Source organism: Microchirus variegatus, assembly GCF_963457635.1.
Source record: "Microchirus variegatus genome assembly, chromosome: 21".
Lineage (NCBI taxonomy): Eukaryota > Metazoa > Chordata > Actinopteri > Pleuronectiformes > Soleidae > Microchirus > Microchirus variegatus.
Genome location: NC_139822.1, coordinates 7277989 through 7350077, shown reverse-complemented (window position 1 = coordinate 7350077; position 72089 = coordinate 7277989). Strand labels below are relative to the sequence as shown.

Genomic DNA, 72089 nt, shown 5'->3' with positions numbered 1-72089 from the left:
AACCACAGACCAGACCACAGAAGAGACCACAGACCAGTCCACAGACCAGACCAGAGAAGAGACCACAGACCAGTCCACAGAAGAAATCACAGACCAGACCAGAGAAGAGACCACAGACCAGTCCACAGACCAGACCAGAGAAGAGACCACAGACCAGTCCACAGAAGAAACCACAGACCAGACCACATAAGTGACCACAGGCCAGACCACAGACCAGACCACAGAAGAGACGGTTATTCATGACAACAACTCTACTGTATTATGTTTATTAACAGCCAGGGCCTGGTTTTTCAAAAGTAATCCGCTTGGATTTTGGATAACGGATTGGATCAAATCTTGAAAATGGGTTTTTCAAAAGAAAAAAACGATTACTCAAAAGGATTAGATCATGTAAGCTAATCTTGGTTTTGATCCGGATCAAACATTTAGTTTTGGTTTTTCAGAAATGTTGTAGGATTGAGATCCCATCAGAAGGGTGGATTCAGCGTGGATTTCAGGCCCAAAATGTAATGAAAGTTTAAAATGGTATCAAATAACACTATATTTGGATCATGCAGTATAGTCTACAAGATATCCTCTTTATTCATAAAGTTTTAATTTGATTTCTTCATCCATCAGGCTACAGTGATTAGAGTTTGGCTTCATAAAATAATCCCCCCAACAGCTGTCAATATTGACCACAATAATATTTAATTATGTCACTAATTCATGTGTATTCATTAATCAACAATAGTTTTGTTTTGTTTTTAGAATGTTTTTAGCCATGCATGCGATGATAAAAAAATAACAAAGCAATGGCAATGACATCACTGTTTTTTGAAATCCAATTCAGAAATAGTGTCTAACTATTGCGTCCCTTGTTGTACGTCCTGTTTGCACTTGGTAGTGATGTTGTTCAGGACAATACAGGCAAGGGTTATGTTGTATGCTTTCTGTGGTTCCGCTCTCAAGTAGTTAAGGCATGCAAAACACCTCTTAAGAACTCCATTTAAACGCTCAATTGCATTGCTATTCTATATTCTACTTCTCTTTACATATCTATAGTCCTACATTCGATAGTCGATTGCCTATCCTATTTGAGATTATCCAGATTCGGTGATTAAAACTGGATTATGACACATTGTGTCTATGAGTGTCCTCAGTAATAATAATTTGAATTGTGTTTGTAAAAATGTGAGGTGAAGTCAACACAAACAGGAATTACTCTGCATAAATACTCATTTGACAAAGGTGGTATTTGGAGGCCTGCAGCCACCAGGGGGTGCGCAAAAGTAAACAACCTCTCTGTGAGCACTTACACACATCTGAAGTCATTTAAGAAGTTTGCTGTACTATTTTTTATTGAGAAACATGGCACAGACAGTTGTGTACAGCCATGTGAGCTACAGTTGTGAGAAAGAAAAGATACTTATGATCAGAAAGAATTCACTGTATGTCACAAAAGAGCAATAGAAGGACCATACTACTTTCTTATTTTCTCTCTTTCAAGGTGAGCAAAATACTAACAAATATTTGCAAAGCTTATACATTTTAAAAAGTAAAAGGGGAAAATAAATAAATAAACTAAAAGAGACAAATAAATAAATAGATAAGGAGGAAAGTTAAGAGAGAGCGTTTAGCAGAATCAGATCTCAGTATTTAAATTTTTTCTAGCTTTAGAAATGACATAACGTCCCAGAGCCATAGGATACTGGAAGGAGCTGTAGTAGATTTCCAGTGGATAGCTGTACTTTGATTCTGTTGAGAGATGAAAAGAAAAGAAGATGAAGCAAGCTGTTCACCTGGAGCTGTCCATGGTGCTGAATGCCAAATCCAATTATCCCCCTTCACTCGCCGTCTCTCTCTCTCTCTCTCTCTCCTATCCCTTCACAGTTCAGCTCAGCGGTCGGTTCACTTGTTTCTCTGGGACACACACACACACAGCCAGTTCACTTCCTCGCTCTCCTTGTAGCTGCTGTGTATGTGTGTGTGTGTGTTTCCACATGGCGCTCAACACTGACTCTCCTCCCAGGACATTTCTTCTCCTGCTCTGATTGATTAGTTTCTTTTGTGGCCAAAAAATGTGGATCTCCAGCAGTGTGGTCGCTGCCCGAGGGGTTTCACGGATCAGCAGCCAGAAATGAGGTGCGGCAGCTGGGTTAGCAGAGTGTGAGCTGTGGTGGGAGCTCCTGGAGGAGCAAGAGTCCGGCTGTTCGCAAACATCAGCACTTTACACTGAGGTTGGTTTGATGTTTAGAAAGAGCAGAACCCCCTTGATCATGGTCTGTGTTGTTTCTGTCAAACCCAATGTGAGCCTGTTAAACTCTCGGTTTAAGCCTGTGTACGTTTAATCTCTTGTAACTTGGTAACTTTCAGTTCAATTTCTGGGCTCACTGTCCAACTTACAATTCATCTCTGCTGTTAGTCTGTAAGTCTTGTGTTTAATGAAAACAACTTGGTTTTATTGTTTTAATGTTAACCTATTCAACTTTTAGAAATTAAAATGAATCTTGGTGTAATAAACCCAGGGTATAAAGTCAGTTTTTTAGTCTAAATAAATCAATGAGTCATAAATAATTATGGAGGAGACTGGATTAAACCTGTGATGTAGCAGCTTGTTTCCTGACGTAACGTATGTCCTAAGAGTGTCCCAGAAGGAGATAGACAGTCTATAATTAACTACAGCAGACTTGAGCCAGGGGAGACAAGGTCTAATGCCACTACTGGGATTGTGTGGAACTCCATTACACAATCAGATAAAGGAGCTGCGGTCAGAGGACCTCAAACAGCAACATGAGCCTTTATAGAGCAACATGAGGGATGGAGAGGTTCCTGGATAGATCTCTGGAAATAGATTGTGAAAAATGAGCTGTTTTACTATTCAGTGGAGGATTATGTGTTTAAAAATAACTGTTGTGTGACATGTTCTGTGTTGATCCTCTCAGGGTTTAATGATCCCTCAGGCTGTTTTTTTTTTTTCTTTTAAGGGCCTGGTGGTGTGATTCTCAGTGTCCTGAAGTGAAACACTGAACCAGAGAATGTCTGTTGTTGTCTTCATAAATGAGTGAGTTGTCTTAATATTGCCATATTTTTTGAAATATTAATATGTGTACCCTGCACCAAGAACCAGTTTGAGACATGGAGAAAAAAACGATTTTAGCCACTTCACAAAAAAATCTATGCTTGTTCATCTCGCTGCTACATATGATCTGTATTAATATTGTGTGTTAGTCTTTTCTCGTCATATGCTGCCATCAGGAGAAATGTGGGGTTAAGTGTCTTGTCCATGGACACATCAATATGTAGACTAGAGGCAGCCAGGAATTGAACCCACACCCTCTCAGTTGAAAAATAACTAATCCAGTTACCCCCTTGTTTTTGTCACTGATCCACTGCTGCCTCCATCACTAAGTTCAAATTCTTATTTTGTGATGCCTGCACAAGGCAGCAGTAGACAGCAGCTCCTGTGTCCCCACGAGCTTATATAACTGATTTTCTCTATGGACTTTGGTGCAGGAGACAATCAAAACAGTCTGAAAAGACCATCTAACAGCAAGATAATGGGGGCATGAGACTTTTGTTGAGTGGCTAAAATCTCTATATTACCTTCTGGCACCCATGTTTTCACTGAGAGTGAGCCTGGTTCTCGGCTCAGCGGGCGCTCACAGGGTAGTCAGCACTCATTATGTATCAGTGCCTCATACAACCACACTATCACTTTTTGTATAAAACTTTGGTCAGACTGGTATCATGAATGCTGTCTTGTTATTTCAGGCATGGGTCTAGCCACACACCTGCTGGTGTGAACACAGCTGGGTCAGCGTTGTGGGCCTGAGCAGTCTCTCTTACAACATTCTAGACCCTCATACCCCCCAACAGTAAGACAGCAGCACACAAACAGAGCAAACATGACAGACAGAGTGAGCTCCACCCCCAAAACAACTCCCCGGCCTGCTGCTGCACCTCCTGTGCTCCCCCCTGAGCCCATCGACATCATCCGTGTCAAGGCCCGTTCTCGGCGAGTCAGGCTCAACGTCGGAGGCCTCACACATGAAGTCCTCTGGAGAACACTAGACCGGCTGCCTAGAACCCGTCTGGGACGTCTGAGAGACTGCAACACCCATGAATCATTGCTGGAGATCTGCGATGACTACAGCCTCACTGATAATGAGTACTTTTTCGACCGGCACCCGATGGCTTTCTCCTCTATCCTCAACTTCTACCGAACAGGGAAGCTGCATATGATGGAGGAGATGTGCGCCCTGTCCTTTGGCCAGGAGCTGGACTACTGGGGTATCGATGAAATCTACCTGGAGTCATGCTGCCAGGCGCGGTACCACCAGAAGAAGGAGCAGATGAACGAGGAGCTGAGGAGGGAGGCGGAGACACTGAAGGATAAGGATGGTGAGGTGGAGGAGCAGGGATGCTGTCCTGAAAATAGACAGAAACTCTGGGATCTGCTGGAGAAGCCCAGCTCATCGGTGGCTGCAAAGGTAACACACGCACGCACACACGCACGCACACACACACACACACACACACATTTCATCCTGAAATTCCACCCAATATCTCTAACTTTTTGTAAGTAGTGTATGTATGCAGCCAGCATGGATTTTACTTTATTTGTCCTAGTGTTCAGCTAATGTGTCTGATATTGATCGATTGATTGATTGATTGATTGTCATTTGATCACAATTACACACAAGCCTGTGTGTGTGAGCTCTTTGCTCAACCACCCCCCCCCCCGCCCACCACCACCACCACCACTACAAATCTCTCCAAAATCCAGACGCAGTTGTTAGATAAGTGAGTGGTTTGGCAAAAGGTCAGCGCTTCATTTGTCTTGTTGACATGAAGATCAATTAGAGAAGAGGAGCAAGAAAAAAAAAAATGCAGATATGTGAGAAAAGGGTAATACACACCAAAACAAGTGATCGAAGGGGACAAGAAAGTGGGTCTGATATTTGTAAGTGACGAGTGACTGGAGAAAGAGCTGACTCAGCTAAGTGCAGTCAGTGTGTTTTATCAGCCACATTCCAACATGATCTGAAGATGTGCACAGCAAGTATTTATGCACTTATTTATGAGTAACATGATATTGTTTAAGTCTGTCTCAGACCTGGTATTAACGTCTCTCCTCAGTGATCTGACTGCATGCAAACATTTTTTCTCAGATCAGATGCGTCTGTATTTAAATACACGCTGACTGTGTGTTCAAGGGAACACAATGAGGTTTTTAACACATTTGACAGTAAACGTGTGTAACGGTGGAGCAGTGGTAGAGTGAGTCATCTTTCAATTGGAAAGTGTGTCCAAACTCTTGACTGGTAGTGCATGTGACCAGTATGCATGTGTGTGAGTGAATGGTTGAATGGCAACATTGTAGTGTACACAGCGGCTTTGAGTGGTTCTCAAGAACGAGGAAAACGACGCTATATCAATATTGTATTTGTGTGTCTGCATGAGTGATAAATAGAAAAGGCAACAAAAAAAAGAGAAGTCAAGCTCTACTCACTCTGCCGGAACATGAAATATTATTTTAAATTGCTTAATGTGATAAGCAGGGGACTTCAGTGGAGGACACAAATGTGGCTATATACATTTTTTTCTCTAGGGGTCGCCACAGTGGATGATCCACATATTTGATTTGGCAAAGATTTTTTTTTTTACACTGGATGCCCTTTCTGACACAACCCTGCCATGGCTGGGTTAAATTAAGAGTGTCCAATTAACCCTGGTCATTAACATTGATAGAATCGGGATTGGGTACCTTGCTCAAGGCCCCAACCATTGACCTGGTGGGGAACTGACAAACCTCCGCTTTCAAACCCAATGCCCTTCATTGGTCATGGGCTGTGCCAGTGTGGCCACATCTTTAGTTTAGCCTCCATTTGATCTCACCAACACAAAATGGCAGCACCTGTATCCAAGACATGTTGGTTCTTATTGTTTGTACAATGACATGAAGGTGTGTGGAGATGTTGAAGGTGTACACCTCACCAGGTAGTGTTCACCATGTTATCATTGCCAATCATGAATTTAACCTTTCATATTTGTCAATTGATATTATTGATATTATAATTGAATTGTAAACTGATCTTACAATTAGATATATTTATAAGATAAAGGAGGTTGCATGTCCCCCCTCCCTTGTGTGTGGGTTTTCTCTGGATTCTCTGGTTTCCTCCCACTGTCCAAGGACATGCAGATTTGGAAATTAGGTAAATTGTTCACTCTAAATTGACCATATTTGTGAATGTGAGAGTGAGTGGTTTTTTGTCTCTATATGTGGCCCTGCGATGGACTGGCAAACTGTCCAGGGTGTACCCCGCCTAAAGCCCTATGTCGACTCTCTAGGGGAGGATAAAGCAGTAGATAACACTGGTCAACACCACATTTATTTAAAGGTCACATAGAGAGGTCCTGTTGCACATATATGTTAGTTATGGAGGTCTACTTACATATATTAACTTGTTTTTATGGTCAAAAACCTCCTAGTTTCTGTAAACGAGCCGATAGAAATCCTCTTTTCTGACAGTATTTTTCTGCTGCGAGATTTCAGAGTGAACTTTCACCCCCAGAAGACAGAGTCTTGTGATTGGCCAGTACTATCCAGCACATCCGTTCTCAGAAGCGCAGCGCCCCCCTCTGGAACGGCGGATGCACTGCTCCTCATTATCAAAACATTGTTTTAACAGTGTTTAAAAATAGCTTCTTCACGACTCCCCGCCGCAGTCCCTTTTATGACTTTAAACCGGAGTCAGACCCAGAGTCAGAAGACACTGTCGCTCGTGAAACACCTCCACAACGGACGTTATTCTTCTTCTGCGGTTCAATGTACGCAACCGGATGTGCCCGGACTACCGCCCGGAGCAGGACGATCGGTTGTTCAGGAGAACCGCTGCTTACGTAACTATTACGGGATTTTCAGTGATCTCGTTGAGCCCCGAGATTACAATAAAACACAACGTTCTCAGCAATGGCTGAACTGTTTGTTTCGAACCGTCAGTGCTTCATAAACAAGGTAATGACGCAGATACACACCAAAAAACCAGCGATAATAGAAACTTCCGGTCTAGTTCTGCTTTAAGTTTCTTTTTTTTTGCTGATTTGGGATAATTTTGATGTGCTGGATCCAAAAATCACATTGGTTTTGCTCAATCAGGTCTACTTTCTGAACAAAGCTACATATTTGTTTGTGTATATGTATGGGTAATTTCACATCATATGATGCAAAATAATTTCATATTTCTTGCAATAAACAAATTCTGAAGATTTTGCATGTCCCAAAAAAGTTATAAATTCAGTCAGAAGATCAGATTTTTCTAAATCAAATTGGCATAAAAACCTGACCTGATTGAGAGAAATCGATGTCATTTTTTAAGTCAGCAGTGCAAAATGGTCCTAATTCAGTTGAAAAGACATACATATTTTTTTTTTGTAGCCCAGTGTAATGGATGGATAGATCTAGATTGACTGTAGGTGTGAGAGTGGATGGTTGTTTGTCTTGATGTGTCCCTGTGATGGACTGGTGACCTGTCCAAGGTGTGATTACTAGTAGAGAGTCAACAAAGGACTATCAAAATAAAGTGATACCAAATGAAATAGTGTAAAACTTAGTACCAAAGTACAAAAAATATCAAGTATACAAGAAGTAAAAACAGGATCACTGTCGAAAAAACAAGTGTATCCTCCACAGGAGAGTCACGGTGTGCGCTGTGCCAATCTTAGATGACATAGGGCGAGAGGCAGGGTCACAGTCCGTGACAGGGACACAGAGACAAACAAACATTCCACCAATTCACTCTCACGCCTACGTTCAATTTACCTAATCCCCCATATTGCATCTTTTTGGACTGTGGGAGGAAACCAGAAAACCCAGAGATATGCGACCTCCTGCAGAAAGATCCTTGTTCTTACTGGGTCTCGAACCTGGATCTTCTTGCTGCAAAGGTGCAAGCACTAACCAATACACTCAAAAAGGTAGTCAATTAAATTAGAAGAAGCGAAGAGTTAATGCACTTGAGAGTTAATCAATTCAACTTTGAGTGTCATCAAGGCTCAAACAGTGCTATATAAATACAAACCATTTACCATTCAAGTAAACGTTTATTGAACAGCAAGTTGTCTGGTAATCAGTAATAATCAGTATACCTCTATTATATTAAAAAAACACCGACTGTGCAGTATCACTTGGAGGACAAATATCTTATTTAAGAAGTTAGAACTGAGTTGAGAAGTCACTCAAACATGAGAAAAATTATTGTATTCCTCTTGTACTGCTGCTCAAGACAAACAAGTAATGAGTTATTCAGTACATCTTATTCAAAAATAGAAAGAAATTAAAACAAAATTCCAAAAGTAACAACCAAAATGAATTAGTCTTACAAACCTCCAGGGTAAATTTTATTCGAAACTGTGCATCTTTTAGATCCTTTCCCGTTTCAAAGAATAATAATAATAATACCAAATTTTGGTCGTTTACATTCAAATCAGGACTTTCCGTCTCTTTTTTCCATGCAAATTTGTTGTGATTGCTGTTTTTGTTTTAGATGCAGAAGAATCACATAATCTCTAAGTGAGAATCACTCTCACCTAATATTCAGCTTTTTTTGTGTGTGTTGTTATCATTAATGTTTACAGCACACACCAGTGACAGTTTCAGCATTCAGTCATTCCACAGTTCGTTGAACCTGAGTTACTTAACCCTTATTTAGACAGAGTGTTGTAGAGTGTTATATTGGGATGTCTCCAAAAGCAGAGTCAGCATTTTTAATCTGTTGACTGATTATTGACGTTGTCTGATGCTCTCAGACATCGTCCTCTTGTCAGGGGACAGAGGATAAACTGCCCCGGCTCTGGGAAATGAATTTTTTAGTATTTTGAAAATATAAAAATGCACTATTCCATTTTGATACATTTATTAGTTAGTTCGGGTTTTGGTATTTTATTTAAAAATACATACAGTTTTGTTAATTTATGGGGTAAGATGTGCATATGGTTGTGACTAATTCAACATGAATACAAATTGACAATCCGGTGATGTACTTTGACAGTTATGTGACAGCTGCAAACTCACATTCACAACTGTGGATTTATATTTTTATTTATAAGTGGTAACTTTTTGAATGGTATTCTCATAGACACTGAATTGTATTCTCACAGTTGTGAAGTAATCGTCATATTTTGGACCCATCTTACCCACGTAGATGCAGCATGTTGCAACTGAAAAGCTTTGGAAAAACAGACCTTCACTGGCTCATGTAACTGTGTTGGAAGTGTAGTGTCAGCAGGAGGATGGAAGCAGCTTAGGCCTCAGCTGTGATGCAGCTCAGCTCTTAACCAATAAGAGGGCTCCTTCATGTACAGCTCAGTGTGCAACTGCTGATTAGAATAGAAGCATTACCTGCTATTTGGATAACACGCAGGTCTGAGCAGCTACTCTTCTTAGGACCGTCATCCATGTGGACAGACTAAACAAAGCAAAGAAAAACAAGCCCCTAACTGTAACCTAACCACCGTTCAAATCTTAAACCATGTAACCCAAGTCTCATTGGGACCAGGTTTTGGTCTCCATGAGGTAACAAACTCAACAAGGTAATAGAGATTATTTGAATTCACTTTACATAACCTGTGAAATCGTATATAGTTTTGGCTGTGATGACATAATATTTTTTGATATGTTGCTTTACACTTAGTATTAATGCCTGTAACCCTAACCTAAACCTATGTTTAATCCTATAACCAACACACACACACACACAAACACACACACACACACACACAGCGTGCGACTTAATCTCTTTTGGGGCTTTCACCAGGACGACTCCTGCTGCTAATATACTAAAATGTAAGTAAGCTGTAGACTGAAGTGCAACGTTTATGCCGTGGCAATATTTTACCAAAGCAAAACCAAACAAACAAACTTCAAGTTGTTCAGTCATATTATTAGCACATCACATTAACAGCAATGCATTATTAGTATAATAGAAGTTAATGATTAGGATGGACTCATACTATTTGTTTGAGGAGTGGTGCTTGTGAGGGGAGGATTGTACTGAATGCTGAGCTGGAGTTGTGATGTCAGTGGTGTCTGAATGAGAGAGTGCTTGATGATGATGATGAGAGTTCACCTCCTCCTCTTCCTCGTCCTCCTCAGTAAAGCAGTGCAGGCAGGGTGGAGTGGAGCATGTAGAGCAGGGGTTCTCAAAGTTTTGATACCTGCGGGCCAATTTAGGAACCCAACATTGGACTGAGGGCCGCCAAAGGAAAAAAAAAGAAAAAACAGAAAGAAATCCCATTTGTAATAATTTTAATGACCATGATGACCAGATTGCAGTTCTACAGTTTAGCGTTAAGTAATATAAGCGTTAATATAATAATGCTTTATAATTTACTGGGTAATTACCCAGTGTTTTGGCCATTGTTCTTACCTTCTAAGTTACCAAGTAACACATTTCTGTTACCATATATTTACTGGGTAAATAGCTAGTAATTGGGGGCTGTAGCTACCTGCTTATTACCAGCTTATAACCCAATAATACACTAAAATTCACCATATAGAAACCAGGTAAATACCCAGTATTTTTGTTTACACTTATTGGTCTGTAACCAGTAATGTCCAATAAACATTTAAGAAGCTTAGTCGCTCCTGGATTAAAACTATCAACTGTAATTCATTGCGGGCCGCCAGAAATGTTTCTGCGGGCTGCCATTGGCCCCCGGGCCACACTTTGAGAACCCCTGATGTAGAGGATGTAGTCATCGAAGTCTGTGAACTTCTTCCATCAGAGGGTTTGTTTACGATTGCAGCACCAATCATAAATCAGACAAACAGAACAGATGTTTCAAAGTAACTGGTGGACCTGATGGGGGCTGCTGCACTACTACTACTACTAGTTCTACTACAATAATGTATACATGAATAGTTGTTCCGGAACCAATCAAAGCCCTCAGGATCTTAAGAAGTCAGCAGGATAGTATGCAGATAATACTGATGAGTCACACAGTCAGTGAAACACAAGTCTGTGTGAGCCAAAATCCATTCAGTGTCCATTCAGTTTTCATCCACCCATCACCATACAATAATGTATATTTAATATATATATACACATATATACCTTTCAAACTAAAATCTAACACAGTGTTTAATAACACTTACTATCATTCAGAGTCTAAAATGTGTTGGTGTATCTACATTTCAAAGGTCAAACATTTGAGTAAAGATTTTCTTCGATTTTGTTTCTGTGTTGTTCTGAAGAGTAAGGAGGCAATCGTGCTGAAATAGTTTTGAAGTCAATCGTTTGTATTTTACAGTGGCATACAAACGTTTTCTGCACATCTGAAAATAGTGGGACATTTCCATGCTAAATATGATACAACAGGGAAATTCAAAGTGTTGGCACACAAACTCATACTTTGAAAACTTGTCATGTAACTTGTCTTGTTTCAAACTTGTAACAGTCTATGCACAGATATAGCTAAAGGGTGTTAAAGGGACACTGTGTAGTATTTATGGGTTTATATGACCCAAAATTGACTTTTTTATACATATTATGTGCTCCTGCATTGTCTAGTCGCTGTATAATAGTTTTTGTTTCATTTTCGTAGTGTTTCAAAAAGTCATGTAAAATAACATGGTCGCGGGCCGCGGTTGCATAGCCACTGTTGGCAGAGAGACGCCATGTTTCTACCGGAGCCTGTAAGGACAAACGCGAGAGAACAAATCAAGCTGCACTGTATACTATACCGTACACTGCACTGTATCAAGCCAGTGTTTTTTGATTAACAGGGTGAGACTTTAATTTTTTGGTTTAGAAGTTTATTTTGAGAAATAGAAAAATGCACTGTTTCACTCTCCACATGAGAAAGCATTCCAACATGGGCTGAGCAGTTACTTACTTATATATCCCTCACTGAAACTCCACCACTGTCAAATTCTCTTATCATTGCTTAATCTTTAACCAAAAAGTGCTTCATTTAAAATGAATACGTCTCACCATCTAGATGTCTTATTTCTGACAGAGACTTGGCAACTACAACGAGTAAATGAATGTCACTTGGTGACCTCTGCCACCCTAACCGAATAATTCTAAATTCTTTCAGATCTATTGTTGTGTTCAGGTTGAGGGAGAACCCGAAAAGGGAAAAAAATCTGTTCCTGTTTTGGATGCTTGGATGATGATGGTGGTACAAAGTGTTAGAGGGCGGGTCAAATGTTTAAAAGTGCACATATGTTCCCTCTGTGGTTGGCTGCTGTTGTCGTGAATCTTGTGACTGTGTGCCTAATAACAGAGCGTTGTTGGCTAATAAAAGCCCAGTATATCACACCGACATGTTGAGGCTTCTTTTGGAGTAATTACTATAATTTGTTCTGTCTTTGTCTGTGTGTGTGTGTGTGTGTGTGTGTGTGTGTGGCATGTAATTTACATCCTGAGTTTGGTGCAGTGCAGCTGCATCACTGAAACAGTGCAAACAGTTCAAATATACAGCAGCAATTGTTTAACCCAAAAGAACTTTAACGTTCAAGACTTCACCATAACCCTTGACCTTTGGTGACCCAAATCTAAGTAGTTCATCTGTAAATCTAAGTGATTGTGACACATTTAAAAAGATTTGTCAAGATCATGCATTTAGAGGGCAAAGGGGTTTATGAGGTCACAGTGACCTTTGGCTTTTGGCCCCCAAAAAGTAATCAGTTCATGTACATATTTATCTCCCATCAGACAGCATTCACCAACTCACTCACACTTTCATACAGTGCATCTATGTGCGGCTTTTTTTCCACACTGATGCAGCAACAGGGTCTTAGGTATGTTGCGCCCAAGGACATGCAGACTAGCAGAGCCAGGAATCAAACCCACAACCTGTAAATTGAAAGATAAATTGCTGTACCACTGAGCTACCAGGTCAGGTCAGGTCAGGTATAACAATTGGAAATCATGACCATAGGATATCGTTGTATGCAGACGATGTGATTCTTTTTTTTTGTCAGACTTCAATCAAACACTGTCCAGACATTATTACATTTTGGTCAGTTTTCTGGATACAGTATTAACAATGAAAAATCTTCTATACTTTTCTTGAATGAAGACGAAAGAAATAATCCGGTTATAAGTACATCTGTTTTTTTTAAAGTGAGGGAAGGCTTTACCTATCTTGGAATTAAGATTACCCCCCAAATTAGTACAGTTATGATGAGAGACGGACAGCAAACGGGTTAGTAAGACTGTATTAGCACTGTCGTACATAATACGCAAGCCTACTGCATTCCTGAACGTACAATAATGGATAATTTGTTTTTCATAAGCAGTGTTACTAGTTTAACTACATTTCTCAGTAGTGTTGTGGTGGCGTCGCTGTTTTCTGAAACAAATACCTTTTCAGTAGTTTAGCTCTGTAATACAAGGACAGTCAGTGATGTCTTCGCCATACACGTCCGTGTATGTGGAGCCGGCACAAGCGCTTCCCTATGACGGTGACATCACAGACCAATCCCTGGGCTTATGCCTACAACATATTAGCTTGAGTTACTTGATGGAAAGATGGTGAGGAGGACAGAGACGAGTTGATCCTGAGGGAGTCGCGGTGGCCGTACCTCGGGAAATATGAGTTTGAATAAGTTAAGTAATTGAGTTTATCACAGATCCTGCCGCTGTAAAGTAAAGTTAGCACTGAACAAATATTTTAATTAACTGATTGAGTTACACTGAAAACAACTGCTTTACAAGTCACTAGTTACTCATTTCTGTGTGTAAAGCAAAATCACCGCAGTTCCTAGCAGCCGTGCAGTGATGACTCCTCCCATGTTGAGTAGGTACTTTTTTCTGCAGTGGAGATGCAACCTAAATAGTGTTGTGTCGTCCGATCAGGGACATAAGTGTTGTTTGTGTCTCGGTCAGGAACTCACTGTGATATGAACTCAAAGTGTTATTGATTAGCTGATTGTTAAATGTGGGCCCTGCAGTCGTCCAGTATAGAGCTGCTAAAGCAGCTTGTGTGTTCCTGGTACTGCTTTCAATCTGCTCTCAGTGACAAGGTCACAGCATTTGGCAGCCATTAAGCCATTAAGACGCTGTAGGCTGGACACACTTTGATACACCTGCCCTCCCTTTGTCCTCTCTCTCTTTCTCTCTCTCTCTGTCTGTTTTCTTTTTCTTGGTTCTCTCAAATGTTTCTGATAGCCCTGAAACTGAGGCAGAGTAAATCAACATACATTCATTGCTAAACATATCTCTTGGAAATTATGATGTGAATGTCAAGATTTTTGAAAGGTGGGTCCTCATATAGAAAGTTTGGAAAGACAAATCATAAAACAAGAGAATACAAAAGAAGTTGAACACAAAATCAAAGCATGTATTTTATTAAAAGCTTTATTGTTTAGAGAAGATATATGGAAGACATGATGCATGTAGCCTGAAACTTATCCAAAGTAATCAGTCATCTGAAAACAGATGAGGAATTGCACCTTAAAACTATATATAGTATATATTTTAATGGAATTACCATGTTTTTTTAGTTTTTTTTTTTACCATGAGTTCATTATTTCTAATAAAATACTAAGTCTTCAGTTAACTGTCGCTCCCTTCAGACTCAGTTGAAGTGGTATACTTTGATCACTTCCATTGTCATGCTTGTCTATGTCTTTGCTTGTATGTCAGTGTTTTCCTGAAAAGTGAATGATGTGTGATAATGTTCATATTTTTAAAAGCAAACTTAGGAGCTACCTTTTTTTTTAATTATTTGAACTCTTATACCTCATTATTTCTATTTAATTATTTATCAAGTTTTAGTTTATATCATCCTTTGTTGCTCATAGAACTTTCTTCACTTCTTCACTTCCCCATTACACCTTGAATACATAATACCAGCCATACGGTTGTTTTCCCTAATTGTCTCTCTCCTGTGACGCACTTTGAGTTGCATTGCCTTATATGAAAAGTTCTTTACAAAGAAAATTTGATTGAATAATTGATTGATGTGTGACAGAAAATAGCACTGCATAGTGTAAAGCAGCTTTGAGTGGCCATTAAGACTGGAAATGTGCTTTATTACCACAGACTATTCGCATAATAATCAATAATGTTTTTACTATCCAAGCTCATGAATAATGGAATTTAATGATCATATTTTTATCCTACAAGCAACAGAGAAGTAATGGCATATTAAAAATGCACACACACACACACACACACACACACACACACACACACACACACACACACACACACACACACACACACACACACTGGACAGCTTATCCCTAAAAATAACCATAACCAGTTAAAGCCATAAAACACATGAAAATCTTAGCCCTAAACTCAACCAGTTCCTCAAAAATGAGGTTAAAACGAGGTTCAAACTCTATGCATTTTTTTTTTAAACATTTCAGAGGTAAAGTGTTACTTGTTGTAAAGTTTACTATGTCTCATTATCAATCCACTCCGTTTTCAATGCAACAGCCATCATGTCTCAGCACACTTCAACGTTTCTGTCCATTCAGAAACTTCACCTCCCAGTCATTATATTGTATATACCATACTTATATGTATATTAAATATTTTTGTGTGGTGTCAGACTGTTGCTTGATTCTTCCTGTTGCAGGAGGAAAGAATGAGTAACCACTTCTAACCTCTTTCTATCCTTTCTATAGATAGCAACACAATCCTATTACAATTATCCTGAAATGTCCTTGTAAGAGCTGCAGAGAGAAGCGTCCACATCCCTTCTTCTTCCTTGTTAGCATTTAGAACAGGGAATGTTTGCATGAGACTGCTGTATCCCCTCAGTCCTTTTTCTTTAAGCCAGACATGCATTTAAATATCGTCTCTGTCTGCATCTTATTGTAAGTTGCTTTGGATAAACGTGTCAGCTAAATGACATGTAATGTAACAGAAACATGTCAGATTCATCATTATACTATATGATCAATATAAGATCAAAAAATACATTACCTGTGAGAAAAGTGCTGTAACTAGTGCATTGGTTCTCTTATTTCTATATATTTTGATGTGCTTCGATCTATATCTATACATATATTGGTGGGTGTGTGTGTGTATATATATATATACATATATATATATATATATATATATATATACATATATATATATATAAATATACATATATTTATATATAAATATATGTATATATATAATACAGGATGCGATTTGTCAAAAAAAACAGAAGGGGGATGGTTTTTTTTTTAAGTACATGAACATTTGACTGTCATTTAATTAGCCTAAAATGCTATGTTTGTAATTTGGAAGAAAAAAAAATCACACATCCACCACTTCCTATTTATTTTTTATTGAGATAATCCCTCTCCTTTATTCGGCTTGTTCAAACCTCTGCCAGGATTGCAATCCACACGAGAAAATAACAATGAAATCTGATCTGATACAATGATAGTAATTAGATTGACAAAAGAAATGAATATATTTTTTATGGAAGGTGATTCAATCATCATGTCCAGATGAGCATATAGTTTGAGAATTAAATACCTTCTTGGTAGTGGTAGTTGTGGATGAGGCTCTTTATCTTCTCAGATGGTAAAACTGCCCATTCTTCCTGGTAAAAAGCCTCCAGTTCCTGTAAATTCTTCATCTGTCTTGCATGAACTGCATGTTTGAGGTCTCTCCAGAGTGGATCGATGATATTGAGGTCAGGAGACTGAGATGGTCACTCCAGAACCTTCACTTTGTTCTGCTGTAGCCAATGACAGGTCGGCTTGGCCTTGTGTTTTGGATCATTGTCATGTTGGAATGTCCAAGTATGTCCCATGAGCAGCTTCCAGGCTGATGAGTGCAAATGTTCCTCCAGTATTTTCTGATAACTTACTGCATTCATCTTGACCTCCATTCTGACCAAATGTCCTGTGCCTTTGTAGCTCACGCATCCCCAAAACATCAGCGATCCACCACCGTGTTTCACAGGAGGAATGGTGTACCTTTCATCATAGGCCTTGTTGACTCCTCTCCAAATGTAGTGTTTATGGTTGTGGTCAAAAAGTTAAATGTTGGTCTCATCACTCTAAATGACTCTGTGCCAGAAGGTTTGAGGCTCGTCTCTGTGCTGTTTGACGTATTGTAAGCGGGATACTTTGTGGCATTTGCGTAGTAATGGCTTTCTTCTGGCGACTCGACCATGCAGCCCATCTTTGTTCAAGTGCCTCCTTGTTGTGCAGCATGAAACAGGCGCACCACATTTTTTCAGAGTGCTGTATTTCACCTGAAGTTATTTGTGGGTTTTTCTTTGCATCCCGAACAATTTTCCTGGCAGTTGTGGCTGAAACTTTAGTTTGTCCACCTGACTATGGTTTGGTTTTCCAAATCATAAGAGTAGGCAAACTTTTGATCAGGGTCATATGGGACGTTTCTGTTGTCATTACGATTTAAAAAGAGTAAACACAGTTGTTTGACAATAAAGGGCTTCAGCCAACCACTAACTGTGAGTGAAAGAAAATGTTTTGTGTTATCATTCATATTCCCTGAAAAATGGTTAATAAGTCATAATTTCTGCCAGGGTATGTAAACTTATGAGCACGACTGTATGTGTAATGTTACAATATTATCTTTGTCTTGCAGGTACTGGCCATGATCTCCATCCTGTTCATAGTGATTTCCACCATCTCACTGTCTCTCAACACACTGCCAGAGCTGCAGGTGGTGGATGAATTTGGCCAGTACAATGACAACCCCAGCCTGGCCCACGTGGAGGCTGTGTGCATTGCCTGGTTCACCATGGAGTATATTCTGCGCCTGCTCTCTGCACCAAACAAGTGGAATTTTATCAAAGCACCTCTGAACATCATTGACCTGCTGGCTATTCTGCCTTACTACGTGACCCTCTGCCTAACTGAGTCCAACAAGAACGTGATGCAGTTCCAGAATGTGCGTCGTGTCGTTCAGATCTTCCGAATTATGAGGATCCTGAGAATACTGAAGCTGGCCAGGCACTCGACTGGACTCCAGTCTTTAGGCTTCACTTTGCGACGGAGCTACAATGAGTTGGGTCTGTTGATCCTCTTCTTAGCCATGGGCATTATGATCTTCTCTAGTTTGGTGTTCTTTGCTGAGAAGGACGAGGACGCCACCAAATTCACCAGTATCCCTGCATCCTTCTGGTGGGCGACAATCACTATGACCACAGTTGGCTATGGAGACATTTACCCTCAAACGCTGCTGGGCAAGATTGTAGGAGGGCTCTGCTGCATTGCAGGTGTGTTGGTCATTGCCCTTCCCATCCCAATCATTGTCAACAACTTCTCTGAATTCTACCGTGAGCAGAAAAGGCAGGAGAAGGCTATTAAGAGGAGGGAAGCTCTTGAAAGGGCCAAACGGAGCGGAAGCATTATTTCAATTAACCTTAAGGATGCATTTGCACGTAGTATGGAACTCACAGATGTGCTGGTGGAAAAGAGAGAGGACAGTAAGTGTCCTGTGGATAATCACCTCTCACCCAGCCACTATAGCTACCAGAGACAATACCCCAGTGCAGAGGTGTGTTGTCCAGGCAGGTCTCATTACCAGGAAGTAGCTCAGCAGGGCTCTCCTGAGCGAGTCAAGCTCCCATCAAACAAAACAACCCCTCAACACCTCAGTGTAGAAAGGCTGGAAGAGGCATACAACAAGACAGCAGCAGTGTCACTGGAGATGAAAGCAATGGCATCGACACAAGCACAACAGAATTCACCTGAGCGTAGCATTGTCAAGAAATTCTCCAACGTGACCCGGGACTTTCCAGTGAAAAGAGGAGAACGAAATTCTCCTCAAAATAGTGCCGAACGAAATCAAAATGGAGCGAGACAACATTCTATCCCCCCTCCTTTGGATCTAAGCCAGATAAGCACTATGGAAGTGACGAGGGGCCCAGACAGTGTCCAGACAGGGACCATCATCAAAGAGGGCTTGTATGAGTTTGTGTCGAGGCCTGGAGTTAGTGCCACTGGAGATGTGGACTTAAAGCCACAGAGTGAGGAGAGCTTTGGACGGACCTATGATAACATCTGCAGCTCCTTGCAAGGACACAGCAACCCTCACAAGACAAGAGCTCTAAATGTTGACCTCATTGGTTCTCAGGATGATGTGCTTATGCCTGTGATGACACCTGTGGCGACCCCTGCCTCTGCAGGCTCAGCCAAAGTTGCTCAGCTACTTCCTGATGACAAGGTTTCTAGGTTTTCTCTACCTCTTAGTTCTGTAACCCAGGGAGTTAAGTCTCCTTCTTTGGCCCAGCAGTCAGTCAGTCCAAGCTACTCCCAGGGGGGAGGTGAGAGCTCAGGAGCCAAGGGCTTAGAATGTGAAGGACAGCTCATGGGTTTAAGCCACCAGGGAAGGAATCACATGGAGAGGTCTGCCACCGGGCCAGGCAGCAGCACTGGCCCACTGTCAGGCAAAGCAAGCCCCCTCAACTGCACTCAGGAGCTGCAAGCTGTGGAAGGAGTGGAGGAGAGAGGAGGAGCAGAGGGAGCAGAACAGAGTGGAGAAAAACCAGAGAACCACATAGTTGTGGATGGAAGCATGACTCCGCCCTGTGAAACAAGCATGTGACCTCAAAGCAGGGAAAGGTTTACAGAAAGGGATGCTGATGGGTGAAAAAGAGATGATAAATAATCTGCACCTGTTGACAAAGACACCTTGTTGAAAAAGTGTGACACATCACACAAGACTTTTTGACTCTAATCCTTTTCTTGGCAAGCACGGATGCACAAAATCAAGAATCTCTGCAGTGTAGTGTTTATGGGACATTGAGGGAAGCCAGGAGCACATGTCCACTGTCCTGGTCATAACACACTGTCTCTCAGATATCTCTGTCTGATTTGATTTTTGATTTTGAGTTGGGTCTGGCACTAGGAGAACACTGGATGTGAGTGAAAAACAAAGCCTTGTGTAAGAGTTCTTGTGTTCAGCTCAACAGGTCTAACTTTCCGTTTTATGTTGCTTCATAAAATCTCTTGTGATGGACTTATTGCATTGAGGAAAGTCATGCTTGTCTAAGCAAATTTGAAAATGTACATATCTTTTTCAAGGTTAGAAATACGTCATTATTCTGCACTTGGTCTTGCTTTCTCATTATTATCTCAATACAAACATGTTTGTGAATCAAATCAAACACAATCACATGATACTTGTGCTTGTGTTTGAGTCTTTCTCCTATCACTCTAAGAACAAAATTAATTATGCAGTGTTTGGGTCCTGAAATAGCCATTGATTCACTCTTAGACCATTGTTTGCACATATCTCTACAATGAAAAAAAGGGTGAGTGAGGCTTAATCCTTATGTGGGTGAACATTGTAACCATATTTCAATCCAAACAAACTGATTAGCCACTTTTTAAGTATTATGTCCAGGTAGGTCAGCAGAGTTTACAAAGCTCACCCAAGAAAACTTCATCTGTTTTGGTCTCTGTGAGACTGGTATCTTATTGAAGATGGTTTATTAACTCATTCACTCAACTTCTACTGCTTTATCCTCCACATGACGGTTGTGGTTGATGCTGGTGCCAATCCCAGCTGGCATAGGGCAAAAGGTGGGTCACACCCTGGACTGGTGGCCAGTCACATCGACACATAAGCTAACTATTCCACCTATGGTCCCAGCTTGCCACGCCTTGCCTCAGCACGGCTCGGTTTAGGTTGGTTTTCCACTATAAAATAGTACCTACTCAATGTGGGCGGAGTCATCACGGCATGGCTGCATGAAACTGCCATGGCTTGGTTTTACACACGACACACAAACAAGTGACTAATGCAGTTGTTTTCAGTATAACTGAATCATTGGAATCAGTGAATTAAAATTATTTGTTCAGTTCTTCCTCCATGACCGGAGCACAGTCACTGAACTGAAATACAGCAGCAGGGTTTGTGATGCTGCGGGCGACCAGCAGTGCTGTCACTAAATACTAAATACACCAAACATCTCTGTTAAATATTGAGATTTTAGACATTTCCCTAATAATTGTTGGAGATTAACCCATGTTTTTAGGATTGTTGAGTCTTTTCAACTGATCTACAGTTCAGCATTGTTTGGCTTTATTCTTGTGTTGGAAGTCTCTTCCTGTGACCTGTGCTGACAACATGGGTCCCAGGCGGGTTTGTTTGTGTCTTCCCATGTGGGGCCCATGTTACTGAAAACATAGGGGACCTCAGTAAATTGGCCACCTCAAGCCCATGCCCACTTAGTACCCACTTAGTATCCACTTAGTACCCAGGTAACCTGGAAAGAGTACTAAGTGGACATGGGCTTGAAGTGAGCAAACATTGTCAACCCAAAAAATAAGCCTTATAGGGAACCACATGGACATGCTGGCTAGATGTCTGAAAACAAAGTCAGACAGTTTGGGTAAAAAACAAAGCAACAGGTTAGGCAAAATGCTTGTGAGTTTCGTTACGAGGGTGCAACACACTACATCATCCAACCCGTTTTATTCCCCCAGAACATTTTCATATATGATGACAGGAGAGTGAAAAGGAGTGACTTCTCTTGACTCGGTGCTGACAGTATTATAAAGGTAGCACAACAGTGAACTCTGCTGGCATTCTTCAGGTACTTGAATCAAATGGAGTTGATGTCTCATCAGGACTGTGTATAGTCCTATTCTGTCTTTATAGGATCGGCTGTGCAATAGTTTGACTGACACAGTCAAGTGTTTGCACACATTACACAGAGTGTAGAGTCACAGTGTGAAACATGAATTATGCATTTCTTTCCAGGTGAAGATTTGAATGGGATGATTATTATTATTATATGATTGCGTTTTTTTGTTTTTTTTTATAAGAGTAACTAAGAGCGATGTGTTGATTTTAACATCTCCGTATATTAAAGGTGTGCCTTTTCATAAAAAAAACCCCCCAGATAATTTATGAGAAGGTGAAAAAAACACTGCACAGTATGAGCAGATGATTTATTTTATTTTGTTTTGTTTTCTCTTGTTTTTGTTTCATGTGTTTTTGTCTCTGTTTCGTGCAAAATCTGATCCCTTAATCATGTGGTTCTGGAGATTTGCATACTTTCAGCACTGTGTTGTTCACTCGCCAACATTTACTTTCAGCCACTAGTTTTCCTCCACAAAACCACACCAGATCTAAGCTCTGTTTTCTTTGGGGAAAACAGTGGCTTCAAGTTGAGAGGTGAGTTCAGCTTAGATCACAGCAGCAGTATTCTATACAATCAATGTTGAATGTGATTCACCACCACAGCATATAGAACGTAACCATGTGCGCATGTGAGAAACGCTGAATTGTTAAATTAATCTGATTAAATTAAATGAAATTGATTAATCAGTTTGAGTGTTTTCCATTTTTCAGCTTCTCAAATGAGAATGTTTGATGGTTTCTTTGCTCTGCAGAAAACAAATAAACCATTCAAACTGAATCCTTTTGGTTCATGGACAAAATACTTTTTCTGACATTTTATGGACCAAAAAAACTATTCTTGATTAATCAATTATAAAGAAAGTGGCTGAGTGTGTACAGTGTAACCTGGATTATCAGTATGTTAAGTACAGTTCTGTCTGACATATTCAACCCAGTCTCCATTTGTATTTGTTCTTGTAAACTTTGTTTCTGTACACTTAGATAAGGTACAATCTTACAAACTTGCTTCTGCTCTCATTCTTTTGTTTCTTAATGTCTCTTCCATTCTCATCTACTTTGTGAAACGTTAGCCTGTGTTGATGATTAGCCAATGCATTCTTTCTAAGTCAACATAATGATAGATAATGAATTTTAGGGACTTGATATGCAAGACAAATAAATATGTTCATGTGATTTCTTCTTTTGTTGTGTGCATTTTGTTGTCACCAATAGTGACTGGTCACACTGTTGTGATTCAACTTAGTAATTGGTGAGAAAATATTAATACAAATGATTAATTATTTTAATAATTAATTTTGTTATTAATTTTCTTTAAAAAAAACGGGGCACCACTCCTCTATCGGATAATGCAGTAGATAATGGATGGATGGGGTTTACTGTGGTGTTTTGAACCTGATGAGGTCACTTCTTATCTCAAGGTGTATTTTAATTTAAAATACAATTTATTGTTTGCCTATGCATCACAGTATTGCAGTATATGGAGAAATTGGTCACACTCTAGTGCTTTGCTTTTGTTAAGTTTCTGTCATTTGTTTTTCCGCAAAAATTCCAGATTAGAATTGTTTTCAGTGACAGCGTGCCCACTTGACCAAGTTGGACAGACTGATCTCCCCAGTAATAAATGAAAGAGAATAAAATGGATGTGACCTGGAGAAGAGTTCTAAGATGTCTCGACTAGATTTGTCACAAGAGGGCAGTGTTTGCTTTTTGGGTGATGTTGACTCAGCGTGAGCTGAAACTTGAAAAAATAAAGTGGTCACAGGTTGGAGGTTCCCGCGAGAAAAAAAAAAAACTCTGAAAAACAGGAGGGGGAGATTTGCACGGGAAACAGAAAAAAAATTACTCAGAAAAACAGAAGAAAAAATAACTACTCCAAAAAACTGAAAAAAATTTACTCCGAATAACAGGAAAAGAATTACTCTATAAATCAGGAAAATGAATATCCAAAAAAACAAACCGAAAATTTATTTGAGTTTTTGAGTAAAGAGTTTATGTTTCAAGTGAATGCAATACGCTTCCGTAACTGAGCATGTGTGACTTATTTTGAAAAGCCCAACAGGAAGCCCGGTGTTGTTTGACATCGTGCAGCTTGTCTTAACTCACTTCACTGACAGCAGTCAGAGAGTGGAGCGACACTCAGCAGCGGAGCGACCGTGGCAGCCACGGCGGCCGCCTCTCACCTCCCACGTCCCACTTTAAAGTAACCACCGCGCGCTCCCGATGCGCGCAGCCGCGGCCACCACACCGCGCTCCCTCACAGCCGAGCCGAGAGCTCGAACCCTCAAATGAGAAACTCTGGACTTTGACAGCAAGTACACCTCAGGAATTGAACCTCCACCTTCTGGTTCTGAATGACGGGCGGTCGCTTTGACTTTGACGATGGTGGCACTTACTGCGGAGGTTGGGAGGACGGGAAAGCCCACGGCCACGGCGTGTGCACGGGACCCAAGGGCCAGGGCGAGTACGCGGGCTCCTGGTCCAGCGGGTTCGAAGTGGTGGGCGTCTACACCTGGCCCAGCGGGAACGTGTACCAGGGTTACTGGACGCAAGGCAAGCGTCACGGACTCGGCGTGGAAACCAAAGGCAGGTGGATTTACCGGGGAGAGTGGACACACGGGTTTAAGGGCCGGTATGGAGTCCGACAGAGTCTGAACACACCGGCCAGGTACGAGGGCACCTGGAGTAACGGACTGCAGGACGGATATGGCGTGGAGACGTACGGGGATGGAGGTGAGAGCTGGTGGACATCAGGAGGAGACACTGGGACATTAGGGGGACAATGCAGCAGGGGGGTCATTGGGGAAGACATGGGGGAAGGGACATGGGGGGAACCAGTGGGGACATCAGGGGGACATTGAAGGAAGAAACATGAGGACATCAGGGCAGTAGCAGGGAAGACATCAGACAGGGGCACTTCATGAGTCTTTACTACAGAGGGACAACCCCTTAGTTTTTTCCCTCAGAATAAATTAACTGTATTTTTATTGATTATAAATATTCTCGGAAGAGTTTTATACGACAAAATCATTAATTCTACTTACTTTTTTATGGATGAACCTGACCTGGCATGCACAGACATCTGGAAGGGCAGGGGCATAAATTTAAAGGGCACCTACTCATATGGCACCACTAGTATATAATTGCTCACATTTTCCACATTTCCATACTTTTCTATCACCATGATGAGCATTTTCTATACAGCACTGAATATCATTTAATCCTGGGAGGAAGTGTCCTAGGAGCGGTGTTGGGGTAGTTACTGAAAAAAAGTAATCCATTACACATTACTAGTTACTTTTTAAGCAAAGTAATGCCTTACTTTACTGTGTTACTTGCTGCTTAAAGTAATTATTTACATTACTAGTTACATTACTTTTGGATTACTCCATGACATCACCTGAGATGTACTATAATTTAGTTGCCAATTAACACTGTAAAATTTAATAATACAAAAGTCTTTATTCTGGAAAGAGGACATGCACAAAATCTCTTTTATGCTCTTTAATTCAATAAAACAAACCTAAACATTTTGTGCAATTATGAATTTTGTTCATCAACATCTGTAAATAAAAGCCTGGTGTGTGACCTGTGTGTGGAGCTGTGTCAGATAATTGGTCCCGTCGCATCGCATGAATTTTTGAGGGACTACTTTCTCAGCACTATACCTCTGGCAGCGGAATCAGTCCGCCGCTGCCGGAAGTATGACGCGCTGCTGCTGCTGCTGCTGCTGAGAATCCTTCAAATTGCAAGGTTGGTTTTATTTCAAACATTCTATCAACACAGATATGTACCTCGATAGTCTGCCGTTACAAATGATTTGCGTCGGGTGCACTGTGGAGTCGGTATGAGTGTTTTTAATGCCATGCTAACTTGTATCATTGACTTGCGCTAGCCATAGCATCAGCGAACTCGGCAACTAGAAGAACTGAATGAAATTTCTTGAAAACGTTAGGTTAACGTAGGTTAACTTGTAGAAATAGGGTATAATATGTCTCTTTTAACTTTTGTTCTCTTACTAATTAAGACAGTTATTGTACTTTATTGTTGACAACTGGACTTTTTAGATTACTTGATGGAAATGGCTCATATCCAACTTTTATTTCCACTGATGAGACACAAATTGTAAATTATGATTTTGTGATAAATGTAAACAAAAAATTGGGTCAAAATATCATTTTGGTAATATATTGTTGTCCTTATTTGTGCAATATTATTATATTATTATTATTATAATAGATATACCAGGGCAAATATTAATATTTTATTTAACAAATTAAGGCGCTCTAAAGTAAACAGTCCCTGCCAGTTTTCACTCGCTTCCCTGCTTCTCCTCATGGTGGCACTGCTCTAATGAAAGAGGGGATCTTGAGTGGAAGTTACCTGGCCTGAAGAAGAGGGAGTTTACAGTAAGATAATGGTGGAGAAATTGCTACGTTCATAGTTTCCCATCTATGTTCAATACATATATTTTATGCACTTTGTTCTAGGTTGTGAATAAATAGAGAAATCCTGTTCGACACATATCACAATGCATCACTGTGATTGTCTTGCATTGTTGATTATCACAGAATCATTGTGTCATGATATTATTGGTATTGTGGACAATGTCGTGTATCATATCGTATCGTGTGGTACCCTGTGATTTTAGATGACAGTCACAAAACTGTAGTGTAAAGCAGGTTTGTGTGGTCATGAGCGTCAGCGTGATTATGTAAACAGCGGAGAATTCACAGAATCCAGCGATACCATTTTTATCACTCTACGAACAATATTCACGGATCCAGCCCCAAAATAAGAGCAAAACAACAACTGACTTTCAAGAAATACAAGCGGAAATGTTGTCTTACCTTTGCTGTTTATCAAAACAAGTTATTTCCACTGGAACAAAACTGCTTTTAAAAAAAAAAATACATTTACTTTGTATTTTTCAAAAGTATTATTTTGTTACAGAAAAGAGAAAAATCTTTGGTTATTTTTTTATTTATTTATGTTCAAATCTGTTCACAGTGTTCCAAAATATTGTTATTAAATGATACATTAAGTTGCTATATAAGTAAATGTTTTTTAAATTAAAAAAAAATCGTGGAATGTATCGAATTGTGGGTCAAAAATCGTGATACAAATCGAAATCGTGAGTTTGTGTATCGTTACAGCCCTAGTATTTTCACTGTGCACATAGTACTGCAACCTGAACATCGGCTTGTAGACTAGCGGAGCCAGGAATCGGACTCACAACCTTCGAGTTGAAAGACGACTCGCTCTCCCACTGAGCAACCGTCGCCATGGTGATGGCTTAGTTATCAATGAATGACTAATATACTCCATACTTGTAGCTCATGATTTCCATTACATTTAGGAGCAGGTGACACCGACATGGACACATATTGACATTTAAGCAAGGATTCGACCAGGGTAGAAAAAAATATGCAATCCAGTTGCATCATGGGAAGTGTAGAATCAAGCACTCCGGGGTCTTGTACATGATTAAATACAGACTGGGCTCAAATATACGTTACCTCAACTACTTACATCTTGGCTTTTGTCTCTCACATGTTACTTATATCTTCATGGAAGTCTAGTAGCAAATCTTTGGAATTACCATTTAGATTTGAAGCCTTACCTAACTACCAGTGAGAATGCGTTAATTAATAATGGGTAATTTGTAAACCACTTTGGGTGTCTAGAAAAGTGCTCTAGAAATGTAATGAATAATAATAATGATGATGATAATAATAATAATAATAATAAACTGTTATTACGATTTAAGAATGTAATATAACATAAATTAATGTTATATTACATTCTTAATAGTTACTTTGATAAAATTGTATGATATCTTTTGATTTAGTTCTTAAAGGGACACTGCGTAGTATTTATGGGTTTATATGACCCAAAATCCACTTTGTTATACATATTATGTGCTCCTGCATTGTCTAGTCGCTGTATAATAGTTTTTGTTTCATTTTCGTAGTGTTTCAAAAAGTCATGCAAAATAACATGGTCACGGGCCGCTGTTGCATAGCCACTGTTAGCAGCGAGACGCCATGTTTCTACTGGAGCCTGTATAGACAAACCCGAGTGACGCTTTACTTGTAGCAGAAGTCCCGCCTCCACTCTCTCCGCTTCGTCCTCGGTCCTCTCCCCCTCCCTCTCGTTGTCTGAATAAATACTAGAACCTCCTCTGCTGACACGGAGAAAGACGACGAGGACGACATTTGACCGGCTGAGGATACCGTATCGCTCAGGGAAGGGAGGGGGTGAGCAGAGGAGCAGTTAGTTTTTGTAAATTTCAGCCTCTCCTCTAGATGTCACTATAAACTACTTACTTCCCCTTTAAACTTTATTTTATGTTATCTTTTATTTAGTAGTTATTCGTCTTAAATTAAATATAGGGATGCATGATATTGGACTTTTTGCTGATATCCAATATGCCCATATATTGTAAGTGCTTGGACCAACAATTGATTTGCATACATATATCATTCCTTTTGCCCAGCTGCAGAGGTCATTGAGTCTCTTCTATAGTAAAACTACCATAATATTTTTCGCACTCATATCGCAGCATATCTTCTATTTTAGTTATTAGTTTTATCAGCGGATCTTGGCATGTTTGCCGATATCCAATACTACATTTTAAAGCCAATTTTTGCCAATACTTATATGATGCTGATAACATCATGCATCCCTATTGTTTTGTGTAGTATAACCAAGTGTACCCCAAGGATCCCTGCGTGAACCAGTTACCAGCTGATTGGATTAAATTTTGCTTTCAAAATAAGAGCCACTGACTTTGGCTTTTTACTACTTCCTTTATAAACCTTTTCTGAGCAGAACAAATCATCTTTGTGATAAAAGCTTGACAATAAACATATCATTATTATTATAAAATAAAATGTTATAAAATATTTTATAACCAATTCTTCCTCAGCTCTTTTGTCATACAATATATGACAGTAATATACTTCCATCTAAATGGTTTGTGGAGCTAACCATCAAGGGACTCACTCACTTTCTCTCACTCTGTCTCACTGTGAGTCTCCCACTCACTCTATCTTTAGCTCTCCTCTGCACATTATTATTGCAGGAATTGATCCATCTTACTTTGTGACAATGTTTCAGCGTTTGTACTGTATTTCAAAATGTCATCTATTTGGCTTTCTGAGACTGCACTGATCACGTAAAATGGCAGTGCTATTTACCATTAAACTTTAATTATACCATTTAATTTTAATATGAGTACAGTAAGTCTTGTCCATCTCCATCCCTTTTTTGAAGCAATACACGTATTCTGTCTAAATCAAATCAAATTTTATTTATATAGCCCACAATTACAAAACACAGTTTGTCTCAAGGAGCTTCACAGGGTTACATCGGCCAGGGTAAGGAAATGCCCTTATAACAGGGAAAAAGAAAGAGGTAGAAACCTTAGGGAGAACCTTAGAAGAAGAAAATGTTACCCCCAAAACATACAATACACAATTACAAAAAATAAGGAGTAAAAAGTCTTTAAATGCCAGGATCCTTTTGGATCACTGAGTTTGTCTCAGCCTGTAGTGAAGGTTGTTGTGGTCAGGGACTTGGTGATGACCGAGTCCTCGTTTCCTTCCTGGCCTCATCTAGGATGTCTAGGACACACTGATATGTAGAGTAAGGGTTAGGGTTAGGGTTAGAGTAAGGGTGCGTTACACACTGCTCCTGTGGCCAGCTTTTGAGCAATGGGGGATTGAGTGCCCTTCCCAGGATTGAACCAGCGATGTTCCGGTTATTTAAGATATCAAAACTGTACTCTTACCATGGCCCCAACACCGTGATGCATACCGAACCGTGGGAAAACTGTACCTTTGCATCCCTACACTTTATAGTGAAACCATGACTTTGGTTTGTCTATGAATTATGAAAATATCCTGAAGGAGAGGGGGATTGGGGGATGTCTGAAAGTACTGATTAAGACCATTAACTCTCAATAAATTAATTAAGCAGTAGGCTAATTTTCTCAAAGACTTACATTCAAACTAGTGCAGTCGCCCCTCGATGGTCATTCCAGAGAATAAATTCAATTCAGTAATCCAGACTCAGAGACGAGTGCGGCTACATCCGGAAGATATCCGATTAAGTTTTTTTATTGTGAGTTTTTGCGCAAAGTCTCCTCTAGTTATTTGCTTTGTTTCACAAAATAGGAACTTTCAATTTCCAGTTTGCAAAAATAATAGGTTTTCCACACCCAACCTAATTGAACTTAACAAATAACAAGGCCATTATACGCATCACAATTTCAATTAAACAGGTCTTCACACACCCACTTAATGAACATCTAGTTCTTCCTAGACTGACATTAATTGATGCACAACTAAGGTAATGCAATCATTATGACTGGAATTATTAATGATGTTCCTAATGGCAAGTCAAGAGCCAAGTCTGTAGTCTGAAGGACAAAATACAGAAGAGAATTGATTAACCCTCAGGTAGTGTATGAAAAATCTTGTTCAAACTAGACTTAAGTGGCTGCTTGGGTGTAAGATTAATGACATAACATGCCATCAGACGGCGTGTTAATATTTATAGCAAGGACTCATCCATCTTCTACCGCTTTGTCCTCCACATGAGGGTCACGGGGCCACATAGGGACAAACATTCACACCTACCGTCAATTTAGAGTGTCCAATTTACCTAATCCTCATATTGCATGTTTTTTGACTGTGAGGAAGCCGGAGAAAACCCACACACGGGGAAACTATGCAAACTCCATGCAGAAGCCCTTGTTCCGACTAGGTTGTGAACCCCGGTCTTTTTGCTGCAAACAACTGCTCACCACTACACCAACCGTGTGGACCAGCACTCCACTAAATAAAAACAATTTATCCAAAATGCTCAAAGTGTAAAAGTGTGAAATCAATCCGTTTTCCACATATTTCAGACATTAAAAAACAGTAAAGCAGTTGAGTTCACAGCTGAGCCAGTATCTCAGTGCTACTGTGGAAAAGGCTGAGACCACATAGCAAGATATCTGCTGGAGTTATGTTTGGCCAGTGGCACCCAACAGACTTCCCAGTGTCTCAAGTTACTTCCATATTTTAAAATAGCACATTCTGACATTCTCCAGCTGAAGCCTGAACTCTCCATACGAGGCCACAAAACTTTTTTTATCACTCAAAGGTGCTCACTGCTGCTGCTATTAGAATCAAGACTGTTTCAAGTTCAACCTGTTGGAATGCATACTTGTCAGACCCAGATGCACTTGCTCGAATGGACAGGTGGTCTCTTGGTCTCTAAGTCACTGGAGCTCATGAGACTGGTAGACATTCTGGTTTTACAATGCAGGAGACACTTTGATATGATTTCACAGCAAACGGTACATCATAATGTCTGTTTTTGCAATTAGTATGAAAATAATGAATGCACGGCCTAAAATATGGTCTTCTTAGATACACTATATCTACATTGAATAAAGTAGGGAGGGTCATATTTTAATATTAGGGTTACACTGAACCCCAAATTGCTTACAGCCCCCCATGCATACAAGGCAACAATATCTGGATTATTTTATCTACATTCAAACGATGTGTATACAATGAGCAGTGTTGGGGTAGTTACTCAAAAAGTAATTAGTTACAAGTTACTTCTGTAAATTGTAATGAGATTACTTTACTAGTTACTGGATTTGAAAAGTAACTTCACTACTTATTGCTTTACTTTCCCATTTCATAATTTACCATGTAGAAATATGGACAAACATCACTTAGCCTGCCCACATAGTGTTTATTGTATAATGTATACATAATGGCATGTAAAACCATATGATCCAATGCAGACTGGATAATTTCTCTATGCGCACTTATATCCCCACATCCATATATGACACAAACCTAATGATCGTTACAAGGAAATACAGGAGATCTGAACAGATCTTAGTAAAACGTGTTGACAGATTCTCAAGAGCGCACACTTTTCATTGTTTTCACTCCGTGGTCTCAATCTTTGTGTAGAAGACCTTTAGTGGTGTAATTATGGGAATAACTTTATCTGATATGATAAAAAGTCCAATATCATGCATCCCTAGTTCTGGGGTGTTCATAGTTCATCATAGTTATTATTTTGGATCAGTATGTAACAAATCCTGATGTTTTGTGATCATGGTTTTGATCTCAGTGCTGTGACAGTAGCAGGATAATATCAGCTTTAGTATAGCAATGCTCAGGGAGGAAAGAGGAACATTTTCACTGTAATACATGTAATGTTTTTAAAAACAGTCCCTGGTTCTGGAGATGGAAGCCAATGTTAAAACACCTGAAACATGTCTTCTGCTAAATGTCGTTTCAGGATACACTCCTCCACGTTACATGTCCACAGAATCATGAGCAGACTTATACATTGGTGATTGATGGAACTGGAACAACTTAATTATTCATAGCCTCTGCTCAACATGATATTTTTTCCACTATTTTTAAATCTTATTTTATCTTATGCCAGCAGGAGTAGATCATTGATTCAGGCGTGAGGTCCGATCACAAGTGATCACAGGGCACACATCCAGGATATATATAATACTTTCTAATGTCCGATACCAACATCAATAAGTCGAGTATCTACTGATACTGATATCAGTCCGATACAGTCATTCAAGACCTTTTTAAACTATGAAGTTGTTAACCACACATTTGTGCCACAACATGATTCAGCAGAAATGCTGTTGCTGAGTTTTATTTACATTTGTGCATGGTGAAGCATGCAATATTTCGGATGTTTGGTATCAACTTTTTTATACCAGATCCGATTTTCAATTTTAATTTGTTTTTTGTTTTTTTTAAACTACTAAATACAAAATAATTATTAATATTGTATACTATGTGCAAATGAATGATGTTTTACACACACGCACAATTTAAAATCGATTCATTGCCCAGCCCTAGTATCAACTTGTATATTTAGATTATTGTGTCAGATTTTATTGATATCCCAGGCACAGATTTTGACCAATATCATATCGGGAGTTAACAATTGTACTTAATGCTGTTCACATGTAATCAAATCTCTTAGATTGGATGTTAAAGCGTTGCTAAACCCCCTCTTTTGGGGCTAACTCTGCCTAATGCCTGATTTTTTAAATGTCAAGTAGTGTGCTGAGTGAAGGAGAGGAAAAGGGAAGGATGGTGGGGAGCAGTGCAGCTTGGTCTGGAAGTGAAATCTGACACCTCATAGCAGCTGTGTGAGTTGCTCAGTGAGATGAGTATCTCAATCGTTTGTAGTGGTGGAGAGAGAAAAGGGCAACAAAGCAACAGCTTTGCCATTTATTAAAGGTAAGGAGTATGGTACAATCAGTCTTGTGCTGGTTGGAGAAGTGGGTGATGTAAGAGTGCACCAGTGATGACAGAGTGGACAAAAAAGCAAGTGGGAAATTGTGGTGTTTGAGGCAGTAGATACACCAATTTTTATGCAAAATGTATAATTTCAATACTTGACACTAAACTGTGAATATAATAGAGATACACACATACACTGGTTCGGACCTGCTTTAGGGGTTTTGGGTGAATTCCAATTCCTTGCTTAACCCTCAATCTCAAAAATGCGCGCTCCCTCTAGTGCAAGTGCTGTCCTGATTCTCCGAAAAATCAAGTTGAGGGGCAAGTTTAAGGGCTGTATCGCCCTCAATATTGAGATTTTCTGAGACCACCCTTGGGAGCAAGGGCTACCCAGAATGCATTGCGTGTTTGCGTTGTTAGTAGAGGTATACAAATTATGAAAAACCATTGTCTTATCTTAGTCTAGGCCCATTTTATGGATTACTTACGTCATTGGTGCATAACATTTATTTTTTATTTTACGATCTTTTGTCAATAGCCGGCCGGTGCGGACAAGCGATCGTTTGCTATCGTTTACTTTTCAATAAGCCGTGGTGTGCGGTAACTGTCAGCTGAATGATACAAAAATGATCAGCAGGTCTCCACTGTAGACACTTTACTAGCTGTATGCCACTGGGCAGGAAAAGCTACAGAATCTGTCTTTGACCTCCTCATCAACCCTCTCCTCTCAAATCATTATATGCAGAAGGTACAGCCAGTCCTACTGACTGGTCACAGTATCCGTTGCATCCTGATGGTGTTTCTGTACCCCAGACAAATACTGCTCAGTATAAACCTTGTACAATGAACTATGATTGAGTGAATACTCACATCAGCGTGATAAAATGTCAGAGACTGTAGAAACATTTTGAGTGGTGTTTCCTGTGATGATGTGCTTGTCCACAGACCCACATTTGTTCAATTTTAATGATATCTTTGTTTTCTGAAGAAAAGAAACCAGAAAATATTCTAGATGTGGCCTCCATTTTGAAAGAGCTGCTCCACCAACACTATTTTTGTAGCGTAAATTGAGTTGATTCCTATTTACAATGTGATTTCATTTCCGATACTGTCTACACTCAGTTTTTAATATGTCACTTACAATACCAATTTTGCTTAGGTATGATAGATGTTCTCTGTCTTTGTCTTTTATTAACATTTGATGTTTGGGACATACCAAATAGATCTGTAAAAATATACAGTTTATCTGTCAAAACTACTTAGATTTCGATGAAATTTGCTATATGTATCAGACACTCATCACTGTCATCAGCCTGAGTTTCTTTCAGATCAGATTCTTGATTTGTCAGCAATTTAAATGTAATATGGTTCATTCCCATTGTGCAAGTTCAGATGTCTCAGCCCTTGTCTTAACAGACCAGGATGAATTTTGTCATGTTCATTAAAAAGATGCATTCCTATAAGCAGATAAAGTTTGTTACATATCCAGAAAGAACCAAATGTAAACACTTCAGGACTTTTTAAAGCCTTGACTGGACTATGCTTTCTGGGTGTTCTTTATAATTATGCTTCTATTGTCTGTTCATTACTCATTCTTGTCTACTGCCTCTACCTCCTTATTTCTACATTGTGAAGTTCACCATAAATCATCATAATTTTTTCTCTCTGTTCTTGTAGGTACGTTCCAGGGTCAGTGGACTGGTGGGATGCGTCATGGCTATGGCGTACGTCAAAGTGTCCCATACGGTATGGCCTCCGTCATCCGCTCCCCTCTGCGCACCTCGCTGGCCTCCCTCCGCAGTGAGCAGAGTAACGGTACAGTCCTGCGGGACAGTCTGTCCGACAGTCCGGCTGGCACGCGCGGTGGATTTGTCCTTAACTTCCACTCAGATGGAGAGGGTTCAGAGAAGAAAAAGAGCCTTTTCCGCCGCGGCTCTCTCTTCGGGAGCCTCCAGCGACTACGCAAATCAGACTCGCGCTCCTCCCTTTCCAGTAAGCGCAGCTCGGCACACAGCGACACCAATATGAGCCGCATCAGCTCAAGTGATGCCAACTCCACCATCAGCTTTGGAGACGGAGAGCCGAACGACGACTTCCTGACTCTGGAGGATAATGTGGATGCCACCACCACAGAATCCTACATGGGCGAGTGGAAGAATGACAAGCGCAGCGGCTTTGGCGTCTCCGAGCGATCCAACGGCATGAAGTACGAAGGCGAGTGGTTGAACAATAAGCGTCATGGATATGGCTGCACCATCTTTCCCAATGGCACCAAAGAAGAAGGGAAGTACAAGAATAATGTGTTGGCCAGAGGTATCAGGAAGCACCTTATCCCACTAAGGAACACCAAGACCAAACAGAAGGTGGATCGAGCCATTGAGGGAGCAGTAAGAGCAGCAGCCATTGCCAGAACCAAAGTGGAGATCGCCATCTCTAGGTAAAATCTAAAACAATCTCGGAAAACCTCAACTAAATCACTGTTTCTGTGTTATGTGTACCTTTTATATTTGGATTTTCATTAACCTCCTCTTCCCAGACCCTCTTTTTGGAGTTCCAAACAAAAACTCAATCGAGTATATCTCTGCAATTACAAGCTCTATGTGAATTATCTTTTATCTTATCAAAATAAAGATAACAGTTGTGAGAGTCCACTTTCAATGAAATAACTTGTTTTGAATCTTGGTCGTAGAGTGATAAAAATGGTACCGTTGGAAACTGTGGATTCTCCGCTGTCCAGTCGACCCAGTTGTTTTTTTGTTTACATAATCCTGCTTATGCTCCGGTGACGCTTTTCAATGTGTGCGCTGTAACATTTTTTTCCGCTCCTGCTGATTTGATCCGTCTGTGTTTTAACTGTGTTTCGTGAACATAAGAATGGTTTATATGAGCGTTTAGCTTCGTCTCTGACCTTTCTATGGGTATGCAGCATCTCTGTGTTTATTGAAAAAAAGACATGGCTTTATGACTTCGCTGCGTGCTACACTGCCCCGGTACTGGGTGAAACAGGGAAGAAGATGTTAAGGAGTGAGTTCTGGTGAATATGTCAGATTAAAACATTACCCACGGTGTAATCTTGTTCCATTCTGTCCGACATGTTTCTTGTCCCTTTGGATAGTGAAATATAAGTAGTACAACTGTGGTCAGCAAAACTAGGAGGATAAAACCATCAGGTCACAAATCCATCGGAGGGTCACAAGACAAACAACCATTCACTCTCACACTTACAGTCAATTTAGAGTGTCCAATTTGCCTAATTCCCAGATCTTCATGTTTTTTGGACTGTGGGAAGAAATCCAATTTCCCGCAGAATATTTTTTGCTCTGAATTTAATGCAGTTCAATCTTATTTGCATAGCACCCATTCATAACATATATTATCCCAAGGTACTTTACATGGTAAGGTCAAGCCGCGACGCTTGTCGCGGGTCTCCTCCGCACTCCCGCTTCCCATCGCCCTGGCAGCGCTCTCTCCCCCACCTGACTCTCGTCTGGGCCACTACGTCCGCACACGGAGGCCTGTCGCTTCCCCTGGCCCCTCGCTGCCCATCCGCAGCTCATCATCTCCGTCGTACCCGCTCCGCTTATCAGAAAATTTTACGAAAGTATAGATCAGGGGTGTCTAACATACGGCCGGATCCGGCCCGCTAGTGGTACTACCGAGTATTTGCATAAAATCAAACGGTACCCGAAATCGGTACTTGAACGCATCCTTGTAACATTATCCAAGTGGAAGAGTAGGCGATTTCCTAAGCTGACTTGAACGCAGCACTGCTCGCAAAGAACGCGATGACGTAGTTTGTTAACGTCCGTCATTCATTGGCTGCGACGTTCAAGCGTCATGACGTCAATGTGCTGCGTTGCCGCCAGTTAGCTCCGGTGTGGCTAAGAACAGCGCGAAGCAGTTTGTTAGCTCTGTGTGTTGCTGTTATTTTATATATTATTTTCCGGTCCAACATAGTTATATGAACTGTTGCCGTGTCTTCGGCGTTATTCATTTCCGTGCCCGGAAAAGAATCACGCCGTTAAACGGAACGTTAGATGGGCACACGGACGCTTTTGAGCGTTATTAGTTCGATGTCATTTTGCGATGAGTTTACTGGTCCGGCCCCCTTGAGGTCGGATTAAGCTGGATGCGGCCCCCCCGGACCAAAATGAGTTTGACACCCCTGGTATAGATAATTGCTGCAAAATGTAATGAAGTAAAAGTAAAAAGTATGCACTATTTATTCTACTTAAGTAAAGTACAGATATGTGAAAAATATACTTAAGTACAGTAACAAAGTATTTGTACTTAGTTACACTCACAACTGCCCAAGCATGACTACTGTTGTACTACCCGTACTAGACTGGGTTCACACCCTCTCTCACACTATGCATGAGCCCAGGAAGTGCTTATCCTTGTTTGCATGCTTGAATACAGGCAGACATGAGTGCATGCTCAGACAGTCCAGAGCTGCTGCTGAGAGCTGCTGCTAGAATCTAGGAAACAAGAGATGCGCTGCAGCCATAGTTGCTGGACACCGGTCACAGCTCAGGAACGTGTGGAGGGGGTTTCAGCTTGCATCACTTTTCCCGTCAACTGGGTAAAGTGGTGAGGGAGAGAAGGAGAGAGGGAGTGGAATCAGAGTGAGGAGAGAGAGCGAGAGGTCAAGAGAGTAGGAGAGTGGGCTGGAGAGAGAGAGAGAGAGAGAAGCAAGTAAGCACATTCTTGGTCAGGTTGCCAGTTTTTATGTGTAGGTGTGCATGAAGAGTGCCAGCATGTCGTGTGTGTGTGTGTGCGTGCGTGCGTGTGCGTGTGTGGCAGAGTTAGACTGTATTCCTGTCAGCTGTTGATAAGCGTCCTTTTTTAGACAGGCACCTACTTGTGACGCACAGCAACACACACATACACAGGGTCTGGTTTCCTTGACTTCAGGACATTACATTGACTTACATTAATTTCCTGGAGACTGCTGTCTTAACCCTAACCTTTAACAACATGTCTTTACTTTACAAATGTAATCATTTACATTATTAGGACTTGATTTTTATCCCCACAAGGAAGTTAAGTTCCCGTAACGTGACTATTTAAACAGATTTAGGTCCTCACAACATGAGTAATACTTAGAACACACTAGAGTTGTTTTTTTATTATTTATTATTATTATTATTATTATTTTTATTTTTATGAACTGCAATGTATTTGTACAAGTTCTAAATGCTTATTAATTACTTATGTTGTTTGGTGCATGATAAACATAATACTGGTGAAGTAAGAATTAGACTGAATGGCTTTAGTTCATAACTGGGTCAACAAGAGTACATGAAAAAAAGCATATCAATACAAAAAAAACAAATGAAGTTAGAATGTATATGGTTGAATTTCAATAATCCTTCAGTTTCCTTTGCACATTCATTTATGTTTAACTAATATAAATAATCTAAAGCCTCTAGAAATAATAACAAGTTATCCAAAGTTATCCTAAATCCACTGTCTTTTAAAAAAATCTATTTGACAATAATGCTTCTTCTCCAACATAATATACCATAGAGGACAAAATACAATAAACAGGAACTGATTCCCTGTGAAAACTATATTTGTATGCATTTTCTATGTGCTTTTTACTTTGACATCCTCAAATTCTTCATTCCTCAGCCTGTACACAGAGCTTATAGTCTAATATTAGCCAATGAGAAAATAAACAGGGGCATATAACCTGGGGTATTCGACATATAAATCTGTGTGAAACACTGCAGGTGTTTTATGAGGCTGGAGGTGTTTGGCTCCTATAGCTTGGTGGCAGCGCCTGCACAGTGGACAGCCGACCTCTCTGTCTTTACCGTCTGTGCCTTGTTAATCAATCAATCAATCAATCAATCTTTATTTGTTTCGCCCACAGTTTAAAAAACATAGTTTGTCTCACGGGACTTCACAGGGTTGGTAACATCCTCTGTCTAAAGCCAAAATAGTTCCAAATGTGACTTTTGGAGTTCAATTTTTTTGAGCAAAGTTAGCGGAGCCACTGACGACGTCGCCACGTAAAGAAGAGGTTAACCGATATTAGTTATTATTAGTACTTGCTTCAGTCTCAACTGGTCCTGAAAATGTCAGTGTTTATGCCAGAAAAGGGGACGGGGATGTGGCTGCTCACTGATGCATTTAGGCAACAGCCCTCAGGCTCCGAATGTCGGGTGCCCCCTATCGGCTCGGGGCCCCAAGCAGTTGCCTGCCTTGCCTGTTTGCAATGAAAGTGAGAAAGTGCACTAATGCGTTAAAAAAAATGTGCGCGTTAATTCCACAAATTAATCTTCGTGCGTTAACGCATTAATTTTGACAGCCCTAATTTTAACAATTTCATCCTGTGGCCTGATTGGACCCTCTGGTGGGCTGGTTCTGGCCTGCAGGCCGTACGTTTGCTTTAGAGCAACCATTGTTGCTCCTTGACTATAAACACCCTCTGTGCCCGTTTACATGCTGGCTTTATGTGAAGGTATAGACTGATGGTCTCCTGAAGTAGCTCCTAGGCCCTTTCCAAGTAGTTCACCAAAGTTTCAATAATCAAACATAAACCTGCTCACATTTTAATACAGTCAAAATAGAAGTGTCCTGCCCCTTCTAACACTAAATTATTATTTGCCAGTCAGTTGTCAATCAAACTGATGTGCTGCTGTTATCATGAGTGGTGAGATGTGTTGTGCAATAACTGCTCATACCAGTAAGAGGCACAAAAAAAATGGAATTTGTTTCACAAGTGTGTATGTGTGTGTATGTTTGTGTTTCTGCAGGACATCTCATGCTCGGGCCAAAGCAGAGGCTGCAGATCAGGCTGCTCACTCAGCCAGTCAAGATTCAGATATAGCCAGAGCTGTGGCCAGGGAACTCTCCCCGAGCTTCTATCAACCAGGTACTTAAACTGCAATAGTGTGGCGTGTATGGAAAGCAGTTTTAACATTTGTGGCCAGCCATGGCAAAACCAGGAACAACTCTGCCGAGGGACATTTCGAGTTATTTACATATTCTGAAAGTGTTACTGATAAATATTGTTATTTATCAGTGTTATGAGGAAATGTAATTGTTACCAATTGTATTGTATCCACATATTTGATTTTGGCAACTCTCCCATTTTATGTTGCCCCTCTGTGGCTGGGATCAGTTTAAAGTGTCCAGTTAACCCCATCAATGCGGAGCAATGGGGATTGGGGATCTTTCTCAGCAGTACTCCAGCACTTTACCTGCTGGGATTTAACCCTCCATTTACAAGCCAAGTTTCCTATTCACTCATCCATGGGCTGCCCATGTATCTCACTATTAATTCTCAAAATAAAATTGCACTACCTCTGATTATTGCATATTAGATATGTGAGATATATATATGAGAAAAAGTAGGAAGTTATGGGATTGAAGTCAGCAAACACGATTGGGTCCACCAGGGAAACCATGGACATACCCGCTTGGGACCCATATTGTCAGCCCTGCTGCTGCTGTCAACTGTGAGGAGGTTCTCCTCTAGGCCTCCCCTCTGACCTTGTGCATGCTGGGAATGTCTGAAAGCCTTTGACTGGTTTCTGAAGCAGAGGCTTAAGGCTTTCATGGAAACCCCACTGAGCTCACATAGATGCCTTCACTGTGAAATCATGGATACACATTTAATGTATCCTCAGAATTCATAAATCAGTTTGTGTTTGTGGCCCGTCATAGCAAAAGTGTGCAGAAGTCGGCCCAGTGCAAAACGAGTAAAAATAGTATTTGTATTTTTTTTAATTGTGCAAGTTGAAGTTTCGAAGCCACTAAATGCTTCAAATTGTGTGGGTCTTAAATCCATAAACTTTGTATTTGAAGTAGGGTTGTTTGCTCACTGTTAATCGATTCCTCGTTAGTGTGTGGTGACCTGACATTCCAGAGCTGTTATTGTTTTTTCGTTATCAGCTGTTTGGACAACAACAAAAAAATTCTCCCTAAAGCAGTTTGAGGAGTGCCTACATTCAAATGACAACATCTTCTTCAAATATTATCAGATGAACATGTGTTACACATTGTTGGAAAGCTTCGAAATGACACTTTCAGAATATAAATAACTAAAAATGTCCCTCAACCTACTTGTTCCCGGTTTTGCCATGTCTGGCCACATATATAATATGTTTAGTGTAGATCCAAATCAGGTGAATGGTGTAGGAATTGCAACACTTTCTGTAGACAGTGGTGTGTTTACACTGTTTGACCACACTGTGTCACTATACCTGGCTCACGAGAGACTCTTCCCTGCAGACTCCTACAGAGATGAATAAACACTGTTCAGCTATTCATACGACTCACAATCATTAAACAACATGGTGTCAGGCGTGCGATATCACTCAGTGTGACGTTCTTCGAACTCCCCGGAGCCACCGGAGACGGTTAACAGCAGAAAGTCCATGCCGTGCAAAACTAGCAAGTGAACAATCGCAGACGGATTCCAACGTCCAGACCCTCTCGTGTTTGACGGAAATGTGGCAGAGAACCGGCGCAAGTTTGAAAGAGAATATGAAATTTTTATTGCTGCCGCACACAGTGATAAACCTGCTAAAACAAGAGCCTACATACTCCTCAATCTTGCGGGACCCGAGGCTATCGAGAGAGAGCGGTCATTCACACATGCACCCGTGATTATGTCGGATCAGAATGACGTCATAACGCCAGCAGAGTCCAGAGAGGATCCTGAATGTTTAAAGAATAAGTTTAAGGAGATCTGCATCCCAGAGACTAACGTGATAATGGAAAGGCATAACTTCAATACCAGGTACCGAAAACCCGGTGAGACAATTGAGGCATGTGAGTACATTAAAAAGCCAGGCTAAAACCTGCAACTTTGGAGCATTACAAGACGAGCTCATCCGAGACAGGCTCGTTTGTGGAACTAACAGTGACAGTGTAAGACGTGCCGTACTCAAAGAGACTAACCTCACATTAGTAAAAGCAATACGCATCTGTCAGATAAGCAAGCTCACTGAACAACACAGCAAAGCCCTCTGTGCACCGAAGCATGCAGCTACTGCCAGTGTGGATGCCGTGCAGATAAAGTGGTGGCAAATTCTAGGGTAAAATGAAATATGACATGAAGCATGAGAATTCATCAACCATAATTTTAAGATGCAAAAATTGTGGTGGCACTCATCCAGCCAAACGAGAACAATGCGCACCTTTTGGACAGGCGTGTCACAAGTGCAAAAAACAGAACCATTTAAAAAAGCAATGCAGATCTGCAAGACATGGCACATTTAGCTCAACAGATTCTGAGAGTGAGGATACGTTCACTGTTGAAGGCTTGTCACTACATGATGATAGTGACATGAACTCAGCACAAGCCAATAAAAAGGAAGGACATTGCACTGTGATGGTGAACAACGAATCCCTCAAGCTGAAGGTAGACACTGGGGCCAAATGTAATGTGATTTCAGCAGACACTCTCAGTGTTATAAGGCACATAAAATCATTGTATAAGCCACACAAGCAAGTTAAACTTGTTGCATTTGGAGGAGCCATGATTAACCCGATCGGTGCAGTGCATTTACAATGCATGTTAAACGAGCAGTAATACGACCTGCAATTTCAGGTTGTGAAAGAAAATGTACATCCTATTCTGGGCCTAAAAGATAGCCTGAAGATGAAATTGGTCACTTTCAGTAAAGAAGTACACCATAAAGACACTGCCCAGCAACAAACTCTGTCAGAGAAAGTGTTTGAGGACTATGCAGATCTATTCGAAGACAAAGTTGGTGACCTACCGGTGACCTACTCAATGAAAATGGATCCAAACGTGGAACTGTAGTCAACCCCCCACGGCGCATCCCTGTGGCGATGCGAGAGAGAGTGGAAAAAGAGCTCCAGAGAATGCAAGCACTAGGAGTAATTGAACCTGTGGAAGACCCTACAGAATGGGTTTCAAACATGGTTGCCACACACAAAAAAGAGGCCGATGATGTACGCATCTGCATAGACCCAAGAGACCTAAACAAGGCACGCCCCCTCACCATCCCATGCCCACAGTAGAGGAGGTCGTAGCACAAATGTCAGGTGCCACTGTCTTCTCAGTCCTGGATGCTAAAAGCTCCTTTTGGCAAATCAAACTTGACGAAACTTCATCCATTGGCACTACTTTCACAACCCCCTTCGGCAGATTTAAATTCTGTTGGAGGATTTAGTTGGAGGATGTAGACAGTGGTGTGTTTACGCTGTTTGACCACACTGTGTCGCTATACCTGGAAAGAGTCTCACGAGAGTTAGAGAGTTAACAACGGGACTTTGGTTGTTGTTGTACACACAGTGGCTGTATCTATGTTTCCCTGCAGACTCCTACAGAGATAAATAAACGCTGTTCAACTATTCATATGACTCACAGTCAGTAAACAACACTTTCTATATGTGCCTCCCACTTTTTAGGGGACCAAAAATAATGGGACAATTGACTGAAAAGCTTTTTCATGGACAGGTGTGGACTATTCCCTCATTATGTCATCTTCAATTAGGCAGGTCAAAGGTCTGGAGTTGATTCCAGGAGTGACATTTGCATTTGGAATCTGTTTCTGTTAACTCTCAATATGAGATCCAAGGAGCTGTCAGTGAAGCAAGCCATCATAAGTGCTGAAAAATGCGTGGACATGTATGGCTGCCAATGGTTTCAGAACTCATTTGTTTCACAGTGCAGATGGACAATGACCCAAAGCATACTGTAAAAGCAACCAAAGAGTTTTTTAAGGCAAATAAGTTGAATGTTATGCAATGGCCAGATCAATCACATGACCTGACTGCAAAGAATTATTAAACAATGAAAGTTTGATTCATGATTGTTTAGTTTGTCCCTTTACTTTTGGGAGGTACATATTTCAATTGTTGTAATTTATACACTGTGCAATTGATTTGGATGTAAATACCCTCAAATTAAAGCTGAAAGTCAGCAGTGAAAGCACGTGTTCAATATTTAGAGGAGGAGGGGTACTTGTGACTCAAAGCTTACCTGACTTTGCCAAATACACACAACTGCTATAAATAAATAAATAATTACACAACCTATTACTCAAACTTTGAACTGCAGCTCTTTGTGGTTGATTTTGCATGTCCTGTTTTGTCTAGCGCCCTCTAAAGTGTGACTTTTTGGCTGACGTCACTCCTTGTCTGTGGGGATTTTAATGTTCATGTTTGTTGTCCATCTAACCAATTGGCTAATGACTTTAAATGCCTATGGAATTCATTTGGTCTCACTCACTTGGTGGTAAAATCAACACATCATCTCAGTCAAACTGGACCTGATGATCATCTCTCATGGGCTCTCTGTCTCTATTGCAGTGTTTGTACAAAGCAGCCATTTTGGAATCCTAACTCGAGGTTGCTCCAAGTTTCTTAGTTGGAAATCCAGAGAGACCTCAGATATTCAGAGTTCCGAAGACAACAATGCAGCATTATTATGCAGCATTACTACCCACAGACAGTCTGTTAATGTAAACACTCAGTTTATAACATACCAATTGAAATATACTTTTTTTTAACTCTCTGTTTTATCATCTTAATCTCTAACAATGTTCACACTGCACACTGCATTGTTTGTTTTTAGCTCAGTGTCATGATAGCATCACAGACACATCCTTTTATTTGCCTTTCTTCCAGGCCCTGACTACATCCGACAGAAGTACAATGAGCCATTGGAGGAGGTTCCTGTGGAGGAAAAAAAGGAAAAGTCTCCATCCGGGAGCCCACACTTCTATCGGAAAGGAACAACACCCACCCAGTCTCCCTCTGAGAGCCCAGATCCCAGCCCAACTCCATCACCTGAAGCTGTTAAGAAGAGTACTGCAACTCCAGCCACCATCACTCCTGCAAAGCCTGCTGGGAAAGAGAACAAAACCCCAACTTCTGAGTCTCTGACAGCAGGTAAACAGCTTGGCTTAATCTGAATGTGCAGATTTGGCACGGGGACCTCGGGCTTCTCCTCCTCACAGTGAGTGCTTAAGAAGTAACATCAGCACTACATCACAGTTTTCTCTTGCCTCTAATGGAGGCTGATGAAAGGCAAATTCTGTTCTGTTTTATTATTATTTTTAATAATATTATTTATGAGGAATGTGGCACATTAGACAGGTCTGTACAGCAATGTGAGCTACAGTTGTGAAGACAGAAAAAATACTTATGAACATGATCAGAAATAATGCACTGTACATCACAAAATAGCAATAAAAAGGACCATACTACTTTCTTATTTTTTTCTCTTTCAAGGTGAGCAAAATACAAACAAATGTTTACAAGGTATATGCATTTTAAAAAGTAAAAGGGGGAAATGAAAAATAAACTAACATAATAAAGTCCAACATATTAACCAACTACAGGGGGATTCGTCAATCGAGAGATAAGGATGGTAGAGATCTGAAGAGAGTTAAGAGAGACTTCCACTTAGAAAACACTGTCTGCACAATTATTAGGCAAGTTATATTTTTGAGGATTAGTTTTATTATTGAACAACGACTGTTCTAGTTCTCTTGGTCAATCCAAAATGTTAATGAACATAAACCTGAATGTTTAAGAAAGTAAAAGTGAGGTTTTGAATAATAATTCTAGTGTGCAGAATTATTATGCAACTAAATGAAAAAAAACAAAAATGTTCCCATCTCACTTATTTTCATATGTTAAAGTGATAATAATAAAATAACTCAAAATTTACAAATAAACATTTCTGACATGTCAAAAAAAAAACAGTGACCAATATAGCCACCCTTCTTTTCAATAACTGTCACAAGGCTTCCATTCATGGAGTCTGTCAGTTTCTTGATCTGTTGACGATCAACTTTTGGTTCAGCAGCAACCACAGTCTCCCAGACACTGTTCAGAGAGGTGGACTGTATTCCTTCACTGTAAGTCTCCCATTTAAGCAGGGCCCACAGGTTCTTGATAGGGTTTAGTTCAGGTGAGGAAGGGGGTCCTGTACCACTGCTTGAAGAAAAGTGTCCTCTAAAAACTGGCAGTAGGTTTGGGGGTTGATTTTGAGGTCATCTTCAACCAGAAGACCAGTCGGAGGGGGCAGACGGCGACAAAACCATGGATAGTGGCCCCTGCCTCCCGCACCCAGAGCCCGCTAGGTCCCTTGATGTTCATGACATTTCAACTTGTGTGCTTTGTTCAATGGTGGTCGGGTTTCCGGCTTCCTTAGCTTGGCCATGTATCTAAGCACTGAACACCTTGTAGATCTTAAAACAATTTCCAGGCCTTTGTGAAACCTGAAAAAGTGGGATAAGCTAGGGCAGGCTGAAATAAGTGGTTTATCAGTAACGGAGCCGAGGTGGAAGCGGACACAAACTGTTTTGCTGCATTCTGAATTGGAATTGGTACCAGATTGTATGGGTTATGAGGGAGGCCAGAGAGGGTAGTAGAAATGGAAGAAAATGGTAAGAAAAGCCAATAAAAAGGGTGTGTTGAAAGACTTTACCTGAAACTTTTTGAAGCCCAATAATACAAGGGAGAGAAAGTCCAGCATTTAGCTTACATCTCTGAAGGATGGACTTGCGTATTCTTCTTTCCACACAATAAAAAAATAGATGAATGGTCTTAAAAAGTGCTTTAGATAGGAAAAGAGACATTAGAATAAGAACAGGAAGTTAGCATATAAAAGAGTGGATATTGATCTAGAGTTTAATGAATGCTGCGGCGTCCTCCAAACCGTATCCCTGGTATCTCACAGACCCGGGCTGTCTTAGCGGTATGGTTGGGAAAGATGGATATAGACATTGCACCAACTTTGATCCGTGGGGCTCCGGTCACTCCTGAGTCCCTCAAAAGGCCTACAGTTGACTGCTCCATGTAGCCTCGCCATCAAACCTCCACTGGTTAGATTGTTTTCTCAGAGCTAGCCTCCCGGCCCTCAGCAGCCAGCTCTGAGTACTTGGCCTTCTTACGTTCATAGGCAGCCTCCAACCCCTTCTTTACTCCACAGTGGGCAACTTCACCCCACCAGCACAAGCACTGCTTCTCTGGTTAACTACCTCCTCTTTTCCTCTCTTCTACTCCGCAGGTGTAACAAAAGCAGCATCAAAACTGTCTCTCAATCAGGAAGTGAGACAGAATGAGGCTCCAGCTGTCATCAAACCGGCTGTTAACACATCAGCCAGTGTTTACCCCAGTAATGGGCAGATTCACTCCCAGTACCACGGTTACTATGTCAAGGCAGACATCAAGAGTCTTCCACCTGATGATCAAGCTGCCTTAGAGGATGACTTTCACCCATCGAGCCTTGCACGGATGCCGCCACCTCCCAAAAAGTCTCCGACACCACCATTAAAATCCATGTCAACCCTGAGTCCTTCACCAGTTCCCCTCAAAGAGAGCACCAAAGCCCTAGAGCCTTCCAAACCAAAAAGACAGGAAACAATGAAACCAAAGAGCCTTGCAGAAACCAAGAAAGCGAGCATGGAAATAGCTCCTGAAATTGTAGAGGAGGAGTCGGTGAGTTTGTTTAAAATATGATGATATTTGACTCTTTAAGTGTTTTAATATTCTGATTAATATATGTATATATATATATATACACATATTTCTAGTGTTGATGAATATTGCAGTTTTGCCTTTCACCCATTCACTCACACTTTCATAAAATGCATCTATGTGCAGCACATTCTCTGGGTCATAGGTGCCAGCACAGCTGTCAGAAGCAACACGTCTTGCCCCAGGACTATTAGTCATGTCGACGGATTCGGGAATGGAACCCACAACCTTTGAGTTGAAAGACGGCTCGCTCTACCAATGAGCTACCGTCATACAAAAGTCAAGTTCTTCTGAAAGCCTGGGTCACACATTCTGTGTCCGTGTGTCCACAGAGGGCTGCTATGATCCTAGTGAAGTTTATCTTGAACATGGGACAGCCCATGGCCATGTGGAACGGGAGCTGGTCTTATAACCAGAGGATTGGCGGTATAAATCAGGTCAAAAAAGCCTGAAAACGACTGTGAGCACTGAGGGGATGGAGAGCCTGGGTCTCCTGAGCATACCTCCAATGGAGTCACTAGTAGCGGCACTCCAAAATCGGTTAAAAAGGGTGTATTTTGCGGCTATTGCCGCCTGTCACATAGAGACTAAACAGGGAGTCAGCATCTGCTGGTGTGTTGCTTTATGAAAGGAGGGCAACGACTTCTTCCCATCTACAGGCCAGTGGTGCCACCTTGGGATTTGGCTGTGGTGCTGGAGGGATTACAGGGTCCTCCATTTGAACCTCTGGAGGGAGCCGACCTGAAATATCCTTTGTGCCCAAGGTGCCTGTCCACACTTATGTAGACAGAACGAGGGGCCTCAGATGGAGCGATCAGTTGTTTCTTGGGCTGGTCCCAGTCTTGGAAAACCTGTCACAGAACAATCCCTCTCCCACTGGATAGTGGAGGCAGTTGTGGTGGCATACAGACCTATTGGTCTGTGCGCGCACTCGACTCGTGGCCTTTCACCATCCTGGGCCTTATTCAGGGGAGTGTTTGTTGACATTTGTGCTGCGGCGAGTTGGTCCTTGCCTCTCACTTTTGTCCGTTTCTCAGCCCTGTGCGTGGCATGTGCGCTTCTGGAGTACTAGGTGGAAGTAATTCTAAGTCTTTTCTGGTTGGTGGATGCTAGATAAGCTGAGACATCGAAAAAAAAAATATTATGAAAAAGAACATGAGGTTATTTACATAACCGCGGTTCTTTGAGCAATATGAGCGAGATGTCTCACCAGACAACTCTTCTTGCTTGGGCAGATGAGAAGCGGTTGCTTATCTTGAATGAGGTTGTGCCCTCCACACACACTATTTGTAATAGGTGGCACAGGTGAGCTGAGGGACACGTTCACCAGCCAAATGGTATATGTATAGCCCAAATTCATATTGGCCCTGGTGGACATGATACTTTACAACCATGTACAGAACTATTACTTTTACTTCATTACACATTGCATTGTGTGTGTACAGAATATGCCGCAGTAACAGAACTTTATAATGTAATATGAACCTTTATCTCCACAGGGCCCTAACTCCATCCTGGTGGCTCTTGTGATGCTGTTGAATGTAGGTCTAGCAATCATTTTTGTCCATTTCCTCACCTGACCAAACATCACCTCAGGTAAGAACTGATATGAATTGCTTCTTTTGATGGTCCTCACTTAAAAAATGTCTACACTGTTTCGTGTTATGTATTCATTCCATCCTAACACAACTGTATGGCGCGTATCACAGGTTTATTCTAATGCAGGTTGCACACCAACAACATGGCAGAGAATTGGGCATCTACAATCATTCAACATCATAATCATAATTAAATTGTGTTCTGCTCACAGTTTAAGATAACTGGACTTAAAGCGGAACTAGACCGGAAGTTCCTATTATCGCTGTTTTTTTGGTGTGTATCTGCGTCATTACCTTGTTTATGAAGCACTGACGGTTCTAAACAAACAGTTCAGCCATTGCTGAGAACGTTGTGTTTTATTGTAATCTCGGGGCTCAACGAGATCACTGAAAAGCCCGTAATAGTTACGTAAGCAGCAGTTCTCCTGAACAACCGATCGTCCTGCTCTGGGCACTTGTCCGGGCACATCCGGTTACGTACATTGAACCGCAGAAGAAGAATAACGTCCGTTGTGGAGGTGTTTCACGAGCAACAGTGTCTTCTGACTCTGGGTCTGACTCCGGTTTAAAGTCATAAAAGGGACTGCGGCGGTGAGTCGTGACAAAGCTATTTTTTTAAACACTGTTAAAACAATGTTTTGATAATGAGGAGCAGTGCATCCGCCGTTCCAGAGGGGGGAGCTGTGCTTCTGAGAACGGATGTGCTGGATAGTACTGGCCAATCACAAGACTCTGTCTTCCGGGGGAGAAAGTTCACTCTGAAATCTCGCAGCAAAGAAACACTGTCAGAAAAGAGGATTTCTATCGGCTAGTTCACAGCAACTAGGAGGTTTTTGACCATAAAAACAAGTTAATGTATGTAAGTAGACCTCCATAACTAACATTTATGTGCAACAGGACCACTCTATGTGACCTTTAAAGGCGCCATATGTAAGAATGTGTTACTACACTCAAATTAAAATTTTAAGTTTTATGTGGTCTGTAAAACGTTGGGTCATTCTTCAGTAGTTATCGTAGCTTTGTAGCAACCGAACTTCTGCTCATTGGCACCAAATCCACCCCATCAAAGATCAGCAGCTTCTCCAATCTCATTGATCGCTCATTCAGCATATTTGTCGATTTGTCCCTCTCACCAAACAGCACTGCTATTCTGGTCACATATCAACTTGTCGCGACTATTGCAACTACCATTTTTTTGTTTACCTTCCATAAACTGCAACTTGTCTAAAGCTCTGCTGCCTGCGTCATTACTAGGACCACCTCCATTAGTCATATAACATCTATCCTGCAGCAACTCCACTGGCTCCCTGTCAAATACCGTATCATTTATAAGATCCTGCTCCTCAGTTCTTTTTCATAATACTCCTTTTGATGTCTCACTATGGGAAGCAAGCCCCGCTGAGACCTGAGAAACACTTATCTCATCAAATCCTGACTGGCTGGTGAACGTATCCATTCGCTCAGCCGTATGTAGTGCAACCTACTTAATATTCCAAAAACCTCTTCTCACCGAACCTCAACCACCGCTTGGGCGGCTGAGAAGTGGTTGCTTATCTTGAATGAGGTTGTGTCCTCCACACACGCTATTTGTAGTAGCTAGTGTGTGTGCGTGTGTGTGTGTGTGTAAAACGTCATTCATTTGCACATAGTACCCCATATGATTTATTATTTTGTATTAAGTAGTTTAAAAAAAAAAGTAAAAAGGATCTGGTATAAAAAAAAAAATGGGGGATTTTATTTTTAGGCCATATCAACGGATGGACACATTCACCAGCCAATCAGGATCGACGTAATGAGATAAGTGCCTCTGAGGTCGCAGCGGGACTTGCTTCCCATAGTGAGATATCTCACTCAAATTACTCAAAGCCAGGGTTCTGTAAATAACGTCTAAGTTTCAACAACCTCGCCACTCAGTTCCTCGCCAACCTACTCCACATCAACACACCCATCAGCTCAAAACTCAAAACTCCTTTATCTATGTTCCTTTTGCTTTCTTAGTATACTCGTTGTGTCCTATACTGTTTTTTTGTATTTTAATTAGTGCTGTCAAGCGATAAAAAATATTTAATCACGATTAATCGCAATTAATCGCATATTTTCATGTATTTTAAATTTCCCTTGATTTCTTTTTGTTCCATTATTTTTTACTAATTATAATGCACTTGATTTCTAACACTCTCATGGGTCTCCCGAGAGACTGGCCTCGCCTAGCAGCTGACTGGTGTCGACCAGGGGAATCCGACTGTTTAATTTGAACAAAGCATCTCAAAGGCCTGCAGCAGGTGTTGATGCGATGTGATTTCTGCCCAGTGAGGAAATTCAATTTCACTTACTCGGTGAGGCAGGGCGGCGAGCCCTGAGCGGGCTCTCGGTTCTGTCCGGTACGGTGCTTTTATTGTGTGTTTTCATTAGGAATAGCACCAAAATAACCGTCCCCAACAATCTTTTGGCACCCTTCTTTTGGGGCACCAGAGAAAAATGGTACAAACTGCCGAAACAGCCACAAACTTTGCAGAAAATAACAGCTGTTGGATGTCCTCCATTGTCATGCGCTGTGTCACATTTGGCATCTTGTGACATCACACTATGTATCTCATTGGCATGGCCATCGGGCACAGCTCACACCCCGCCTGTCAATTAAAGGTACAGTTCTCAATCGAAATTCCAAACCGTATCATACTGTACCAAACCAAACCTGTACCATGATGGAAACATGGCATATGAATATGTATCATTATTATTAGTAGTGTAACCCTCCTAGAATGTCTACACTGTACCTTTAAGTTTAGTGACTTTGCCCCTGCATAACACAATATTTAAACTGAAATTGATGGTTTTCAGTAAAAAAAACAAAAACATTCTCAAGGCGAAAATGACAAAATGATCTAATTAACAATATAACAAAATGTCTCCATTATAATTGTAATTATAATAAAAATGTCTCCATTAATTATTATAAGACAAAGGTGAGTTCGAATGAACTGATTTGACTTTAATCTGTATTTGAAAAAAAAATAAATAATAATCTGCGTCATTACCTCATTTATGAAGCCCTAAAGTTTCATGACAAACAGTTCAGCCACTACTGAGAATGCAGGGTTTTATTGTTTTCCTGAGCTCTCCAAAGCGGATCTGAAAAGTGCTCGATCGTGACGTAACTAGCAGGTCTCACCACTCTTCTGAAACGCAGCTACTCTTCTGTTGCTGCTGTAGAAACCAGCACTAGACGCTTCATAAGCTGCTAAAAATCTTCTTAAGAACCAAACTCAGTCTGAAACAGAGCGGCTCACGAGAGCGTCTGTGAGGAGATATTTAGAATGGCGCGTTTGCAGCAACGAGGAGGTTTTGACCATAAAAACAGGTTAATGTTTGTAAGTAGATAACTCACATGTAAGATAGGACCATTCTATGTCACCTTTAAATAATCCAAGTTTTCAACAGTTGTTTCTCTCTTAACACACATGAATGATGACGCCATCTTTCCCTGTTAACAACTAACTTTTCTGATTCTTCACAGAATTCATCCAAACTAGTCAGCTAAGCTGCTAAACCCTCCACCAGCCAAAGGGGCCTTTTAAAAATAATGAGAGGACTGAAAATAGACTAGTGAGGGAGGAGAAGAGTGGAGCAAAACAACATGGAGGATCGAGTGAGAGGGGGAAAAGTGAAGAGATAAAGATGAGACCTTCTCCAGCACCAGCCCCCCCCTCTCTGGATGGACTTAATGACTTTCTTTGGTGCCTGTGTCCAACCTGATTGGACTGGTGATGATTTGTGACTCCACTTCACAGAGTGAAAGGTGAAGCAAGCAAGTTGCTAGTTGGAAAATGACCCCCCGAGCCCCAGCTTTGGATTTCCCCCGTCAGGATTAAAAAAAAAAACAGAAAGCTCGAGCTCCGTTTCCATCTAAAAATTCATCTAAATCTGGAGGTTTTTTAAATGCTGCAATAAAAAAGGATTGTGCCTGGTCGAGCTGTGTGTGGAAGACAGTTTGTTTTCTAATGATCCTCCAGAGGAGCTGAGAGTGCCATCACTGCTGCTCATCACCTATAATGATGTTATTATTCAACAACAATATATTTTTTAAATCCACACGTTGGACAAAATATTCTAGACCAGCGTTTCCCAAAACTTTTTATATGGGGACCCTCATTTCAAAGACGGCAAACCATAGTGACGGGTCCGATGCTGCCCTTCCTGTAGTATTCGTAAAACTACTGCACCCGATACCACTATTATGTATCTTCAAGTGAGCTGAGCTCCTGTAATGGTAGGATTCAGTACACAGTACTCAAATTTAAGTAATTGTACTCGTGCTCAGTCATAAAAAAACTGGTGTCTGTGCATCCCTTTAAATCTCTATATAAATTGAGACATGAGCAGATTTTTGCATAATGTATCAACTAATTTAAAGCCATGTCTGTCACAACTAATATCATTTTGAATGATATTAGAAATTGTTGGTAAATTGATTCAAACTTAATTTCATGCACGTCATTTAAAAAGAAAAGCACACACATCTGGGTCGTTTAACGGTTAATGACAGATTTCTGCTTGTGATGTTGAAGAAGCCAGTTAATTGTTGTTTTAAGGGAAGAAAACTACACCCAGAAACATTAAAACACTAGAGTGATTACATGTGTTAGACCACAAAGAAACATTATATATGGATATATAACTGATGAAAATGATGGCCCAAGTTTTCCTTTGATAAGTACAACTGCTCGAACCTGTTTGGATGGAAAACAAGTGTGAATGTGTGTGTGTGTGCTGCGACTGGAAACGTTTGCACATGCACTCTTGGCTGACGGAAGCTGACAGCTGCCTGACCGTTTTAACAGAGTGACGTGTTGGTGGGGGTGAGAAGGGTCTGGGCAGGAATGTGAAGCGTCCGGCTCGTTCTCCCTCTGCTGCGTCCTGAGAGAGAGAGCAAGAGCAACGCCTCGATTTCTATCAATCTGTTCATATTGATCTGTTTTATCTGCCTTTATCTGGGTATCTTTCCTGCATCGTGTCAGGTGAACATGAGACGATCACAGGTGTGGTTCTAAAACCACTAGAAAGGCTTTTGGTTGTCTTTTTGACAACAGCATTGTTACACAGAAATCTCATTTCTCTTTATGGATGAATCGAAGATGGATTTACAACACGATCGCTGTTGCCTTTTCTCAACTATGATTCCATGTTTCTCTATATTCATCGGTGTTGCCATAGTCCCACTCATTCCCACTGAGCTTAATTTAACCCTGCTCATGTTCCCTGTTTATGGTGGAGTGGTGTGTGACAGCTGTGCCACTCAGTGGATATCATGTGGCAAAGGAGGCAAAGACACAAGACAGTGAAAAAGGAACCAAACTAAGATTGTGCTTATGTCAATAGTGCTTATATGGTGTTAGTTTATGACCTGGATTGGATTGAAAGCTACTAGGTGTGTCACCTGATACACTTTATAGCAGGGGTTCTCCAAGTTTTGATACCTGAGGGCCAATTTAGGAACCCAACATTGGACTGAGGGCCGCCAAAGGAAAAAAAAAAAGGGAAAGAAAAACAGAAAGAAATCCCATTTGTAATCATTTTAATGACCAGATTGCAGTTCTACAGTTCAGCGTTAACATAATGTAATTTTAGCGTTAATATAATATCGCTTTATAATTTACTGGGTAATTGCCCAGTATTTTGGCCATTGTTCTTACCTTCTAATTACAGGTTAAAACCAAGTAACACATTTCTGTTACCATATATTTACTGGGTAAATAGCTAGTAATTGGGGGCTGTAGCTACCTGCTTATTACCAACTAATAACCCAATAATACACTAAAAGTCACCATATAGAAACCAGGTAAATACCCAGTATTTTTGTTTACACTTATTGGTCTGTATCCAGTAATGTCCAATAAACATTTAACAAGATTAGTAGCTCCTGGATTAAAACTATCAACTGTAATTCATTGCGGGGCCGCCAGAAATTTTTCAGTGGGCCGCCATTGGCCCCCGGGCCGCACTTTGAGAACCAATGCTTTATAGTGTTTATCTGTAGCTTTGGTCGACTAAATGCATGCTACTAAAATAAAACATAGTTTTTGATATGAGATTGTATGAGGTACTGACAAATTGCCTCTTCCCCTTGAGGCAACGTAAACTTGGAAAATTTGGTTGTAGCCACTTGACACAAAGGTTATATATTAAATAGGGCCCTGTGACTTCCGCGTTAATGGAATCGCGGGAATTGGCCAATAAAATAAAAATAAAAAAATAAAAAATTGTAATCTAATATTAAACGCGGAATATCGCAGAAATGTACATAATGTGACTGAAATGCTGTCATCGTGAGGAGAAGGAACGTTTGTCTGGGGAAATGTTGAAACCCGGCCCAGGATTTCACCCAGTGCATATTGCTTGTTTATTTACTTAATATATTCTATATATTATAATTCTAAAAAATTAAAACGGATAAAACAGAATTTGGAAAAAAAATTAAATGGAATTTGGAAAAAAATAAAATGGAATTTGGAAAAAAATAAATGTCACTTTCCTTTAGTAAAAAGTGATAAGTGGGACACATGAAGATGATATAAACTTAATCAGGTGCATATTTTGGTTTTGTTTTGGTCCGTATCAGAAACTGGTTCTTGCCACAGGGGGGCGCTCGTAGCTCAGTGAGACCTGACTCTGTGTGAGAAGCTCAAACAACCACACACTGCCCTCTGACATGTGTATTCTGCTACACTCAGACTGGAGCTCTGTGATGGGACAAGAACTGATAAACATAAGTTCAACATTGACTTTTACTCAATGGTTTTTATTGCCTTAATTGTTTTTCTTTTCTTTTAGCGAAACGGCTTTGATCAACTTTTCTTTCAGTTATAATCTCTTTTTAGCCTTTGTCTTTATCGCTTATTTGTTACCGTGCAGTTTTACAATGTTGAATTACTGCACAGATGTTGTCATTTTTAAAAACACAGACAAACCTTAACCCAACTGAAGTGCTTGAAAACATAGTTGTCACAGAGAATCTATAATATATATGGTATTTATTTATTTATTTGTTTTTTCTTGATGTGGAAACATGCATCGCCTGTTGCTGATAAAACTGAATGTTACTTGAGTCAGTATCTAAATCTAAAATATTTTGATTCATATTAACATTGATATTTTTTTTTTTTTTTGCCTGAATATGAATTACAATTTCTGTGAAGTTCTAATTATGTAATGACATTTTGTTTTATCATGATGTGTCTTTCCATTGATTCAGTAACATACAGTCATTTATTTTATCAACCTTTGATATGTATTTATTTTTTCATTGTATTCGTTTTTATTCAGATTGTTTGGATTTTATTCTGTAGCCAGGTGACACACATTATATTAGTGCCCTAAAGTGGGAATACAGAGAGCTGTGGGTGTCTTTGTCAGGACATAACGGTTTAAAAATGTGAGTAAAATGCCACAATTTTATTCGTATTTTTGTTAGAGGAACATGTCTCAGATGCTTTGAATGTATTCAGAGTTGCTTGTGTGTAAAGCATGAAGTCACGTTGAACATGTTTTTGTGTTTTACAGGATGAAGGTTTCAGGAGAAACAGTTGAACTCTTAATGAAGTTTACATCAGGAAAAGATAACGTTTGGTCTTAAACTGTTTCCACCTGCAAATGTAATGTTTTTTGTATGATGATGAAGTGATTGTGGTGTGATATAGTGAAGCATGCAGACACTGGCTGCTTTTGACTTGATACTTTGACTTGCAATAGTTAAAATGGTCAGTGGGTGAAAGTGGCTTTTTTCATTAGGATCATTAGGAGTGATTGTATATTTTTTTGTATTTATATTCAACATTAACATACTTTTTGCCTTTACATTTTTTTTTCTTAAATGCTAAAAAGAAAGCGGAACCAGTGACAATGAATGAGCATTTTTAGATAGATGGACTTAGACCAACCCAGTCTCCAGAATCTCATGCTGCCACTGTACATTTCTTCAAATGTGTGAGGTCTCAGATCTGCAGACATGCATATCACTGCGATAGTGATTTAAAGGTGAAGTAAGTAGTTTATAGTGCCATCTAGAGGAGAGGCTGAAATTTACAACAAAGAACTGCTCCTCTGCTCACCCCCTCCCTTCCCTGAGCGCTACGGTATCCTCAGCCGGTCAAATGTCGTCCTCGTCGTCTTTCTCCGTGTCAGCAGATGAGGTTCGTGAGGCGAGGGAGAGGGCGGAGCTACCGCGGCCGTAGCAGACGAAGCGGAGAGAGAGGAGGCGGGACTTCCGCTACAAGTAAAGAGACGCTTGATTTGTTCTCTCGCGTTTGTCCTTACAGGCTCCGGTAGAAACATGGCGTCTCGCTGCTAACAGTGGCTATGCAACCGCGGTCCGCGACCATGTTATTTTACATGACTTTTTGAAACACTACGAAAAATCAAACAAAAACTATTATACAGCGACTAGACAATGCAGGAGCACATTATATGTATAAAAAAAGTGGATTTTGGGTCATATAAACCCATAAATACTACACATTGTCCCTTTAACTGTTTCTGTTTAGGCACAAAACAAATTTGGTTAGATTTAGATTAAGAACCCTTTAAGTCCCGCAAGGGGAAATTCAATTCTGCAGTGAGTTAGTGAACACACACAGCACACAGTGAGGTGTTGAACATGTAACCCAGCGCAGTGAGCTGCCATGCCAGTGAGCGGCGCTCGGGGAGCAGTGAGGGGGTTAGGTGCCTTGCTCAACAGCACTTCAGCTGCGGACTGGTCGGGGATTGAACCGGCTACCTTCCGGTCTCAAGCTCGAACCCCTAACCACTAGGCCACAGCTGCCCCCACTAGGCCACAGCTGCCCTGGTTATGGCCAGGGATGGGCATTTTTTAAAGTTCTATTGATTTTCAAAACCTAACCCTCATTTCAGAGGACGATGATGAGGATTTATTCGCCCTTCTCCTCTCCCCATGGACCGGCTGGACTCTTGTTAACCCATGGCAGAAAAGTTGGACATCATCCATCAAAAGCCAAAACTAAAAGTAAACACACAATGAGCAGCGGGTTTCCCATGGCCGGTGCCTCCTTTCGAGGGGAGGGCCAGACGAGCCCCCCCCCCCCCAACCCCCCCAGACACGGCCATGCTTTCTTGCGCATGCGCAGCGTCGCAGAGGTGCAGTGCTCATCTTACACCACAAGATGTCCCCACAACACCGTTGGCAGGGCCTCTTGTGATGATAGGCAGTGTGAATCTCCTCTCTGGGCTACAGGCTTCAGTTTGCCGCGATTAGTTTTGATTTTAGTAAAGACTACAACAGCAACATATAATATATTAAAACCTGCCATGTTTTAATCCATAACGTTTACACAGGGCGTTACGTCACACACTACACAGTTGTAGCTCGATGGATGATATTGATTTGATTAGCTAATCAGTAGACCTGCTATAAAACCACTTACTGTCACCTATCACAGCAATGAGTTAAACCAGGTGACATCCTTTACATTTCTAACTGGGAAAATAACACATACAATAGCATTAAGTAGTCTAAACAAAACTGTTCTGTGTAATAAATATCTTCTGATCTTAGATTTGTTATACGTATTAACTACATGGCCCTACAGTGTAGTGATACAAGGATAACCAGAACTTCTCACAATGAAAAGGAGAGCAAAACGTGGGGATATTGAAAGGGTTTTTAGTAAGAAAAGTGCACAGCAGAAAGAGAAGTAGGGAAATGGAGGAGAAGGTAGTGAACTGGAGAGACCAGGAGGTTCAAAGCAGAAGAAGACCACAGAAGGAGATGAAGAAATAAGTGAAGGAGAAGAGGATGTGAGGGGTGAAGAGGAGGAGGCTGCTGCAGATTCACAAAGTGAGACACAGGCATGAAGTGACAGGGAGGAAGAGGGTCCTCAGACTTTTAAGTTTGTTTTTTTAATATTTTTGATGATTGCACTTTTTATTTTAGATTTTAATTTTGCTATTAATACTTTTACTTTTTAAGAGATGCACTGGGCTTGTTCCTGTTGTTCATGATAAAACGGTAATTCGTTTTAAAGTATTTTTATGTTTGTTATGTTAAATCCATTTACAGTTCATCCCATGCCACCCTGCCAAGACCTCTTGCCACGGCTATGTCACCCCACGTAGAATTTTCTAGATCCGCCACTGTTTGTAATAATGCCAGTTGGTGGTTGGAATGTCAGTGTGGTGCGTGTCATTACCTGACCTGCACCGGAAACTCAATCCGTTCTTGCCCCTCATTTTTATTACCGCTGCTTTGATGGTCAATATTGGTCATTACAGCCATGTTTTTGCCTAACATGAAGTAGTACAGTGTAGAAAAGTTACCACCCTCACAGACAAAAATTTGACACATGGACCTCGACAATGACTCTCTCTCTCTCTCTCTCAAAATGATGAGTGTAATTCCCATCCCTAGTCCGAAGTCAATCAAATGCGTGTGACTCACGGCCAGTGCGTGAGAGTTGGCAGCTATGCAGTTAAACCAGCGAGCTATATCTGTCGTTCCACTGGAGTCAGAGCGGTTTTACTCCAGGTATTTTCTTGTTCCCAAAACGGGGAGGGAGCAGAATTTTGCCCTATCATGGAATCAAATATGTATGTAGCTATAGATATCATGGGGGTCTGAACAAATTTCTCAGGATATACAAATTCAGGATGCTGATCTCTGTTGCATCTAGTACGAAAAAAACTGAAAGAAGCCGATATCCATATTGTCAGGGAATGGGGGAAATGAAGCGTATTATACACTTTAACGCAGCAAATATGTTTATACGTGTTTACATATAATGTAACTGGGTTTACAATTACCTACAATTAAGTTTACGACAGAAGCCTGCAGACTTTATCTGAGCATTGCCTGCTCAGATGGATCATCATAAAGTGGATGTTTAGGTTAAGCATTTGCCCTTTGATGTGCTCTCTAAAGGAGACTGAGGGTCGAATAAAGGTCATAAGGGCATAGGGTGATGTATAGGAGGAGGAGCAGGTAACCTTTATGAGCGTGGTTTTGTTCAGTGGGAGCTTTTGGAGATTTTGGCTGATGACTTGTAACAGAATAAAGAGCTCTTTGTTTGGTGAGAAGTCTTGTGTCACAGAGTCTCATTCTGCATCATCATCATCATCATCATCTCATCACCCCAGGGGCCTCATGTACGAAGGTTGCGTACGCACAAAAACGTGGCGTACGTCCTTTTCCCACGCTCACGTTCAGATGTATGAAACGTGAAGTGACCGTGGAAATGTGCGGTGCCCCACGCCAACTTCATGGCTGGCGTACGCACGTTTCTCCAGCTATTGTTCCTTTGGCGACACTTAGGAAACATTTTCATTCCATCAATGTTCAAATCGTATGTGATGCGCAAATTGAACAGGCTGGAGGCCGGAACAGTGCGCGATGATGGGTGGCTTCTGGGTGAGTAAATAGTTTATTTTAATTGTCCCGTATGATGAAAACCATTCACATATCATGTTTTTGGTTTACTTTGCTTTTTTCTGCTGGTGAAATTAGAGCTACAGAGCTTTCTAACAAGCCCCTGATTGTCTCTCTGTGTTCAGTATTCATGTCAGTAAACGCAGGCGTAAATTTGGAAATGTCACCCGCGGTGCACAAAAAAATTAAACATGAGTCAAAGTGTTTAATGTCCTGCCATCTTTTCGCATGAGCGATGTGTATTGTGAGTGTATTGTGTGTGTGTGTGTGTGTGTGTGTGTGTGTGTGTGTGTGTGTGTGTGTGTGTGTGTGTGTGTGTGTGTGTGTGTGTGTGTGTGTGTGTGTGTGTGTGTGTGTGCGTGCGTCTCCCACTCACGTCTTTTTTGTCACATTTATACCTGTTGACAGGGTGTCAAACAAAATCTCCCTGCGCGTTTTCATTCACTTTTTTCATTCACTCTTGAATCTCTTGCTCAGACTGTGTGAAAATTCCTTTACTTTTCTTTGTTCAGTGCGTTATTTGATCAAAGAGGTCTTATTTAAATTGATTTGCATATGTAAATGAGGGCGTGGACAGGGAGGAGTTTGGCACCTCTGCATGTGCGCTCAATTCCACGTTGATTTGGATATGTACAAAGGAAACGTGCTTGGATCCATGCGTACGCACACTTTGATACATCTGAATTTATTTGTGCGTACGACAGTTTCTGGGTTTTTGGCGTACGCCAAGATTTAGTAGGAAATCCACGCAAGTCTTTGTACATGAGGCCCCTGGTGATTCTGAAGAAGAAGGAAGCCTGACTAAACGTCATGTTGGCGTCACAAACAGGATGGTCTATCTGCTCTGTGTCTGCGACACCGATGGCTCTTCGATGGATCTGCTCTCGTTCCTTATCCGCACATAAAATAGAGGTGAGTGATTTCTCACTTCATGGGAGCCAGAGAGGAGGTCTGTCGGAATGCTGTGGGCTAATGAGCATACTAAAAAGAAACATTTGTGTAGGAGCAGGCTGTGATGCGTTGTTACAGTCTTCTCCTTCATATTTGTTGTTGTGGTATTGCCGCCACTGTTGTTAGCACTTGTTTATGATAAAGAAATTGCCATTGCATCCTTCTACTTAAATGCCCTGCTTTCATGGTAGAATATCACTGCAGCATGAACTTGACATTGGGATATTCTTGTCGATTATATCCTGACCTTTTTGTGAGTAGGGTACATATCTGAGCAACGACTTCCTCAATACTGGTTTTACCACTGATGCTAATCCCTGATATGTTTGGAAACATGAAAGTTGAATCAGGTCAAACTAGGTCAAAAGAAAAGGATGAACGGGTCATGGGAGCAGAAGGAGAGGAAGCACTGGTATTCCGATGGACAGAAGCTGACATGACAGCTGCCCTTGAACATTTTCCTGATCACAGAACATCTGGAAAAGCATTTGTTGCAACTCTCAATGCTTTCTGCCAAGAATTCAAGCCGACGATGAATGATCTCAGACGAACCCCGATGAGGAAAATGGGCCCATCTGATTATGCCAAAGTCAGAGAACACATGGACGCCAATCAAAGACTGCTTCACCCAGATTGGGAGCACAGAACCAACTATTTATTTCCGGAAATCCTCAGAGAGATTTGTGACGCCATCGAGAGAGCCTTCCCAGTCAAAATAGACATGTCCAAGATTCACGAATGTGAACAAGGATCAGCAGAAAGAGTGGCTGACTACTATCATCGACTTTTACCCATCTTCAATCAATATGGTGGCATAGAAGAGCCTGGACAAAGAGGTGACACTCCCGGCCTATGGGAAACATTTCTAACACGTGCTTTCATGGACGGCCTACGCCCTGAAGTGAGAAAAAAAACTCCTAAACACCTGTGTGGGCGTCTATGAAGGAGTCCGACTGCTTGAAGTCATCAGACATGCTAAGCACGGAGAAAAACGCTGCCTTGAGGAAGCTGAGAAGAGAGATAGAAAGCAGAAACAAGCACTGCTGGAAGCTCAGGTCACCATGATGGATTGTATAAAAATGTTGTTGTATAAAAAACAACAACAACAACCTCAAATGCAAATGCTCCAACCACAGTTCCAACATCGTGGTGGCACACAGAAGGTAGACAGAGAAACATGTTTCACTTGTGGGCAGAAAGGACATTGGTATCGTGACTGTCCGATGAACAACCAGTGGAAACGTTGAGTCGCGCGATTAATGCGTCACTCCTAGGGCGCGGAACTGTTTACCACGCCCACAGCGAGCCTTTGCGCGCGCGTGGAATAGTGGAGCGAATAAGCGGCGCGGGAAAAAGAGTGAGCGACAACTTATACGTTATATTTTAGACTTGAAACATGGCGGAGGCAAAATCTTCTAAAGTGTGGGAACACTTTACCATTCACGAACCTAAAAAAAAGTGTGTTAGCTGCAATCTTTGCAAGAGCGAAATGGCGTGGCACGGGAGAACCACGTGATGATCCAGCACCTAAAAAGAAAACATGTCGGAGGCATTAGTCTCCTGTTTCTAGTTTAGTGGGTTAATGTATTCTGTGTCTCCGAGCCGAATGGATGGTGAGAGACCCCGGGTGAGGAGAAGAAGATATTCGAGGGTTGTTCAAAGTTGTCTTTGAAGAGTTTATTGAACAGAGTGAAACAGAGTGAAACAGAGTGCTAAGCGGTCTGCAAAAGTGTTCGACTGAACTGGTTGCAGTGTTACAGGTTCTTAAAGGATGAGACTGTGAGAGAGCAGGAAGTCAGGAGACTGGTGTTCTTAGCGCATGTTCGTGTGCTATTGTTTGGTGACCTTTGTGTTGTCAACGGTTTATGGTTAAAGGTGGGGGGGGTCCTGCTGTCTTTAGGAGAAAAGATATACGTGTGTACGTTCTGTGAAATGACAACAACGTAAGTTAGGAGCTGTGAGTTCCTGTCAGTTGCGGTTCAAAGCTTCCTATGTAGGTGGCAGAGAATGTGTACTTAAAGTTGAGAATGTGCACTTAAAGTTGCATGAGTAAGATTTGGACAGTTTGTATAAGAGCTGATTATAAATGTGAATAAACGTGAGTCAAATGTAAGTAATGTGATGATGTGTTACGTGTCTTTGTATGAGAGAATGTATTTTCCATGACACGAGTACGGTGGGACAACTTCAAACAAGTTTGCACCCGGCATTTCAAAAAGGACGATTTTGTTATCACGCCGGGGGAAATTGACGAAGTTTAAGAAAGGTGCCGTTCATGCTCTTTATACTCGGAATGCAGTCGCTCGACTTCCTGGGAGAGGAAGTTTCTGTAGCTGCAACAGAAAAAAAACATCCTGACGAGGTTAAAGCTCTTCGGATGGAGAACGCGGAAAAGGAAAAAAAGATTGCACAAGTAATGCACATGATTTATTTGAGGAAGTCATTTTAATTGTATTATTTTCTAATTTTTAATAACATCCGAGGCTTACAAAAAGGAAAAGGAAAACAAAAACATAAAATAAGGCATTTTGTTCAAGGGCCAATAAACCAAGTATGAACATGTGGTCATCCATTACACGCAATGCACTTAAATAATAACACTTAAATAATAATCTAGTGTGTGTACCGGTAGTCTGTGACTAACCCTAACCCTAACCCAAACAGAAACAAAGCTTTACTTTAGACCATGAGTGTCCCTGATTATTTTTGGCAGTTATGTTGTATCTTCTCTGCAAGCTCCAAGCAGTGCAGGATGCGGATCTTCTCCCTCTGCAGGTCTTCAGCCCCCACTTGTCCCAGAATCTTGCAGGAGAAGTGGATCATGTCCTGCATGAACAGGCCCACAGTGCCCCCTGCTGTAGGAGGTATCCGAGTCAAAGAGCAGGTGTCAAACTGAAAGTTGATTTTCTTGCCTCTGGGAAGTCCTGGTCCCCGTTCCTCAATCCACGTCAGAGGTCTACAGAGACACATCAAATCAGTCGTTGTGTTGTGTGTGGTTCTATGAGGAGGTGACACTGAAGTGAAACGAGTATGAACTCAAGGCATCACAATCTATGGCAGCAAATTAGTGCCATTATCCAAATTAAAATGCATTAACAGAAATGCCTTTTCATTTTCAATATGGAGCTGCATTTTGTGACTCATAACTAAAATGAATAATCAATATTTCAAAATGCATTTTCATTTTCAAATTCAAAATGTTCTCATTCTGTGACATTTTGAAATATACATTATTCATTTTATTTATGAGTCACAAAATGCAGCTCCTTTTTGAAAATGAAAAGGCATTTCTGTTAATGCATTTTAATTTGGATAATGGCACTAATTTGCTTCCATAACAATCTGCCACAAACACAACGCCATTAATGAACCAAAAATGCACGCACACACAGACAGACAGACAATGACCAATGATGTTTAAGGAGACAATTTGTTCCCCTTAACCCCCCCCCCCCCCCCCCCATATGCTATAATAATAAAATCCAGGCTAGAAACCTTTCCATTATTATTATGCTATAATTAAAGTTCATATTAGTATAATTCTTTATCTACAATCTCTGCTGCTGCTTGTAAACAGTAAACGACATTGTGGTTCTATAAATGTGTTGGAACCGTGTATATTTATACTTGCAGTTGCATTTTTTTGGCCTGTAGAGGGCGCAGTACTACTGGGTTGCGTGAGAGGCCCGACCCGGGCTTAGCAGGTTTTCTGGGGGAAACCCTACAATAAGTACGAAACACTGAACAACAATGTGCATTCAAAAAGTTTAGAGAAGGTTCATTTAACTTCATTTTAGGTGCATTCTGAAATTGAATCCAAAAGCCAAACATCCCTAACTTTTTGTGAGAAGTGTACAGTATGCTCGCCCTTTGTCATTTCAGTTTGTCGAGGCAGTGTCATGTTTTGTTAAGCAGTTTTTGAGTATAGTTCTGCTCAGTTGGCCTCTTTAGATTTCTACCTATTTGCAAAATTATCATTAATTTTTTAATTTTGAAAATTTTCTGCTTTTTGACTGCTTGGCCGTAACACTTTAGCACATGTTTATTTTAAAGGGCTGAAAATGACCCTGCCCAGCATTTTTATCATTTTAAAATGAGTTTGCATTGACTTTGAGGCCACATTTGTTGAAATGTTTCTACTTTTTTAACATCTTCATGACCAAAATGTTTTCTTCTTAGTTTGGACATATATTAAAACTGCGGATCAGCTTCCAACTCTGACACAACCGACACACCAGACTCTCTTACCTGTCGTCTCGTGTCAGCAGCTTTGCCGTCATCTTGCTGCAGTTACTGGGGCCGTTCTCTAGGGTGGCTGCAGTCACGACCAGCTCACCAAACAACTCAACCAACCAGGTGAGGCGAGAAATACCACTAAAGGCTGGAAAACCAAAGCCAGGTTTCAGAGGTCCACCTTCAACACAGTAACATACAGTACACACAAACAGTTATGAAAATGTACTTCATCTCCAACAACTGCCAAGACAATGTCTAAAATCTCAATATTTAACAGAGATGTTAGTGACAGCACTGCTGATCGCCAGCAGCATCACAAACCCTGCCGGCTTGTTTGGTTTGGCAAAGAACTAGCACCTCAGGCCTGGGCACGGTCGACCTATTCAATAATCCATTCCAGCTCATCACATCACAGTATTATCAATGTTTCTGCTAGGGATGCACCAATCCACCTTTTTTTCCACTTTCGATCCAATCTGATACCTGAATTTATACGATACGGATAATTTTCAGATATGGATGCTCTGTTTGCTTTAATATTATCATCATTATTGTTGATTTTGTATAAGGCTTTAAATAAACTCCTTCATACAGGCAAGTATAATATGTACGACTTTACAGCGACTTTAAAGACCCCTGGCAATTTACTTTTTACTAACAGTGACAAATTTAGCGACTTTGTCATAAACCTAAATACTACGAGAACGCACAATTCTAACTTTTTGGGCGCTGACGTGACAACGGCCAAAAGTCTGCAATTTAAAACGGTGACGGCTGGGATTACGTCGGCTGCAGGAGGTTGCTGAGCTGATTTTCTTAAAAGAATACTTCACTGACTTGCATGTGGCTTTGTATTGCTAGAATAGCAGTATTATTATTTATTTTATTTTTTTAATTGTGCTTCCCTCCCTCACTTTTCCCTTGATTTCAAAAAAATATTATTTGCGTTTGCCACCGATGACGTCAAACGACGCAAAACGCGCCGTTTGACTTCATCGGTGGCCAAACGTTAATTCAAGCTTTGAACTAGACTCACCCATAGGGGGACAAGACTTCATTCCCAGAATGTAAACACGGTGTCCATCATCTTTGCTAACAGTTACGACCAGCTCTGGCACTCTTTAATTTGGCCTTGTAATCTGAGAAGACAATGACAATGACAATGAAATGTAGATTTCAAACTGATATGGCTGCGAGGAAAAAGACTTGCCTTTCGTCGGTGCCTGCAACCGGGCACCGGTGCCTGGAGCCGCCGAGGGTTCTGGCTACATGCTTGGCCGCGTTGCTCCAGACAGGTGCCTGGCTGTAGTGCATGCAGCCGAAGCATGTAGCCAGAGCTGCCTTGGCAGCGGTCTGCGCTCTCCAAGTGCTTTTCTAGTTTATTAACAAGAATACTCATATTCATCACACTGCTGTCACTTAAGCCCAATTTATACTTCTGCGTAAAGTGCTCTGCGTAGGTTACGCAGAGTCCTCTGCGTCGTCGCAGAGCCTGTCGAAGAGCCTGTGTCGTCTCCGACTGCACGAAATATTTTTTTAATGTGTCCGTCACTCCGTCAAGGGACAACGGAGACGGCAAGAGCTGCGATTGGTCCTCAGGACAGGCCGAGCTAAGCTGCTCTGTGCCGGCTCACAGTGCGCACCAAGGGTCCACAGACGCGGAGCCGATCCCCGCCGATAACGCCGCTGCCAAACTATAAATACGTCATATCTTAACACACACGGCACATGTTTAGACTCTAAATGGCCAATTTCTCGCTCTCAAATTATCTTAAAACTGCGTTCCGTGACACAGAAAAGTGAGAAACGGCCGCTGTTTCAACAACAACAGTCTTTCTCTCTCGGACACCATTGCTCACTGTAGCCAGAAGCACAACAACCTTGCGCAGCGACCCCTACTGATCGGGCGGGAAATTGCAGCGCGTCTCCGTGGTGACGCAGTCGGATAACGCATACGCAGTCGGAGAAGTGTAATGTGGCCTTTAATAACACATTGAAACTAATGGAGGCAGAAGCGGATCAACAACTCCTTTAATGTGCGAGTTAAAATTTCTGTTTTTATCAATTGACTCTGGTCTGAGGGGGTTAACAAAGTGACACATTTTTCGTGTTGGAAAAGGTTGTTTGGGTTCAAATGTTCACACTTACCTGTGAAGTGCAAAGAGCCCTCCTGCAGGCGTTTACCCTCCACCTCTTTCTTCAGTGCTTTGAAATCTTCTGTCAGCAGCTCTATGTGTTCCTCATGGAGAACCACACCTGACACACACACAAACTTGTTTTTAGACAAACAAAAATTTAGCAAATTTGGCTTTAGTTTTTGCTCTCTTCATTAAAATGCCCCCCATTTGTTTTTGTTTTTTTTATCACCAGCCACCACTGGCTACAATTTGCAAGGTAAAGGAACTCTATCCCACCAAGCTGTGTAAAGATGTGTTTCTATTATGGTCTCAGTGAGATACAGTACGTAGCATACTAATGAAACACAGAGCTGAGAAATACCGGAAGTCAAGTTTGGACAAATAAGACGATATGAAATATCAAAATGGTATTATTAAGACCTTTTTCCTGAGCCAAATCCCACAGCTCCACCGCAGTCTTGTAGCTCGTGGTCATTGGATACTCAACACAAACGTGTTTTCCTGCCAGCAGAAAAGTTCTGTTGAGAAAGAAAAAAATGGTTTTCCTGCTCAATGCAAATCAATAGAGAAACAATAAAATAATAAATACATACAAAAATACATTTAATACATTCATTTATCAATTTTGAGGGCAAAAAATCACAGACTAAAGTCTTAATTTCTACGAGAATAACGTCGTAATATTCTACCCTGTTGTTTTAGAAGAGGAGAGTTGTTAAAATGAGGGCTGTGGAGCATTTCGTGGAATTGTTCTCACAAACAAGGAGACACTTAATCTTTTGGCACATCAGCATCACATTGTCATAAGTATCAGGACTTTAAAATGAATATGCAAGAAAATGCATCTTTTCCGTAGAAAGAACCAGACAGACTTGGGAGGAAAAATTGTGCAGGGAGCGAAAGATGGAACTGGTCGAATGCAGGGTTATCGGTGAATGCATCAGATTTGCGGAAGGTATTTTGGACCATTCTTCTTTACAAAACATCTCCAGTTCAGTCAGGTTTGATGGTTTCTGAGCATGGACAGTCCGCTTTAAATCACACCACAAATTTTTAATAATATTCAGGTGAAACTTACACCTCTGGAGAATCTCACAAGTGTTATCTGTATTTTGATACCAAGATAATCCACATGGAGCTTGTAACTGCAGAGATTTACTATATTTAGTTTGGGCATGTCATTTTCGAGCAAAAAGAGGGTCAGGGAAGAAGTGGTTTGGTAATGTTTGTATATTTGTATTGTTTTTTTGTATTGTTCTTGTTGAAAATATGAAAATCGTTTGTGTGTCGCGTGTAAAACAAAGTCATTGCAGTTTCATGCACGTTGAGTAGGTACTATTTTGTAGTGGAAAACCAAACTAAACTGTGCAGTGGAGAATTGGGATAGGTGGAAAAGGGGTTATACATTACCTAATGTTGTCCTCATGGGACACATTCTCAGTGCAGACGAAGGCCACCTGAATGTCTTCTCTACTCACTGCCTCCTCCATTGAGATCTGACTGACTCCCTGCTGAGTGCCCAAACTCCTCCTGTTTACAAACACACAGACAACAAGTGTGATGTTACAGTCAGTGTGTGTATGGTGGCAGCCATCTTGGAATCCTAACTCTGGGTTGCTCTGAGTTTCTGAGTTGGAGTTCCAACTTCAGGCGGAACACACATAGTATTTTTGGGTTCTTCATTAGTAAATATTATCCTATTCATAAAATGCTGTTAGTATTGCTAACCAGTGGTGATTTTGGTCTGGAAATTCTGGAAATACCACATATTACTCTCATACCCTCACAACATAAACAAATTAGCAAGTTAGAGAGGGGACCACAGGACTTTTGACAAAATTGCAGCTGAATAATTCCATCACACAAACGATGTCAATCTGACATACTGTATATTATCATATCAATACCACCACTAAATGGCAGTGTTCAAAATCTCACAATATCAACAGAACATAATTTCTGAGGAACTGGTTAAGTTAAAACTAATTTGAATTGTGGTTAAGTTAAGGTTATGATTAGTCATTACCAGTCCATGGTTAATGTTATGGATAATGCGTTGTTTAGGCTGTCCAAATGAATGGAAATTGATGCAGAAGAAGAATCTCTGTGCAAACCAATGAGTGTGTGTTACCTGGAGACAAATCCTTTGACATGGAGCTTCTCTGCATGACTTCCAGCCAATGGAGCCAACATGTCTTTGATCCTCACCCCGCCTGCTATGCCAATGCCAACCACCACAGCTCCAGACATACTGACTAGAGAAACACAATCAGAGTTTTTAGAATAAAACTGGAGGGATGTAACAGTATTGTCATGTTCATAATATTGCTTAATTATTAATTTAACAATAATTGTACAACAGTGAGGGATATAGGCCAACAATCATAAAAAAAAAAAAATTACTAGTTTTGTCAATTTACTTACAAAAGTACAATCAGTAAAAGTAACTGAGTTTTTAAAAAAAAATCCCAAAAAATAAAACAAATAAATACTGCTTGTGGAATCTAGAAACAGACCAGATCAAAATTGGATTTTACCTATAATGTGTGTCTTTTAGTGAAGATTATTTGGTGGTAAAGGTAATGGTTTAAACCATAGAACCTTCTAGGAACACTTTGAGAATTAAAACACGGAGGAAGGGGTTGTGATTCAACTCATGGTTGCCGGCTTTTGGCAGTGCTGTCACTAAATACACCAGACTCTTCTGTTAAATATTATGATTTTAGATATTTCCTTGCTAAATGTTGGATATTAAAGCGGAACTAGACCGGAAGTTCCTATTAACTCTGTTTTTTAGTGTGTATCTGCGTCATTACCTTGTTTATGAAGGCCTGAAGTTTCGAAACAAACAGTTCAGCCACTGCTGTGTTTTATTGTAATCTCGGGCTCAGCGAGATCTCTGAAAATCCCGTTATAGTTACGTAAACACCGGTTCTCCTGAACAGCAGATCGTCCTGCTCCAGGCACTAGTCCGGTCACATCCGGTTGCGTACATTGAACCGCAGAAGAAGAATAACGTCCGTTGTGGAGGTGTTTCACGAGCGACAGTGTCTTCTGACTCTGGGTCTGACTCCGGTTTAATAGTCATAAAGGGACTGCGGCGATAATAATCGATGTCCTTTTTCCCATGTTGATATATTCGATAATTAAAAAAGATAAAATAAAATTGGCTGTGTGTATGTAGGCACCGGTATGTGCATAGACGCATGTGTACAGTGTGTGTAGCCACGTGACTTCACGCCCTCTGTAAAGAGGAAGGAAAGAGACGGTGAGGAAAGACGAAGCCAAGAACACTCAGTCCTAGTTTATTTATTCTATTAACTTAGTGTAGCATAAACAATGTATAGGCTTTCAATGTTTTTATTTTATCAATGCTATTATTATTATTATTATTATTATTTTTATTATTATTAATACTAATATTATTGTGATTATTAATATTATTATTAGCTTATTATTATTATTAGGCTATTTAACAACTCGACCGACGTAATTTTTATATGCTACATTCTACACACCAAACCTAGGCCTATAACTTAACCTATAGACATGCTATTTCAGAAGTGAAAGTAAACCCCAACCCAGCTTTTTTTGTGGCTGATTCGGCTACAGATCCACTCATGACAACATAGCCGACTGATTCACGCGACTCGACTGACTCAAGCGCTCTCTTTCCGGCTCTGCAGGAAGTTCCTATCTCGGGCTTGAGTTGACTTGTGGAGTTGTGGCTGCCTTCAAATTGTAAGTTATACAACTTTTAGCAGCTAAGATGGCTATGACTAGTAGCTAATGTTGCATGATGGTTGTGTGTGTGTCGATTATCGTCATAAATTTCGATAACGACAATGATAATGACAAACCAACCAATAGAAACTCTTCTCTCGTCCACCAGCGTAGGCCACGCCCATTAAGTGCTGTTAAATTTGCAAGCAAAACTTTATAACTTGCAAACAAAGAGGACTGATTTATAATCAAGATGGTCGTGTGTTTTTACTTACAATCATTAGTTTTGATTGAAGTTGAAAAAATATGTTCTCTCATTTTTTTTTCTTTCCAATTGCAACCTCTTCTGTTTTTGATCTGAAAAAAGAAAAATTGATTGCCATTTACTGTTTTTTGCATTCAAATCACCTTTTTGGTTTAAAATCTATTCTGTTTGCTTGAATAATAAAATAAATCATAACAAGCGGAACAGCATAACTAATTTTGAGACCAACGTACGCGATATGCGGAAAGTTGTTGTTTACTACTGTTGCTAGGCAGCGGACGTTTACCGACAGTACAAGTTGCATATTTTGGGTGTACGCCCCCTGCCGTTGCGGCGAATACTGCAACAACCAATGCGCTGAACGCGGTAAACGCCGCCTTAGATACTCCTATGG

The 72089-nt window shown here is 40.9% G+C and overlaps 3 protein-coding genes across 3 annotated transcripts; 2 read left to right on the top strand and 1 right to left on the bottom strand.

Moving 5' to 3' along the window:
- Window positions 1–3887: 3887 nt before the first annotated feature.
- LOC310942369 (potassium voltage-gated channel subfamily B member 2-like) lies at window positions 3888–19529 on the top strand (the record flags this gene model as incomplete). The annotated part of the gene is made up of 2 exons (XM_083907748.1): window positions 3888–4472; window positions 17565–19529. The coding sequence occupies 2 exons, from the start codon at window positions 3888–3890 to the stop codon at window positions 19527–19529; spliced, it is 2550 nt and encodes an 849-aa protein (XP_083763874.1).
- Window positions 19530–23696: 4167 nt separating this feature from the next.
- Window positions 23697–52918, top strand: LOC310942266 (junctophilin-1-like). Its single transcript, XM_083907619.1, has 7 exons — window positions 23697–24305; window positions 34550–35309; window positions 39637–39755; window positions 44489–44752; window positions 46881–47311; window positions 48850–48946; window positions 52466–52918. The coding sequence occupies exons 1-6, from the start codon at window positions 23927–23929 to the stop codon at window positions 48928–48930; spliced, it is 2034 nt and encodes a 677-aa protein (XP_083763745.1). The 5' UTR covers window positions 23697–23926; the 3' UTR covers window positions 48931–48946; window positions 52466–52918.
- Window positions 52919–64033: 11115 nt separating this feature from the next.
- Window positions 64034–69957, bottom strand: blvra (biliverdin reductase A; the record flags this gene model as incomplete). Its single annotated transcript, XM_083908197.1, has 6 exons — window positions 64034–64289; window positions 65582–65747; window positions 67718–67825; window positions 68128–68225; window positions 69118–69237; window positions 69839–69957. 6 exons carry the CDS (start codon window positions 69955–69957, stop codon window positions 64034–64036), a joined length of 867 nt encoding a protein of 288 aa, XP_083764323.1.
- Window positions 69958–72089: the final 2132 nt, after the last annotated feature.

Excerpts from the sequence above, each read along its gene's own strand:
- LOC310942266 (XM_083907619.1), top strand. The coding sequence starts at position 23,927 with ATGACGGGCGGTCGCTTTGACTTTGACGATGGTGGCACTTACTGCGGA. Across the intron at positions 35,310-39,636 it reads GTGGAGATCGCCATCTCTAG|GACATCTCATGCTCGGGCCA; the intron begins GTAAAATCTAAA and ends GTGTTTCTGCAG. Across the intron at positions 39,756-44,488 it reads CCCGAGCTTCTATCAACCAG|GCCCTGACTACATCCGACAG; the intron begins GTACTTAAACTG and ends CCTTTCTTCCAG.